At 29.7% G+C, this 66,557-nt stretch overlaps 2 protein-coding genes and 1 long non-coding RNA gene across 7 annotated transcripts in view; 1 reads left to right on the forward strand and 2 right to left on the reverse strand.

Annotated features, from left to right (window-relative positions):
- Positions 1-6,828, reverse strand: part of LOC100161259 (acetyl-CoA acetyltransferase, cytosolic) — a 23,452-nt gene extending 16,624 nt beyond the window's left edge. For 3 of the 5 annotated variants that reach the window (XR_003838949.1, XR_511031.3, XM_001951826.5), the window contains exons 1-4: positions 6,615-6,828; positions 743-864; positions 515-627; positions 184-383 (exon numbers count right to left, since the gene is read on the reverse strand). Coding sequence is in view for 2 of the 5 variants with exons in the window: in XM_001951826.5 (XP_001951861.2) it covers positions 184-383; positions 515-627; positions 743-864; positions 6,615-6,660 (481 nt within the window). In the remaining 3 variants the exon portion in view is untranslated. The remainder of the gene's footprint in view (positions 1-183; positions 384-514; positions 628-742; positions 865-6,614) is intronic. The other 2 variants (XR_003838950.1, XM_029486762.1) reach the window with 1 other exon arrangement.
- A 17,163-nt stretch (positions 6,829-23,991) lies between these two features.
- Positions 23,992-25,302, reverse strand: LOC107884589. Its single transcript, XR_001680029.2, has 2 exons — positions 25,076-25,302; positions 23,992-24,785 (listed from the first exon to the last, which is right to left on the reverse strand). It is a non-coding gene; the product is annotated as an uncharacterized LOC107884589 (long non-coding RNA).
- A 7,236-nt stretch (positions 25,303-32,538) lies between these two features.
- Positions 32,539-60,521, forward strand: Miple (miple protein). The gene is given in 5 exon segments (NM_001134904.1): positions 32,539-32,959; positions 50,027-50,153; positions 50,298-50,435; positions 51,261-51,416; positions 59,476-60,521. Coding segments are annotated over 4 exon segments (450 nt in total). The 5' UTR covers positions 32,539-32,959; the 3' UTR covers positions 59,505-60,521.
- The last annotated feature ends 6,036 nt before the right edge of the window (positions 60,522-66,557 follow it).

Consider the following 66,557-nt stretch of genomic DNA (forward strand, 5'->3'; position numbering starts at 1 on the left):
GGACATTTTAGCTTAAGTACAAAAATATAAAAAGTAGTAATTAACATACCTTACTTTAAAATTAAAAAATCAAAAAAACTGTTCTATTTTTACCTAAAACCCACAGTTAAATAGGTAGATATTAGAATAACTCAACTAATTTAAATACAAACCCATCTTTTACATAATTGTTTGATTTCTTACCAGTTATGCCCATGTGTATGTTGTTAAATGCGTCTGTCAAACCATCGTATAGCATCGTATCTATCAATTCTGTGTTACCCATTTTGACACCAGATCGTATATTGACAACATGAGGAGCGTTACTCATGCTCTCTTGGCCACCTGCAATGACAATTGAAGAATCTCCGCATTTGATTGACTGGTATCCATGAACCACAGACCTAGGGGACAATCACCTTTTTTTATATAATTTAAATAATTTTTATCCTACACGACTAACTAGTTAGTTTTCTATGTAGGTACCTAATATATAATAAATAATGTTCATGAATAATTTTAAATTTCAACTCACTTCAGCCCAGATCCACAGAGTAGGTTAATACCATGAGCAGGTACAGTGATTGGAATTCCAGCATTTATCGAAGCTTGTCTTGCTGGATTTTGACCTTGTCCAGCTGTAAGGGTCTATAAATTACAATAAAATATTCATATAATTTATATATTATTATTTATATATTTTTACAAGCACGTGTATTATTAAGTACTGAAAATGTGACATATTGTATATATTTTTGTTTACCTGTCCAAGAATAACTTCAGACACTTCATTTGAATTGACATTAGCTCTTTTAAGTGCTTCTGAAATCACTATGGAGCCTAATTGGTGAGCTTTCAAAGACGACAATGAACCGCCAAATGAACCTAGAGTAAATACATAATATTAATTATATTCAAAACCAAAGGTGAATTGTGGTCAAAGATTTTTCATTAAATCAAACAGATGTACAGAAGAAATACATCATACGTATACATTATATTCATAACACATCCAAATAAAATGTAAATCTACATTTCAAAATGTTCTGACTATATAGTACTAGCCACTAGGTTACCATCAACCATAATCCATAGGTCCACCGTATGGCGGACCTTGAATGGTTTTTTTCTGGCCTGTTGAAAAAATGTATTTTGAATTAAATGAGATTTTTATTAGTTTCATGCAACCCTTATTTAACCATATTTCAATTTAAACAAAAATATATTACTTGTCTTCAATGTATGCGATCAAATAATATGTAATAGGAGATATTATGTTGTACTATTAAATTACCGATATAATTGGTGTACATCCAACAATAATTTACAATAATTATCTGAACTAGATATTCATAAGTTTAATGATCAAAAATATAAATCATAAAATCAACTTGAGTCTTATTAAAATGTAACTTTTTTATTTTATCTTTAAATTCATAAACAATAAACATTAATAGAATAATTAATGGCCAATAAAGGTAATCCATTACATTTTAAAACCTATTAAGAATTTCTAAATTTCATGATAAAGTATTTCTTTAATTATATAAGTATAGAAAAAAATAAATATTAAAGGAGCACACAACACAAAAAGTAAGTTTTTTTATTTGAATGAATGTTCAATTCTAAGGGTAATGGTATAGGTCTTACGTTTCTACTCACATTATTCAATAAGTTATGAGCAATTGAAAAAAGACGTGTAAAAGTTCCTCGCTTCTCACAACGATTTACCCTCCTAAACATTTTATTTTTGAAACTTATTTACGTATAAATGTGTGGTTTTATGTGTTTAAGAAGACGCAAGAATCAGAATTTCTATATGACGTATAGTTTTTTTTTAAATATTAAAAATGTCTCTTTTAAGATTTTTAATATTTAAAAGTAAGTCCAACTCACCACCAATGAGCAAAAATTCGATTTGATGCATGCTTCTACCTGATCTGCCCGTATAACCAATAGCAACCAATTATAAATAAATACTAATTTTTACAAATTATTTCAGTCAACTAAGTATATTAATAATTGTTGATATAATTGTGAATAAAGTAATTTATATATAACCTATTTCCGTTGTAACCTTTTTTTAAATTTTCAATTGTTAGCTATAAAAGTTGATCATTTTATACATTTTTAACTACGAAATAATTATTATTTTGTCAAAATTCGAACTTTAAATACTTATTCAAAAACATTGTGCCTATGTATTTTTAATGTTTTCCAACAGCTATTGTAACAATATATCAGGGGCCTTGTATTAAATTTTCACCCTTTTTGGCTCAACAAATACAAATCTATTGATATTTGTAGGAAAAAAACTAAAACAATTAAAATTTGAAATTGTTCGTAATAAATAGCTCAAAATGAATCAACCATTTTTCATATTTTTATGCTGTATAGTCATAGGGTTCTAAAATTTCATAAAATTTATTTTATTGAAATATTTCATTTCATTAAAAATAAAATAAAATGTTTATTATATCTAAAAGTTTATAGTCACCAAATTCCAAGTGGACATTTCAACAAATTTTACTCTCAAAATAATGCCAGAAATATTTTTCAGAACTACCTATATATAGAATATACAAATATGAAATAATAAATCAACAAAAATAATATGTTTTTCTTTATTTCTAAGTGTGTAATCAATATATTATTTCTAATCATCTATAACCGAACACATTCAAAAGAAAAACAAATATTTTTCATTATTTCATTGAAATATTTCAACAAGAGTGAAATTTCAAATTCAGAAACCTATGAATAGAAAATGAAAATATAAACACGTTCAGTGAAATTTTCATGTATCTACAGTTATTCGTTATTGAATAACAACAAAATAAGAAAATCGCTACATGAGAAATCGAGTGAATATGCAATGTTATAAAAATATGAAGATCAAACGCTCATAAAAATTTAATTTGACTTCCTTGTAGACATTTTTTTTTTAAAAGGTAGACCAACTTATGAGGTTTTCATTAATTTTTATTTTTTAATTAATAAATCTAGACATCTAGTACAGTAGTACCTACAATCTACATTCTATAAATATAGTTACTATAAATTAAACTATTCAAATATTCCAAAGTATTATTCTGTATTATTCACATACAAACAATTACATAGACAACCCATCCCACCCACCTCTAATTAAAGGTGTAGCGGGTGCTACACCTCTACTCTAGAGTCTAGGATAGCCGCCACTGAGTTGAAGAAAATCTAAGCATTTTTTTGTTCTAAAAGTTGATAACAGGCACAAAAAAAAACTAATAAAAAAAAACATATTATTGTAAATCAATACATTCATCGCTTCGCTTAGAATCTAAAATGGTAGATAAATAATATAGTATAAATATATATCAAATTATAATAAAAGACGTATATCATTACTAAGAATCTTAGCACAAGTTAAATTTGTAAGTACCTATAGGTACTTTTGTTTAGTTAAGCACACTTAAAGCAAGCTTAAAACATAAGCGACATACATTGTTTAATTATATCATTATATTCAAGTACCTAACAGATACAAGAAGTAGGTTAGGTAAATATATCTATATTTATATCTATATCTATATCTATATCTATATCTATATGATATAAAATTACTTGTCCTGAGTGATTCATCATCGCCTAGCCGGAACCACTAGATGGATCTGGCTGAAATTTGGCATATAGATAGCTATTATGATGTTAGCGTCTGCTAAGAGAGGATTTTTGGAAATTCAATCCCTAAAAGGGAAAATAAGGGGTTGTAAGAATATAATAGTGGCGCCATCTATCAAGAAATATCATAATTAAATATACGATATTGGTTTTAAAATACAAAACGTGCGAACTTGATATTTGGAATACTTAGTGGTTCCTCTAGATATGCAATAAGAAAGGATTTTCTGATATTCGCTTTTTAAACAGGTGGTAAGACAGGGATCCTAAGATTCAGTGTGGAAACTTTATTTTTGGTTCATTAATGGTCACCTTTGGTTGCAGGCTATATTATATGAGAATTATTTCCCAAAGCTAGGTACAATCACGCCGGTTTGTCCATAAAAATAAAATAAAATAACCCCCCAAAATATATTAATATATAAACATTAAATACTCCTAAAAATCCGGGATGATCAACTATAACTTCAATACCTACTATTTTAAGTATACTGTATCCAAATTTTTTTCAACTACAAAGCTGTACTAATAAATAGGCTATATTTTATTTCCCATCTCGCTGTGTCCGCAATCTACCGCAGGTAGATTGCCTACCTGATAATATACTGCTCACATAACCATAAGCGAAACTCACGGGCAACGCCACGCGGGATGGCTAAAAATTAAAATATAATATGATTTTGCTTCCATACCTATGCAGAGCAAATTACACCCAAAAGGAGTTAATTAATCACAATTTTTTTCCCGGGAAACGCCGGGTTATTCAGCTAGTTAATAATAAAAAGTGGCTAAGTGGATGTCGCTCTGCTGTATATTAGGTTACAAGTGGGTCACTGTAATGGTTGATGTTAAATTTGAATTCAATGATATAATATCATTATATAAGAAAAACGGTTCTGAACGAAAACGGTCAATCAGCCTATGATATTAGTTATTACTAAGTATATTTGATATTATTGTGAATAAACTAATTTATATATAACCTATTTACGTGGAACCTTGTTTTAAATTTTCAATCCTTATTCCTTACTCCATAGCTATAAAGTTGAACATTTTATAAGTTTTTACTACAAAATAATCATAACATTTTAAATTTGATAAATTTTGTCAAAATTCGAACTTTAAATGCTCATAAAAATAAATTGTGCATATGTATTTTTAATATTTTTAAGCTGCTATTGCAAAAATATATCAGGAGCTTTGAATTAAAAAAAGTCAAAATATTTTCAAAATTTTATGGTTTATGGAAAATGAAAATATAAACAATCAGTAAAATTTTCATGTACAGTTATTCGTTTTTTAATAACAAAAAAATAACAAAACCGCTACATGAGAAATCGAGTAAATATCCAATATTGCGAAAATATGAACTTCAAACCCGAATAAAAATTTAATTTGATTTGCTTGTAGACATTTTTTTTTTTTTGGATAAAGGTAGACAAACTTATGAATAACCTTGTATTACATTTTTCAAATCTTAGATTTAAAGACAGTTTTTTATGAATTTCTAACTCAAAATAATTTGCAAATTTTCGTAATTTTTCCGTATTTTGTCATCATTTGAACTTTAATTGCTTATAAAAAAAAATTTGTGCCTATGTATTTTGAATATTTTTTAAATCTCATTGTAACATTATAGTAGAAGCCTTGTATTAAATTGTATGCTTTTTTACCCAACAAATAAAGTTTTATTGACATTCATAGAAAAAAAGACTAATAATATTGGAAACTGAAAATGTTCATAAGCAGTTCAAAACTAATGAAAATATTTAGAAAATTTTATAGTGTATAGAAAATGCAAATATAAACAACCAGTGAAAAATTCATGTTTATACGTTCATTTGTTTTAGAATTACACCAAAAACCAAAATCGATTTGTTGGAAAACCAATTTTGCGTATAAATTCCCGTTTTCCGTTAATTTTTATGTTGTTTTTCCAGGTGCTTTTAAAAACTATTGGCAATTTTAAATTTTGACCTCCCCAATGGACCAACAATATTTACTTTCCCATCGAACAAGATACTGAAGTTGAAAATCGAAGTATTATTTCGACTACTTATCGTGTACGCAGACACAAAAAAAAAAATAAAAACACACATCATTGTAAAATTAAAACATTCATCGTTTCACTCAGAATCTAAAATTAATTTTATTTATTTATAGTATTACTATTGAATATTGTATAATTTTAGTAGTTCATTATAATAATATATACTATTATTAAACTGTTATTATTTATTTTATTTTATATAAATTGTTATTGAACTTAAAATAAAATTCATAAAAATTGTATAAAGTGGTAAACCCAGTTTATTAATTCTGAGGCCCACCTAAGGTGGCTTTACACATTTTTTGTCCGAGCGAAGCACAGCGAGCGACAGGGGCGTATTTACGGGGGCGGATATGGGGACAAATCCGCCCCCATGGCTCTTTAAATACATGTCTATTATAATTATATAATATGTATGTTATGATTATAATCATTACATCATAATCTGTAAGCTAAAATTCTTGTCATCCGCCCCTACAAAAAATACTAAATACGCCACTGGCGAGCGAGTGGCAACGCTAACACATTATGTGCTTTTTAACAACTTTGTTTAATTCCGAGGCCTGCCCAAGGTGGTTTTACACAAAAAATCGTGGCTTATTTTCGATTTTTTTGAAAAAAACGTAAAAAAAAATGTTGTTATATCGCAGGGCTTGGCAGTCAATTAGCGTTGCGCGCATCCGCATAAACGTAAAATCGCAAACATTGGATGGCTATAACTTCCAAAATAATGGTTTTCGCAAATATTTTTTTGCCCCACCATTCTTAATTCGTTAAAATATGAATATTTCAAAAAAAAAATTTCAAAAATGAGCTGGGTAGCTAAAGTGAATTTGTTCCGGTTTATCAATAAAAATTAAAAACAATTCTGGAATATTCAACATTTCTAAATCTAATAACCCCTTAAAACATTTTAAATGCTTACCTATTGGTGTACGGACGGCAGATACAATATATACTTCATCAGCCATGTTAAATGGAGTATTAATTTAGATTATTGAAACCTGAGTTGTAAGCTTCAACGAGTCCTACATAAGACTATTTAGATTGAATTAAAATGAACAGATATTTCTATAAAAAAAAATCGAGATAACAATTAATTTACACTTATTTAGTGTGAGTAAAACTAGTCACACATAAGACTAATTAACAAATTCTAAAATAAAAAAATATAAATAATACTATTATAGGCAGGCACTAAGTTGATAACGACCACTCGTAGATAAAAGATAAACCACTAATAAATAAAATAAAAATAATCCTACTAATTACTATAAGTATGCCATAATAACTGTCAGTACAAGAGGGCCGTATATCAAAAAATGTAAATTGTTTAGGAGAGTTTTTTTAAGATTCAATAGCAGATTAGTAAGATATCATCAGTTATTCTTCTTTTAGTGCAACAAGGCCATATTTCGTTATGCGGCGGTATTGTCGTCAACAAGTATATTACTTAGAAGTCCACATTAAGTTTTACGGCTTTATTGTTATCAATTTCCAATATACCTGATTCAAGTGCAATAAGTTTATTTAATTAATAGTAAATTGAATAATATAGTTACATAGATCGTGCCACTCTCAAAAAATAGATAAAAAAATAGGAATTCAGGGATACCAAAAACATAAAATTCAAAAATTTTGGTACATGTTCCTCATGTACTGACAGTAATTATTGTGAGTAATACTTATGGTAAATAAATATATAGTATAGGTAGGTACGCTAAAGTCTCCGGTGAAATCAAATACTGTTAAAAGTTTAAAACGCGTTTTACAAATTTACAATTATATTATTTATAGAATTTTTTCCATTTCAGAAACGAGTAAAATAACGGTACGATTATAAAGTGCATATAATATACTATAGTATAGTGATTAATGTCGAACCCCACTGTAGTAGGTGGTGGATAAATTCAATGCTCAAAAAACTTCCATCAGTATTTCGATTTTAAGTTCACTTGAATCTATAGTAAATTTATAATTGTTAACTCATGTTGAACTTGAGCATGCTGAATTTGAAATATACACGAAAGCTTCAGTTATGACTATTATAAGTTGACCGACAATCGTACAAACTACATGGTATAGGTATAACTCGTATAAGGTATGTATAAGAAATAATAATGTTAAAATACTTCCAACTTACTGCCAAAGCTCAAGAGAACTCGGACACTTTTTCTACCATAGTCATTTAAATTATTTTATTTATTATAGTTTTAGCATAATTTCTATAAAGGATTTACGATCATATGCATATTGATTATGATGCGGTATAGCTATAATAGTTGTGATAATGCGATGTGTATATACTGTATACATAGTTTAGCAAATTTGATTTAATTTAGTCCTGCCAAGTGTTAAACAATTTATACATTACTCTCAACAACGGTAACTAACAACTCCTCTTTATATAATAGTATAGATTGGTGGTTGCCATTGGTTATTTGGACAGATCAGGTGACAGGTACAAGCTTGCATCAAATCGAATTATTGAACATTACCTACCAAGATGAACGAGTTACCCTTTGTCCGCGATTCGACGTAGTCAGATTACCTACCAGGGTGGCTGAGTTGTACTTACTGCAGGCTGCAGCAAGTTACACTCAAAAAAAGTTGAACAATCCCAATTTTTTTAAAGTTGCGATTTTTTTACGGGCAACTGAAGTGAACCGGATCAGCTTCATTTATAAAAAATACATTTATCAGTAAATAATACCACTAGAAAACATTTCAACTCGTTTTAATTGACCGTTTTTATATTTTATATTTACTTACCGATCACATTAAACGATAAAATTTGAATGAAAAATTATCATCGTCCGAAGGCAAAATAAACAACCAATCACGGGCGAAGCTGTGACGGGTCGTCTAGTTTATTATAAAATAGTCTAAGCGCAAACTGGAAAAAAATTGTTGACGTTTTTTTTTTTTTTAAATTGAGATTTTATTTTCTTAAGTAAATATAACATTAAAAAGTAAAAATGTCATTATTATTAAATCCTCGCAAAAGTGATTGCTGCACGGGCTTACGGCTTATACCTACGCAATTTTATTATAACGTCGACAACGACTTTATTTACCTCAAGTAATAGCAGTGAAGCATTGCCTATACCTATAATACAACTTCTTTATATTATTTCGTCGCATTCACGCTACTTAAGTGTTAAATTTAAATTATTTTTATTATGTATATATGCGTATACCTACACTATGCACTATACAGCTATCTTTCAAGATAAACATTTCCGAATCAAAATAAACTTCATTATATATACTTCAGTTAGCGAGATTGAGTATACGAATTAAGAGTTTACACGTGAAAAATTAAAATATAAATATTGCACGCGTCTCAGCAAACGACAGTATAATATGATAATTAAATAATTTTCCCGTTAAAATTGATATTATTTATTACAGTAAACAGAGTATACTTACCTACTACCACATTTCAACCGAATTAACACAAAAATATGTGTAGGTACTTGCGAATTGTGAGTGCTGGCCATGTACCTGTAGAAATATTTAAATTTTCGTTAACTGGGTGTAATTTCGTATATAGGAAGGTTTAATTGTTCGCAGTTATGTCTTATATCATTATAATATAGGTAACTCGTATTCGTATAGTATGGGTATAGTTGGTATAGCCATATAGGTAGGTATGAGCGCAGAAAAGTTTACAAGTAAATTTATGAAAGCATAAAGCTTTCTTATTTTCTTAATTAAAAATTACACCCCCAAGGGCTAAAAATATATAAACTGTACTAAAACACTCTTACATTTGTTGGAATTAAAAACAAATAAATGTCGTAGAATGTACGCATTTTAAAAACCCCTTTAATGTGTATAAATTACTCTAGATTTTTGGTTTTAATTATAAAGTGAACAATTATATTAAAATCCAACTGAAACTCTTTCTAATTGTAAAAGGTAAGTATACATTTTGCGTATGAAAAATTATATGGTTAAATACGTTTTTTCTTACTTTTAATTATTATACCGGTATATGTAGTATTTAAGTAGACTCACTTGATGCCCTTCTAATATGAATAATACAAATATAAGATACTTTAAAACTGCTACAGCAGCATCTAATAATATAATAGCTTAATATGTAGTAGGTACCTATAACCTATGTACATTATACACGTTATGAAACCAATGTCTACGATATTAATAAAACAATCGTCAGCAATATATTATGAATTATTACATTATAGGAACCTACGGATAATGATACTAGACACTAGCGGCTTACCAACCCCTTCATCGGTGCCCATGTCAACCCCCATTGCATCTTGAAATTTAATATCTGTAATTTAAAATATTGAAAAAATTAAATATATGAAAGATGAGTCATAAGTATACAAAATGTTTTTTATATAATAGAGAGTTTTGAAAATGTAATTAATAATAATAATCATGTGGAAAATAAAAAATATATATGAGTAAGTTCAACATTTTTTTTATGTAATATGTAGATATGATTATTTCAAACTAATTTAATTATCTCGTTCGACATTTAAAACAAAAAAGGTGGGTAAGTGGATGTCGCTTTGCTGTACAGTAGGTTACAAGTGGGTCACTGTATAATGGATAGTATTAAATTTGAATTCAATGATATAATATCACTGTATAAGAAAAACGATTCTGAGCGGAGACGGTATGTCAGTCTAAGTATAAGATATATTATATACTTATCTATGGTATTAAAAAAAAAATTGACCAATAATAGGTATCTATAATAAATTCCAAGTTAATCATATCACAATATCCATTAGGTACTTATAACGCGTTAGAATACTTTAGAAGTTTCAAGTACCCACGAATACGGAATAATATTATACTATCACAAAAAAATAACAAAAATAGTTATTCTAGGTTTTTTAATATATAATTTCGTCCACATTTGAACTTAAAATCACTATGAAAATAAACTGTGCTTATGTATTTTTTAGATTTTTTGGTAACAGAATAAGCTACTTACGTGGAATTTTGTTTTCAATTTTCAATCCTTAGATATAAAAGTTGAACATTTTATGAATTTTTAACTACAAAATAATTATTCAATTTTAAATTTGATAAATTTTGTCAACATTTGATCTTTAAATGCTTATAAAAAAAAACTGTGCATATATATTTTTAATATTTTTCAACTACTATTTTAACAATATATCAGGAGTCTTGTATTAAATGTTTACACTTTTTGACCCAACAGATAAAACTTTATTGATATTTATAGAAAAAAAAAACTAAAAAAATTGCAAACTTACAATGCCCGTAAACAGCTCAAAAAGAGTCAAATTATTTTCAAAATTTTATCTTGTATAGAAAATGCTAATATAAACATTCAGTGAAATTTTCAAGTATCAACAAAATCGTAACATGAGAAATCGAGTGAATATCAAATGTTGTAAAAATATGAATTTCAAACACTCATAAAAATTTAATTTGAGTTGCTTGTAGACATTTTTTTTTGAAATAGGTAGACAATTTTATGAGGAATTTTGTATTACATTTTCAAATCTTAGATTTAAAAAGAAAATTTTTCATGAATTTCTAACTCAAAATAATTTGCAAATTTTCGTCATTTTTACGTATTTTGTCAATATTTGAACTTTAGATGCTTATAAAAAAAAATTGTGGCTATGGATTTTTAATTTTTTTCATCCACCTTTGAAACAATATAATAGGAACCTTCTCTTAAATTTTCAAGCTTTTTTAACTAATAAATAAAATTTTATTAATATTTATAGAAAAAAAAAATAAAAAAAAAAAGGAAACTACAAATGTCCGTAAACAGCTCAAAATAAGTCAAAATATTTGGAAAATGTTATGGTGTATAGTAAATGCTAATATAAACACTCAGTCAACATTTTATGAATTTACGGTCATTTGTTTTAGAGTTGCACTAAAAACCAAAATCGATTTTCTCAAAAACAGATTTTGCGTAAAAATTCCCATTTTTCCTTAATTTTTCTTTTGTTTTTCACGTTGCTTTTGAAAACTACTGGGAAATTTTTACTTTTGACCCGCCAAAGTACAAACTAGATTCACTTTCCTATCAGAAAAAGTACTGTTGAAGAAAATCCAAGCACTTTTACTGTCCTAAAAGGTGATGACAGACACAAAAAAAAATTTTAAAAAAAAAAATTTAAAAAAAAACACACATCATTGTAAAATCAATACATTCATTGTTCCACTCAGAATCTAAAATATCAAATAGACAAATATTAAAATATATAGCATTGTAAAAGTTGATTTATAAGTATAAATCATTATTCAATCCGATCAATAATGTATAAAGTGTCACCATTGGGTGACTGTAGCTTTTTTCATGATGTATATCAACCTATATCACATTATAATATATTATATATATGCTTATTGTAAATAATATAAAATTTACAGATTGTACATGCGTACCTACCTATATAAAATAAAGTTAATACGAGCTTATAATTTTTTACTTTTTTAATGACAACGCATACTTGTACATTTTCAGTTTCTTATTATAAAGCAATATATTTATATATATAAAAATACTAAAAATATGTTATGCTTTAGAAAAAATTACGTTATCATTCATAAATGTATAAAACTTTTAAAATAACAACAATAAAATACTAAAATAATAAAAAATTATGAACATATTTTTAAAAATCTTGTTTTGCAATGAACTAAAGTTATGTAAAAAACATATTTTCCAAAAAGTTAATAATTTCCGAAACAATCGGGGTTTTAATTAAATTAATCGCCTGGTGTCTATACTAATCTATGGACAGTTATTTATTTTAACACAATTTTATTATTGTCGAGGACACACTCTTATAATATGAACTAAGTAATAATCTAAAATATAAATAGAAAATAATTGATTATATGCCCGAACAGAGTCGGATATAATGTATAATATAATAATAATAGTCTAATTTAATTGTTTAAATTTTAAAACGTTGCCTCCACTAGTCCTTCAGTATAAATATATAATACAATTATGAGGAGGGCTCAAGAGTGACTGGCTATTCTCTAGTAAATTTTTTTATGGTAACAAATCCTGGTAAAATATTTCTGTCCGTAATAAAATTATTCAATAAGGATTAAATTAGTCCCTGTAATAATATTAACAATAATATAAAATTGGTAATATATTATAGACCTCTGCTAAAAACAATATAATTCAATTTACCTATATCTATAGAAAAGAAAATTGGACTTCAGCAAATTATACGCGTGACTTTATGTTGTGACTGTTCAACTACGGTATTATAATAAAATGTATTATATTACCTACCTATATAACATTTTAATGGTTTTTTCTTCGATGCACACGTCCGTCTTGTCTACGTGGATTTTTTAATAACAAAAGGTACCCGAATTTTTTGATATTTTACCAACATACCGCCCCTTGGGCTTTCGTACACACAGATCGATTGGTTTGTACGTATATATATACCTACCAGCTACAACTCGCGTTCATTAAAAATTCAAAATAGCTCACCAGGGTATATATGCTGATTAATTTTCGGTATAATAATAGTACATTATAATACATAATATAGGTAAAATTGTGTTTATTCGAGATGTGGCGGTATTATATGTATATCTAACATTACCCTATGTATACCTATATATAATATAATAGGTACATCAAGGCAACTGCGCAGCGATCCGTGTTAATTCATTCGGTTAGAAATTTGAATCTCATTGATCCAACGTCATACATATACAGAGTGATTCATCAAGAATGTTCATATTGTTTGCCCCTTCTTTCTATAATGCAGTTATTCAAAATCTGATTTTTTAAATGTTTAGATATACTTAACGACCATATGTTCAAATTCTCGAGATGTCTAGCTTCTACTAATTAAGGAGTGTTCTGCGGAATTACAAACTTCTGTTTTTCGAATGATAATCCACCTTTTATACCGTAAATTATTTGATGGATAATTTTTCTGTACATTTTGACAAACATATCATGCATAACCAGCGGCGGATATCCGGGGGGGGGGGGTGAACCGCCCCCTCCCCCTTGGGCTTTTCGCCACCACTATATTACAATATTGTCTCTAGCCTATAACCATTGATTATAAATATTTATACTATTGTTATCTGCTGACCCATTTTGAGAATTTTTTTAAATTTGGCGACCCACAATACATTGAGTGACCCTTTTTTTTTTTTAGGTATTTAGGTACCTACTAAACGTCATTACCTCTGTGGATTTGAAATTCACCCCACCCCCTCAGAACTATGATATATCCGCCACTGTGCATAACATTATGCATAATCATATTTAATCTCGTGTACTAAGGATTGTAAACATGGTCCATGGGCCATAATAAAGATTTTGGGAAATATTATGGGGGCTAATTATGGTGATTTGAAAATTGTGGTAATGAATATTAAAATCTTATTATTAAAACTATAAACATTTAAAATTTGTAAAAATGGTCCAAATAAAATAAATACTAGATTCAATGTGACATCTAAGTATTTTATAATTTTGGAAAACCATTTTCAAGGGCTATTATCCTTAGTAAATAGTGTATACATTGTAACAACTGAAAAACCACTCATTTGAATTATAAATTAGATAGGTACATTAACATTATTTTTAAAAATATTCTTTACTAAATAATTTACAGTACAAAAGTGGGGTTTTCAATAAAAAAAAACAGTAGTTTTTATAGCTACAAGTCACTCCTTATAAGTAGCATAAAATATATCAATAAATGGAAATATGGTATTTAAGTATCTATATATATTTAATAAACAAAAATCATAATTTGAATAAATTCATTATTAAAAGAAAAAATGGTTGGTGAATCACCCTGTACACACGTGAGACGTAAGTATACCTACACTGCAGAGTATCTATTAGTTATATATATATATAAACGTCGAACGCACGTTTTTATACCGATTCGTTATCGCGGCTCCACGTTCTGGTTTAATAATGATTTCAATTTTAGATACGTATAAACTTTGATGTTGGACACGAGCCAACGCATAATTTGTACTCCCGAGCACATATTTCATCATGATATATTGCAAACGTCTGGTATACCTAAGCAAATTTTAATAGTTTCAATTTCGAAGAGTGCTTTTTTATAACTAATTTTTCAAAAATTATTTCAAATTAAATCATTATTATATTATCATGTTTCAATAAAATTATGTACTTATTCCTACATAGTCTTATAATTTTATGATCTTATACTATACAAAATGTCCTCTTAATATACCTCACCATACTCTCCTCTCTACAAATATATATTATGCAGGTACCTACAACCTGCACAGGCCACAACTACAAAAACGAAATTATAGTTATTATGCCTCTTTATATATAATTGTATTAAATGGTAATTCTGTAAAAAAGGTTGATTATTTTTTTGATCAATAAAGCGAGTTAAAAAGTTATAAGTTGTAATTTTACATTCTTTTATATTATATTATATAAAGTACCTAAGTACCTATTAATTGTATCTAGTTAATATTGATTTTAAATAATATTATTTTATTTTACTCATCTCCATATTTTTTGTCATGCTATTCCCAAACGTTTCGATTTATTGTAAGATTTTTATTTGTATTTTTCTAATTACTGTACCCTACTATACTCTTTGTAACTCTGCCTTTAAAACTCTGTTATAGTTGATCACTTATTATTGACGATTTCATACAATAAATGTATTATTATTATTATTATTATTATTATTATCTATGTGACTACTGATTATATAAGTATATAATATGTAACTAATAAAAGGTATAGTAATAATGAAATATAGTATATAATAATAATATGGTTTTATGAAGGCCTACGAATTCCGATATTCGATTCTATAAGAACGCTTCAGCAATTATATATACCTACATAAGTGGCTAAGTTATAAGTATACATATAACAGTATAATATGTATGCAAATAAGCTTTAAGCCAATCAAGAGGCTTATGAAAAATATCAAGCACTATTATTGAGATGTATTTTCGCTTTTTTTCCTTTGACGTATTTCGTATGCTACTTTTCACACCTAACTATACCACAGTCCACAGATTCTGTTTTTCATTTACTTATATCTGTTGTTGTACTGACACTAGTTTCCCACCAAATATTCAAACACTAGCTGTATACTGTTTTCATAATTTCATCTTCGATCCTGCATCATAAAAAAAAATAATAAATATGCCGAATAAAATTCAGCTATAATGTAATACAATATATTCGGTAAATTAATATAATATAATATAATATAATATAAATAAAATATTAATATTAATATAATATCATTAAAACTCGTGTGGACTCAGGTAGCCAAGCACAAAGCGTATTTTATAGTATGTACAACATTTTTTTTTAAATACGTATATATGCATATATAGGTAACAAAAATTAAACAAAAATCGTTTGGTAGATAGTTTATTATTATGAGCATTTACAGTTAAGTGTGTACAACTCGATATAATGGATAAATATTGGTAGATAGGAACCCATATTTTTTAGACAGAAATACTAATCCACCAAACGTGCGTGCCGATATATGTATAACATTTTGGACAAGTACCAAATGTTTGTAGGTGTTTCTGCAGAGTGCAGGTAGGTAATAAGTGGTAATAACAGAGTATTACAGAGGTTGAAAGCTTGAACTTTTCTAGAAAAACTCTATACATGTATGAAACATATTAACGTAAGACAACCTTTACAAAAGGGTATAGAAATGTATATGTAGGTATATGGCCCGGCGCGTCGTTTCAGTTTTTTAATTGTTAGTTCCAAAATGTTTGCAAGCCATTTTAAAACCATTTCTCACAAAATACTACCTATCTACTTAAGTAATTTATATTTCTTTTTCCATTTGCTATTTTAATTTAACAAAATAAATCCAATTTCATAGCAAACCTGCAAACCATTTACCATGGTTTTTATTTCTATGAACGACAATATTTTGCACAAATTATCTATTTACTATTATAGGTACCTATTTGTTCTTTATAATAATTATTATTTTCTCTCTGTAGTAATAAAAAAAATGTATCAACTAGTAAACTCAATGTGTGTCAACAACATGTTCAGTGTGGCCCATTATCATTTTTAAAAATGAATAAAAAAAATAATACCAGATTTATAACTTCGCCACCCACAAGTTAGGTTGAGTACAATATTTTCAATGGGTATTGGACACACATTTTTTTTCAAGTTTAAGAGCACTGGTTAATGATCATCGCCATAAATCTTTTGTAAATTATAACACATTAAATATGATCTGAAAAATACTGCAGCGCCATAATAAATACTGTTTGCAAAAAGTCCATGAACAGATGGCCTATAATATTGTTTTATCTTGTATATGGGCACATATTATATACATCTATAGTCCTATAGTCTATATACTGTCTATATATAGACAGTATATAATATAATAATATATAAAAAAATATATTAAATTAACAAGCAAACATTTAAGTTTTTTTTTTTTTGGACAAACCTGTTTGTGACTAAACCGGAACCGGTTTATATTTTAGAGAAAAAAAGTTGATTATTTAATAAAAACATTATTTTAGAAAAGTCTATAATTCTAAAACAGTATTGTAAAATCTTGTGACCCTCAATACTTTGTACTTTGTAGGCACCCCCGTAACTATTAGAGTGTCAAATATTGAACTGAAATATATGAAGATTAAATAAAATTCAAATATTATAATGTAGGCGAAATACCTATATAATATATAGTAATTAATCAGTCAGTTTTCAAACAATTTATCCTCGTCATGAGCACACAATAAGCTTTAAGTTAGAACTATCACATGATGGATTGGTCAATATTTATTTTCCAAGTCCATTATACGCGTTGGACATATAATTTTTGGTTATTATATATAGTTAGAGTAATTAAATAAAATTAATTACCTAAATAAATCCTTGTGTTAATATTTTAGTATTTTTTATTTTACAATAATTTATCCGTGATGGTGATTGCCTGGATTGACGATATAGCATCAACATATTATGTCGAATGTTGATGTATATATAATATAATTTATGTAAAGTACAAAATATTATAATATAATTTAATGGATGATTCAAGTGATGTACCAACTTGAAACTTACGATATAAAAAACCGTAAAACAATGGTAATAAATTATTTGATAGTAAGTTAAATCAGAGTTCTTCGACCTTTTTATTATGGCCGCGGCGTGCCGAATCTGAAATATATTTGTAATGACTAATGAGATTGGCAATAGAGAAGCATTTTATTCACCATTTCATTATTTTATTTCACCATAATTTAATAGAGAAAAATAATAATTGCATTGTTTTATTTTTATTGACCCGGCCGATTTCCTCACAACTCCCGGTTATAATATAAAATGTAATATTATATAGATATAGGACGCAGGATATCAGAGATAGTTGAGCTGAAAGTTGGAGACCCCTGAGTTAAATAATTATTATTCTCTATCAAGAAAGCACGGATTTATTGTACATTATGTACCATAAATTATAGGATACAAAAAGTTTCTAAAATGCCTAGATACCATGTATTAAATACATAATATATAGTTTATTTAAATAATTTAATACATAATATAGTATATATATTAAATAATATTTAAGTAGGTATAGGTAATATTGTGATCACTGTCTACTGATAGTAATACGGTTTTTTTTTTAACACAATGGTTAATAGCACTTCTTGTAACGACCAACTTTTATTACTATTCGACTATTATTTATCTTCAAAGTAAAAGAGGAGTAGGTACATAGCTGGTATACAACTAATATTCCTATATGATATATTATGATATGATAATATAACACATTTTGTTTCATACGTATTATGTTCTATAGCACAAGATAAAAATCTTGATAAATTGATAGATATTTATATATATTACAATCACCAACAATATAATTACAAAATAAAAACGATAATTCTAAGATTAAAATTACATACGTATATTTTTTTAATTATTATTACTATTAATATATTATACATATAACTTTCCGTAATCCGTATAAACTGTAATAATTTACTTGATGTATATTTAAAATACATATTGAACAGTTTTAATCATGTGATAGCATAACATTAAAGTATTAAATTAACTATAGGTTTTATTGTGTGCACTAGTTATAAAGTTATGTTAATATATAAATGACATAATAATCAAAATAAAATATGTATAATACTATGTTATGTACCTATATAATAATATAATCTAATCTCCATTAAACTGTTTTGAAATGACGTCATTTTGTGGTGTTATTCACGAGAAATAGAGATAAATAAAATGTATGCGACGCGACATTTAATACGCAATATTTTCTTCAATTGAATGTCCAATATATAGTGTACATTTTTTGTTAACACAATATTACGTGCGAAAATTGTGTACGACAAATTATTCAATGTATATCCAATGTATAATTATACATATATTATGATTATTATAGTTATAACTTATAGGTATCGAGTATAAACTTGGACTGAATACAAATAATTTTTATAAAAAAATTATTATTTACACGATAGGTGAATTTAAAAATATTGACGACTGGTAGGTCCCCTTTCCACATAATATAGAAATCGTAGGAATCGATATTATTTATTATTAAAAAAAAAAAATATAACATTTAAAAAAAATAATTTATAATATACAATACTAATTATTGCGATTTGGTTCGTTGAAGTGCGTAGTTATATTTATTTTATATAGGTAGTACTATTATAACTATCTATGTCCTATTTACATTTAACGCTAGGTACAACATAGTTCATATTATACCCTAATTAGCGCGCGGTGAATACTCGTGGTATAGGTATATAATATGATTTTAAATACAAAAAAGGTGTAGGTCGGTATCGTCTCAACAGAGACAAAAAAAAATGCTCCAGACCGCACATATTTTGTTCCTCGTATAAAAAAAATCACTTGATAAATTATTTTTGCTTTGTTGCATAATTAGAACAAAGACGAGTCTATAGTTCGTAAATGTGTTTACGTGCTGTATAGGTATATCTACCTATACGATATTTCTAAACATGTGCATAATTATTGTTGTTTGATTATTTTACTTTTACCCTTGAAAAATTAATGGCACGGTGATAAAACAATATATCTATTAGGAATCATTATTTGTCGTTCCAATATCATTGTTTAGGTGGCGTCCAATTATTGCTATTATAACATTATGTGCTATACTGATATGTATTATTATTATTATAATATTGTTCTATAAATATTATAATTATTATTGTATAATAGTAAGTTTATTATAATATACACGTATGACTTACCTAACGATGTGTAAAATTCTAAAATAATATTATAATAACTTTACTGTCATAAAAATAATGTGATAATATTATTTTTATTATTCATAACGATACACAGATAGTATTCGTAGGTACCTACTGAATATTTGTAGTATTTTCGCAATACATTTTTTGGCCAAACTGCATTACTTGGTCCATATAATATGTAGGCACTTGAAGCAGCCCACCACACCCTGCTCACTGAAAACAATGCATATTACTATATTGGATTGTGTATGCGACATATAAAATGTTATCGTTTGGTACTCAATTTTTATGACTTTAATAATCATATTTATTCATATGGGAACACCTTATATAGTTACATATGATATTACAGTGAATACACCGAGAAAACATGTACAGAAACCTTAAAAATGTGGACCTTATATATAAAAAAAAAATTCTGAGAATGAGAAGAGGAATAATGAGTTGTACGATTTTCGTCGTTTGTTCGACTTAGCTGCAGTGCGCAAGTAAGAAACGCATTATAGTACGGTCTAAATAGGTACTCACTATAATTAGAGCACAGATTTTTATGCACTTAAATGTATCACAATATGCCATATTATAATATGCAGTAAAAATGAGTAATGAGAAATACAGTAGAAGCCGCTTATTAGAAACACGGATTATTGATACAATCGCGTTATTGAAACAAATTGTACCAGGACGGATCGCCCGTATATCAGGACATTTAAATCGCTTATTAGAAACAATCGGTTAATTGACACATTTCACTTTGGTCCCAAAGTGTTTTTAATAAGCGGCTTCTACTGTAGTAAAATAAATGTACATATATAGGTAAATATATCTATATACGGCTATACAAACAATCATGTATTTGATAACTACTATTTATTTATTAGGTATAAAAGTAAATTTAAATAAATTTTAAATTTTAACTGTGAACTTAATGCAAAACAATTAATAATTTTGAAAACAAGAAAGTTTATTTCTTGTTAAAAACGGCACAGTTGATATAATTTACCGAAAAACGATAATAGATTCGAATTTGATACAATTTATTAGGTTAGGTTCGACCATAGAATTTTCTACTCACAAACTATTATTTTACACCTCATGAGATATTGAAAACAGTATGACATTAAATTTTACCTCAACATGCAATAAATATCAAATTTTGTTAGCTTGAAACTTATACGATTCGTATATAATATATAGTGACGAAAATTCAAAAATATAAAAAGGAATAAAATATACAATAGTACACGCTCTGTAATAAAATTATGATATATATATTATACCCAAAGGCTGCAGTTGTATGGTTAAAAAAACTTAAATACTCAACGGAATTGTGTGTATAATACTATAATAATGAGAGAACCGCCGATCTATACAAAAAAAAAAAGAGGTAGGTTGGTATGAATTTGTCCTCGACGCTGCATTTCGACGTATTTATTTTTATGGTTCGTTGTTTATTAAATATCAATAATTTCTTTTATTTCGCCAATTCGACGTTATACAACAACGATAATAATATTATGATATTATATAGGTACCTACTTCAATACGGTCACATCACATCATGTACTATATATATATAATATATATATTATAATATCTACTGTACACGTAACAATGGATTATATTATCGACATTTTGACGGAACGACTTATCCGCGGTTACTCAGGGACAAGACTAATTCGTACAGCTGCAGGTTACCTAAACCAAAATAGTATACCATCCCGTCGACTGTATTATAGGCATTTCGTTCCGAGTCACATTTAACGTTATTACCTTGTAATTATTATTATATAACGTCATTAAACGTACTACACCATTAAAGTGTAACATCAGCTTGTCTGATATGGTTTGTTTACAGGCACGGACCCAGAGCAAAGATCTGGGGGGGGGCAACAATTTTTTTACAACACAAATATAATTATAATAAAATATTATACTTTACTAAAAATGTTGTCATAATACGATAATAGGCAATAGATATAGCTGGCAATCAATGTGATCAATAAATTATTGATTGTTTAATATATAAAGAAAGAATGTGAAAAGGAGTTTAGATTTTGTTTATTTGTTATTTAATATATAATATTTATATTTATAAAAAAATAAATATACAGGATCCTCCCTGGATCCGTCCCTGTTTGTTTAGTGCCTATAATATAATATAGCATGCGAACGTACTCGTACACCGGTATAGGGTATTAGGGTATAGAATATTGCAGCAGCAGGAGATTTCCGGCGACATGTTTTGACTCTATACCTATAATACATAAATTGTACATGATGATCCACCAAGCATGCCCACCTGCAGGCCTGTTCAGAGATGTTTTGTGACCTGGGGCAAAATCATGCTATAGTAGCACCTATTTAGTTTTCAGGATACTAAATCCACATACTTTTCGCAAAAACATGCAAGAAGCTCTTACAGTTGTTACACTTGCCTAAGGTACCATAAATAATGGTAAATTGTACACGTCGACCGACAATATACGAACCCTATCATATTATGTATATATTTAGTAGGTACTCATACAAAATTGTAATAATTGTAAGTTGAAATATCAGCATATAAGTATAATTTATTAAAAAATTAGTAATTATTTATATATTATTTAATACAAAATAATAATAATTAAGAACTCGTAAGATTACTTTTCTTGCTTTTATTCATTAAGGACATAAATAAAGTGCCGTAGTCATAATAGATCTAAGATCTTGCTATAGTTGGTTTTCAATTGATAATATTAACAAGTTTTTGTTCTCCCGTAGTTCACCGCAAATAATTTTTTTTATATCTAATTTACCAAACATTCTTTATCCTAAGACTTCTAAAAGAGGTATTACTGCTAGTATATTCAAACATATACCTACTTATACATTGCTGTGAAAAAATATTCTAAAATCCATTTTGATAAAATATGTTGTTAATTATTGTAACAGGAGTACTTTCATTTTTTACATTTATTATTAGCTTTGATTCTTCTTCATTGTTTACTTGATAAATATTTTAAAATATTCTATTAGAAGGATATAGTTTCTATAAAAATGTACAATATAAATCTACCGATTGTATCACAAATTATAGATTAATGTCATAATTGTGACTAATGTCATGTTCATAATGTCCCGTTTAATATACTTCGTATATCATTTTTCATATAATATTATTACAATGTATAGTTATTTTTATTTATCGTTTATACAGCTATATAGGGTCGTCAAAATTGTAATGGATCAGGGATTTTTGATTAAATATTGTCAAATTGAACTCTTTTAGCTTTATTAGATATTTAATATAAAATAGATCAAATAGGTGTAATTTTTGATCTAGTATTTTATTACGCTTGGACCATTTTTACAATTAATAAATGTTAATATATTAATATTAATTACTAAATTTTCAAATCACCATTATTATGAAGTATGAACCCATTATCCTTATAGTACACAAAGTTAAGTAAATCAAAAACTACTCAAAATCATTTGATATTATATATTCGAAAAAATATCCGCTAAATACTTTATTTAGTGGTTCTTATTTGAAAAATCACAAGAATTTTAAAATACTGTTTTTAAGTACATTAAAAAATTTCATAAATCAGATTTTCAATAACTGGATTATTAAAAATAAAGAAGGAGGATCAGCATGCTTGGTGAATCACCCTGTATCGGTACATATTATATGTATGTCATCGGCAATATGGATAATTCATTATTCAGGTATTTTGAAAAATGCCTAGACATTATCTATACTGCCGACTCATTTTAGGCAATGTACATATTACATAAAACATATGATTTTCAATATTATTTTATATATATAACCTAGGTATTTTATAAAATACCAAGGCATTATGTAAAATACCAATTTTTTTTAGACAAAGTGAAAAACAATTAATCATAATATGTTATAATATTATATTAAGTTACTTAAAATTATTATATATTATTACTCATATATTACAAAATTTAATTTTTATCTATTATTATTTTTTTTATACATAGGTATTGCTATATTATTTAAATATTTTACTTAAAATACTAGCTACATATTACAACATGTTGTAGAAAAATGGCATTTTGAAGTGCACAAAACATTATTTTTAAGGCAAATGCACTTTCTATTTTGACACTTTGTCTTACAAACACTGCGTCTAAACGTCCTTTATCTACTTCAGGAACTGGAACACGTACAGTTGAATGAACTGCCACCGGCAATAGCTTCTTATCCGACCACGCCAACATTTTTTTTAGCTTAATTTTCAAAATTTTCCTCGGCTCTAGTTGGCATGACATTGGGGTTTTCGTTATTTAATTTAATAGTTGCCCGGATAGTTGTAATTAATAGTTGTTCTGTGTCTGATACTTCATTTTCGACATTTGAATTGGTTTGAGAACAACAAGTTGTGTGAGGCGATCCTGGTACACCAAAATTAATTTAAATTTCCCATCACGATGAGACTGGAAATCTATCAAATCAACTTGGCATCGGGAATTTAAGTCAGAAGATATTATTGGTTTAACTACTACTCCTTTTTTCGAGCCTTTTTGTTTTTGTTGACATGGTTCACAAAAATTCAAAAATTTCTCTATGTCATTACGTGTTATATTTTTATATTTATTACTAAATTCCTTGATCATTCGATCATACCCACCGTATTCTATTGACACGTGTGTGGTTTGCAAAACATAATCAAACAGTGAGCTGTTGGGCACATAATACCGTATAACAATGTCATCTTTTACAGGAAATATAAGTTTTGTTTTTCCTTGTGCAACGAACACGTCATACCTACGACAACAAAATAAATTAATAAAAATAAATCTAAATAAAAAAAAGGTGGGAAAGTGGGTGTCGCAAGTTTGTGATTTTTCAGTATTTTGTTAAGTTCGAACTTTAAATGAAAAAAAATTGAAGAAAATACTTCAAGTTGAAAATCGAAGCATTATTTCGACTAATTATTATCGTGTAAAAACACACATAATTTTAAAATCAATACATATCACTGCTCAGAATCTAAAATAGTTGGTTGTATTTTATAAAAGTAATTTAGGGATTATTTTCTTATATGAATATCTTACCTTTTAATTAAATGGAAGTTTTTAAGCTGTTTTTTCTTACGTCCAGCTTAAGTTCTACAATAATTTTTATCAACTCTGAACTCATTATATTGTTCATCAGATAAAAAACTAGTATTTTTAGCCAAATTTTTATAATTTGTATGTAGTTCGTCATAAACTTTGACTTCATATTAATCGTATCCATAGTAATGTCACACCGTGACGAGACACGAAAACGACGGTAATGTAATAAAATTATACGATTATAGTTCCTCAGAATTATTATTAAAGTAGGATAAGAATTTTAATCTTTATTGCGTCAAATCGTGCACACACGGACACGGTACGCGCATTTGCGATAAATGATAAGTAAAGTTGTTGGTTATAATAGGCGATACCCGATTTTGTTTATTTTTATCATATTTCCTACTTCACGTTAGGCATTATACATAATACCTAGGCAAAGCTCATATTATGTATATTTCCGAGTGATTTTTGACATTTTATATAATGCCTAGGTATTTTGCAAAATTCCGGATTATCCATATTGCCGGTAACATGTATAATGCATGTAGGTATGCATTTAGTTCCCCATAGTATCCGAGAATATAATATAGGATAATGGTTACTATATTTTTCATTATTATATTATATACACATTTTTTATATCGTTTTAATAATTATTACATGTTATAATATTTTATTGATTTATAAATAAATAGACACTAATTACAATTCGTTGATACCTAACCATTTTACCGTGGATCTACATATTACCTAAGAGTAGGTATTTACTATTTAGTATCTTAATCAATTACGTGCATTTTACAACAAATTTAAGTAGTAAGTAGGTACCTAATATATTATATAAATATTAATAAATGATAATACCTACCTAAATAATAATAATAGGTATTAATATAGAACATAGGTATATTATATATATATAGGTATATATATTTATTATTTGTATTTGATTTTCAACCATTTTCTATATTATTGGTAGGTACATGTATGGAGCATTTTTTTGTACCCTGAAAGTGTCAATACATAATTGTAAAACCTATATTATTATAGGGCTTCAGAGTGCTACTTATCGTTCTGCAGACTCATTCGCAGAATCGTTTTGTATATAGGGCGTCTATGCCACATTTGAGTAATGTCGTTCAAATTTAAAAGCACTGAAACTCGATTTCTTTAGATTAATGTTCAGCGTTGTCATACTCGAATGAAAAATGAATGTCTAGTCTAAGATGTAGTGAACCACTATGAATATTATCGTTCCACAAATATATTATTATACTATAAAGTAAATTGTAATCAGTCAGTTCTGCATGTTTCGTGTACACTGAATCGTAAACTCATTTTTTTTCTATGAACAAAAAAATTTAAATTGGGGAAAAATCCATAGTTTGGTTGCCATTTATATTTCGATTTAGAAAACCATTGTCCGTTAAAAAATAAATAATAAATATAATATAGAAAATACGCATATAAATCTATGTAAATACAATAAGTCAATAACTATACATTACAGTGATTAGATACTCGTCATAAAGTTGTACTCGAAAAGACAAGTAATCTCAAATATTATCCACACCAATAATATTGTATTATTGTAGAAAAAGTTTTTTCTAAATAATTACATTCAATGATCAGGAGGACGGATTTTTTGATATAATACTATAATACGGTGACCATATTATTCATTGCTAATTTATTTCAATTATTGTATCATCAGATTACGCATAGATTGCACATTGAGCATTTGAGTAACAGCAATAATTAATAAAGTAAAAATAATCTTTGTAAAATATAAAAGCTTGAAATCGACATACCAATTTTGCAGTATAGATTTAACTTGGATCTTATTCATATCAATTATATCAATTGGACTTAAATGTTAAAAATATCTGCAAAAAATATTTAAAATAATATAGCTATGACAAAAATACATCTAGAAGGTGGCATAATAATTAGAAATTCCCTTTGTGTTGAAAATAAGGGAATAAACTTATCATTATTTTTAGTAAAAATCTATTGATCTATTATACCGCCCTCAAAGAAATCTTTAAACGGCTTAGACTTTCTAAATGGAACACATATATTTCATATCCATATGTTTGTAGCTTATATAGACTCAACTTACTAACTTGACCAATTTTGACGATTGACGAAAGTTTCACGTATTGTTCTTAGTGATATCAGGAAAGTTTAGAGAGTCATTTGAACCACTTTCGAAAATATACCAAGTGCTATAACCAAACCCATTGCCCATTTCGGTCAAATTGGTTCACATAGCGATAGGTTACACCGATGCCGATTTACCCTTGACCTGAAATACATTAAAACTGATATACACCGGTATAGCGCCGTATATTTTATGGTTGTTCATTTATTCCTGGGCAACGTCGGGCTATACAGCTGGTAGCTTATAAAATTTATAGATTGAAATTGAAATTGTCTAATTTTTGGAAATATCATCGATGATAAGTGTAACGAGGTTAGCCGGGGTAAGTAGTAACATGTTACCTATATATGTCAGGGAATTCAGTGGGGGTTTTCAGGGCCCTTTGAATTATATTTTAACCATAGCTCGGGAAAATTAGCTTTCAGGAAATATAGATCAATTACTAATTTCTAGTTGATATGTTTTAATATCACCCAGTTCTTAATTAAACATTAAATATAGCATGACGAAAGACTTATTGCGAATATTATCCGGAGTTCGTTAGTTCGCGGGTTGTTGTTGTCCCAGAACTATTGAATTTAACATTATGTGTGTCTTATGCGTATGCGAACAGTTGTATATGTTTAGTTAAATTATATTATGTTTATTACTCATAATACTGTACGTGAGCCTATAGGCGTTTATGAATTAATAAATAAATAAATTATGTGTACCTACCCGGATGACTATAGTCTATAATGTGTCTATACTCTATATGGTAGGCCTTCTTCCTTATTTCCTACAATTATGTTTATATTTCCAAAATGCGTAACTTTGTCACGATATATCCGTGATCCGTTACATGTAGGTATCTTCAGGATGAACTTTTAATCTCTATACCTACCTACACGTACTGCGCACAGCCAACATTATTAATTAATTTAAACGAATCGCGTCGACGCGTCGTTATAATATATTATTATAATATTGCAGAAAAAAATTTCAGCGGTTAAAATAAGGCTTTGTATGGCGAGGACCATACCTCGTCTTCACCCCTTATAATTACGCCTCCACTTTTAAAAAATCGGCGTTTCAAATCAGCCGAGTTGACGAATAAAACCATATTGCATGTAATGAGTAGTACCTATAGGCTATAGCGGCATTCCTTTAACTACATAAGTCACAGGTGATTTGTATGCGCTATGCGTCCCTTTATAAGTATAGGATGTACATCAGACCTATATATATATAACAACAAGCGTAAATCTGGAGTGAAATATTTAAATTTAATGGGCTACAGAGTTTAATTTTTTTCTTCGAAAAATCTCCGCATAATATTTTGCATTTACATAAAATAATAATGTTAGTATTATATATAGCTGGTAATATATGTATATATACGTTCAACTCCTGTGCGTGCATCAGCAGGTGGTGGTGAGGCGTGGGGTAGGTATATCATGGCACATCATCACGCTGGTATAGGTACTATAATAATATTACGTCATAATGTCATATATTACTTTGCGTTCCGTTTGAGACGACAGAGACTCGTCGCAGAATATTTTACGCGTCGCACGAGCAATTTATCACGTCATTATTATGTTACTCGTCCGCGTGCGACCCATTCGAGCGTGTTTGGAAAACTGAAAAATCTCATTTCCGTCATAATATTTAGAATTCTTACGCCTCCGCGGGGCATAGGTACCTACATAATTTATACGCCACCCCTAAATATCAATATTACTTGCACTTATGTTTCGGCGGCGATCGATGGGGCCCAAGGGAGTGGAGATTCTTCAAAGATCCCTGTAGGTATACAGTGCATACACAGACGCATTGCTGGAACCTATTGCAATGTATTATAATAATATTATATTATATTTTACGAAATTAAATTTCTACTGGTGGTTGTTTATAATCGCATTTTCTATACGCGATAAAATTTTCAAAATATTTTGATTTGTTTTGAACTCTTTATAAACATTTTCAGTTTCCAATTTTATTAGTTTTTTTAGATTCTGAGTGGAACAATGAATTTATTGATTTTACAATGATGTGTGTTTTTTTTTTTGTGTGTGTGCACTTGAAAATTTAATACAAGGCTCCTACTATATTGTTACAATGACATTTGAAAAATATTAAAATCCTTAGTCACAGTTTTTTTTTATAAGCATTTAAAGATCAAAAATTGACAAAATATGGAAATATCATGAAAATTATCAAATTATTTTAAGTTAAGAATTCATAAAAATTATTCTTTTTAAATCTAAGATTTTAAAATGTAATGCAAGATTCCTTTTAAGATAAACCTTTATCAGTAAAAAAAAATGTCTATAAGAAACTCAAATTAAATTTTTATGAGTGTTTGAAATTCAAATTTTCACAACATTGGATATTCACTGGATTTCTCATGTAGCGATTTTCTTATTTTGTTGTAATTCAAAAACTATTCACTGTAAATACATGAAAATTTCACTGAATGTTTATATTTTCAATTCTTATACTTGATAACATTTTCAAAATATTTTGACTTGTTTTGAGCTGTTTACGGACAATTTCATATTTCTATTTTTTATTTTTTTTTCTATGAATATCAATAAAGTTTTATCTGTTGGGCCAAAAAGTGTAAAAATGTAATACAACTAATACAAGGCTCCTGATATATTGTTACAATAGCAGTTGAAAAATATTAAAAATACATTGGCAAAATTTTTTTTTATAAGCATTTAATGATCGAATTTTGACAAAATTTATCATATTTAAAATTGAATAATTATTTTGTAGTTAAAAATTTATAAAATGTTCAACTTTTATATCTAAGGATAGAAAATTTAAAACAAGATTTTACATAAATAGTTAATTCCAATACCAAAATAATCTAAAAAATACATAAGCACAGTTTATTTTTATAGTCATTTTAATTTCAAATTTGGACGAAATTACATATTAAAAAAACCTAGAACAACTATTTTAGTTATTTTGTTGTGATTGTATAATATTATTCGTGGGTACTTGAAACATCTTAAGTATAATATTATGAATCTATGATAGTATCACGGTTTGTTGTTTATGTATAACGCGTTATAAGTATCTAATGGATATTGTGATATGATTAATTTGGAATTCATTTTAGGTACCTATTATAAGTCAATTTTTTTTAATACCATAGATATAAGTATATAATATGTCTTATACCGTAACCTAGACTGACATACCGTTTCCGCTCAGAATCGTTTTTCTTATACAATGATATTATATCATTGAATTCAAATTTAATACCATCCATTATACAGTGACTCACTTGTAACCTACTGTACAGCAGAGTGACATCCACTTGCCCACCTTTTTTAAATTCATTTTTCAATGTTGTTTTCTAAAAGTTCTCTGTACAATATGAATACGTATCTTAAAATAAAACTTCACAGTTACATTAATAATTATGAATTATAAGAGGACGTGAAACCACATTTGTTGTCTCCGTCTTACACACAAACGACATAGTACATTTTCGTTCGCCAGTTTTGATTTTATAGTGAGTTGATCTGTTATAAAACTTTTAGATAAGAACATTTTCCGTGTTCTCTCGTTAGTTTTTTACGATGTTTAATTTTTAAGCGAATTATGAGCATTTTCAAATTTTAAATATTTTACATACGCATAACCCATTCAAAAATTAAAATATCATAAAAAACTAACGAATGAACACGGATAATATTCTTACTAAAAAATTTGATAATATAGGTCAATTCACTCTAATACTAAAACTGACAGCACTTTATTGAAACTTGCTAACTGAAATTTGGTATGATGTACACTCGTACGCGTGTGTCTAAGATAGAGCCAACACAAGCGCGTACCACGCGTCTTATTAAGATTCCTACCTATATTGGCTATTGACATGGCTAGAATTTTTTTTTGTTTAAGCCTGAAAAACTGATTTACTCTGTATGTACATTCGAATTTAATAAAAGTATATTTTATGCTCGCTATAAAAGTATATTTTATTAATTAAAGTGTATTTTTTTATTATTTTTAAATATAAAATTAAAATAATTTATTTTATATCATGAAATCGAATTAACTTCCAAAACTTGGATAAAAATATAAAATTATAAAATTATATTAATAAAAAAACCATATTATTTACATAAAAATTAAGGAGTATATATAGGTAAAATAAATTTTCAAAGATAAAAGTCTAATTTTATTTTATTTGTCAAGGCAAATTCTTCAATTAAAGCATATAATATAATACTTTACGATAATAATATTATATTATACATTATTCGTGTTAGAATCTTACTATGCGACCAATAGGTAATTAATTTTATTAAAACAACTTTGGTAATTTAAATTTTGAAAAAAAATGTGTAAAAAACTTGTTAGGCACCAGGCACTGCGGGTACTTGCTTAATTAATCCGCATATACCTAATTAATTTGTATATAATTTAATTATATTTATCGTACCCATATAATTTAACTCAATGTATTTATAAGAATGACAAAAAAATGTTGTCCTGCAAAGTCATTATTTTACTTTCGGTCCTTTTTATAGTGTTTGCCGACTGAGTTTTTTTTCGTTAATTCCACCACTGTTGATTGCTGCCACGACGTTTATGTACTTATCCGAGCAAATACACACAGATAATAATATTATTTCCCCCCCCCCTTAAATTCGTGTGTATACGAATGATATAATATATTATAATTATATTATACGTGCCGAGCGCGTGCTTCTGCATACCTATATATTATATACAAATATAATAATAACGTCTTTATCTGCGATTCTATTATACAAGTGCGGTGGGAGAGGGGGAGGGGGATTTTTTTTCTGCCTTCGTCGTCGTCGTTGTTGTTCGCCGGTCCGAAAGGACGAAACGACCGGTCGTCATCGCCGCCGCCGCCGCCGCAGCATCCGAGCGAAGAAATCCAACAACGGGAAAAAAAACTAGTAAGGAAAACGTGAAATAACGACCGACAGAGAGAAAAGGACAGAGAGAGAGAATAGAGCGAGTAAGGATAGAGAGTGAGGAAAGGATAGAGTGAGCGAGTGAGATACCGAGAGACAAATAGATAGAGATCGAGCTAGGTGGTGGCGTGCAAGTATACGCGGGGACGACGAGAGAAAAAAATAATAATAATAGTAATAAACCGTCCGACGACGACACACGGTGTTTCGTACACGGGATTAGGTGGGACTGCCGCGGCGCGCCTGGAGCGCATTAAATCAATATGGAGCCTGCGAGCGGCGGCGGCTGCCCCTTATAGCCCCGCACGGCGTGCGCGCCGCCGTTCAGTGTACGTCCGCCAGTCGTCCAGCGCAAGACTACCGACTACAGCCGCCGCAGCCCGCTTGTTCACCCCCGCTTACTACACACACGTTCACCGTACATATACGATCTCGCGCGCGCGCTCCCTCGCTCACTCGATCCCTCACACTTGCTCGCTCACTCGCACACGCGCGCGCAACACGCCCGGGCCCGCCGACCGCTCTCTGACGCGCATGACGAAATAAATAATAAACAATAATACCACCGCCGATCACAACTCGCGTACATTATTGTACCATAGAGCAGCGTACCGTCGTTACGTTTTTATTACACTCCCGACGCAGGCACCGCACACGCTCCGCTTACGCAGTCCGCCGCCGTACCACTCGACGACCGACGTATACCGCTCCACGTATCTTCAGCACACGCGTTTCCCAACGACAGAATCCGCACTCATCAAGGTACGTACCACAATCGTAGCCGCGCCGACGACCGTGTCGAAATATTTTATAATATAATAATTTTATGACAGTATATTTTACTGTCGTTTAATATTATTATTGTTCACATCAGTGGCGCGTGCGATAGTATAATATTTAATATTAAAAATATAAAAATATGACAATGTTTGATTTGATTTTTTGAAATTATTTTTACGACATGTAAATCTTTATATTTTTTTTTTGTCATACAAGGAGGGTCCTTAATTTTCTGTTTCGCCACGAGCTTAAAAATTCTTCAGCACGCCACACTGCTGTAAGCATTATTATTAATTTACGGTTAATATTTCAATATTATTATAATATATAATATCTATATGCCATCTGTTATTATTGTAGAGTGTAGACGATGGTAACGATAATACTACAGTGGCGCACACATGAGGGGTTGGTTAAGGGGCTCTTAACCCCCTCCCCCAAAAAATGGCTCCCTTCGGGAAAACGTATTTCTTCGAAACGCTATTCTATGTAATTTCGGGAAAATCATTATTAGTACCTAGCACAACCCCCTCGGGAAACATAAAATCCTGTGCGTGCGCCACTGCAGTGATAACATTATTAGGATATTCGTTTATTATATTTTTATTATTATTATTATCATAATAATAATATGGTCGTTGCACACTTTATCTCGTGTATTTGTACTACCCTCCGCGGCGGGGGTGCAGGTGTAGCAGCTTGTGGACGGACGTTCCGCGGTTGTAAATCCAAACTGACAAACGTGCAATTTTTGATAGGTAGTTAGGTAGGTTCCGCACCCGTGGAAGATTTGATGATGATAGTCGATTTCGGTGCTTAAATCCTCCGCAGATGTCGTCGAATCACGCGCCCCTTTGCATGAAATTTATATAACCCCTTCGGCATGTCTCTGCATTTGAGCAGCATCACACAACAGTGTAAACCGTGCACGAAAAACATTTAATGTACATACCTACGTCGTTATATATTATATTATATTATTTTATTCACCGTCACGCGCCGGTCTGCAGACTTTGTACGCGCTCGTATTTTTCACCGGTAGATTTAGGTATACCTACCTATAAATTATACTCTTTACATTTTATCGAACAGAGATAATTTATGCGGCCTAGTCGTATATTATTATATAATATTGTGATAAAATAATAATTCGATAGGTAGGTTTTTCAATAAGACACCACACTACAACCAACGTGTGTGTAGTTGTTGTTAATAATTGCGAGTTGCACAATAGTATTATATCGAACATTATTATAATATTATATTATATTATACGCACTTCCAACAATATGAGATTTGCATCTATATATATAATAATGTAATACAATATTACAGCAGTGGTCTAATTAAGGGGAAAAAGTCCGTTCGTGTATTATAGTGCGCGAGAGATAAAGTGGCGTTTTATCACTGTCCGAAACGATTATAATAACGTCTGTAAATAAAACGTCGAGGTTAAACGGCAACGCGATTATGCCTGCACTCTATGGTGGCCTACACATAGTACCTATAATATTAAATATTTAGAATTTAGATCACAACAATATCCAACCGCTATCGACGACGATGACGTGATGTCTAAAATATCGCCATTTGTTACGCTGCTGTAAACGCGTCAGGAATTATGATATACCTATATTAGCTAAATATTCGTTAATATAATATTATTATATAATAGTATACTTACCACCTATTTACCTGCCTATAAACGCCATGCAAGTGCTGAATATACCCGCAACCGAAGGCTACAGCGAGGATTTTTTTTAGGGGGTTGTTTTAACTTTATATTTATTATAATAAATTAACTCTTAAAATAATATTACATTTATATTTTATATTTAAATATAACATATATGGGGGGAGGGCTTTACGCTGCACTCTCCTCATCATAATTTTAATAATATGAAAATAGAATCGTGCATATGACAACATATTATTTTGCAGAAATCTGAATCATATTGTACAAATATTTTTTGCATAAATACAGCCGCGAGCGGGGGAGAGTGTTTCAACACCCCTCAAAAACACCACCTAACTGCTCGCTGCGGCCGTAGGTACTATTATACGTTTTCTGCCAGTCGGCGAAAACATAATAATTATTTTCTTATATGCAATATAAGCGCCGCGCCGATGACTTTGCCTCGGTTGTATATTAAATCTCCGTCACGACAATATTATTATAACGTCAGGACTCGACCATGGCGTACATATAGTAAGTAGTCGATAGTATATAAATCGAGGGGTTGAAAAAGAGCATAAATATTCCGTCTTATCTGCTGCTCCGGGGTGCACACTAGCGTGTATTACGATGTAAAATAATAATAATTTAACATACGCGTATACCATTATCGTAGGTAGGAAGTGCGTGTCAAACTCGGGCCGCGGAGAGTCATCGTACACACGATTTACAGTAGGATTCGTCCGCGAGAAAAAAATTATCATCAAATCGCATCGAGGCACAAAAACCCATGTAATTAGTAGCCGCACCCAAAAAAAATTATACAAAGAAACGTCGTAATAGTATATATCGTCGACGGTTTGGCGAGTATAAAACATATCATATTATTATGTATATACAGCCTATCTATACTCAATGGTATAATGTATAATATATATATACCGTCATCGTAAAACATCCGCGGACGATGGTATAGTAATTATTATCGAGGAGGCAAGAATCACGTCGACAGCTGCAGCTGTGCGCTCTTAATATTTTGCCGCATTTTCCGCACACATATTTTAATATTGGATATCCACCATATACGCCCCGGAAAATCGACGAAATATATTATTATATATTACGTCGTGTCCCCGGTGCAGACGACATCGCCGAGCGCATCGTATTTATGGGCACATAGTGCAGGAGAAAAAACACCCTCGCACACTGCAACTACTGCTGCTGTAACGTTGTAATATTATATTAGAGTATTATTATTATCCACATGTGAATATCGAGACCAACATTTTATAATAATATGCATAGCACACGACACACCACACACGGTCGACGTAGTAAAAACGCTCCGAATGAATGTGTCATATGTTTTTACTCTGTACATATTATATTATATAATATTAGATATTAACATGGTGATTCGCCCCTTTGTCTTCAATAATTTTGACAGTTATTCGAAATCTGATTTTTGAAATATTTAAATATAATAATATACCTATAAGTAGGTACAAATACAATATTTTAAAATTGTTGAGATTTTTGTACACACTGATCAAGGAGTGTCCTGCGCGGTCTAAAACTTCTGTTTCTCGAATGAAAAACGTCGATGTAGATTATTTGACGGATAGATTTTCTGAAAACGTTGACGTATCAAAATCAAAATCATCCTTAAGTAGGTATAGTACAAAAAAATCCCACGAATTTGAAAATATCGTCTTATGCGGTGTATTTGAAAATTCGAAAAATCAGAATTTTAACAAATTTATTATTAAAGGAAAAAATAAGTGTGAGCGTGCTGCTTGGTGAACCACCCTGTACATAATATTATGTAGACTTCAGCCATATACGCACGCGGTACACAATATAATAAATATATATTATACGACATGTGTGCCCTGCGACGTTTGCGACCGTCGATATAATGACATTGTACATTATTATTATGTTATTATATATATGCCACGTCCGCTGCAGCATCTGCTCGGTTCGGTTCCTGGTCGAAATATTTATAACACAACAACAACAACAATAATAATAATATAATGATCAGGATTCAGAGCTCGGAAGTTATCGCACTAAAAAAAGTTACTTACTCTATAGCGTTTTAATATGCATTTTAAGTGCACTTAAAAACGCCAACATTTGCGCTATAAATATCACTAAAAATTGTAAAATATAAAAATTTAAATTTAAAATAAACATTTAAATTATTTTTATTTTTTAAAATACTTTTTTTTTATCATAATTTATGTAAAGTAGTGTAATGGTATAGAAGGTAAATATAAGGTGCTCACTGTTTAGGTATTAGGTACCGTCTGTTCCTTTAGTGTTAACATAAGAATATAAAAGTATTTTTGCATACAAAATTTGATCAACATCGGCATGATTGGCGTTCGCTTATAAAATGCCATGGCATTTCAATTTAAATCTTCAGGAAGACAGTCTAAATTTGAAGACATTTCTTCTCCAATAGTAAGAAAAATAATTCACTTAATACGAGCGTTCCTATAAATGCATCCAATGATTCCAATTCTGAGTTTAAACGTTCTCGATGAGTCAATATAAAAAAAATTCAATAAAACGCGATCCATAGATAATGACGTATATCCGAAAACAGCAAAAAAGATCAAAATTAATTTTCGTACACGACATCATCAGAGAAGCGTGAAACAAATTTGTACCGAATGACTTTGGATGTTTATAATGTATAGACTATTAGCAAAAACAATTATTATGCTTTCGCTAGAACTTCCGGGCCCTGCAGATTTAACGATATTTACGATTCGTATAATATAATGGTCGCGATCACGATAGGTCGAAATCTCACATCTGCAGTTCCTACCACTGCGTAAGGACGATACAGGAGGAAGTCTTGTGGAATAGATGAGTCCCGACGTATACCTAACCGCAAGTAATCGAAAAACAAAAAACAACATCATAAATAACAGCTGCCAATCGCAGTAGTCCGCGCTAGACTCTAAAGGCAAACCGAGATGATGCACAAATCACATATTATTATACGCGTACGACATTATCACACGGCTTTGTCGCAGACTATATATAACAGTCGTAACGTATAATATATAATAGTACAATTTTATTATATACTCGCGCAATACCGTTACACGCGAGCGGCGACAGTCGTGCCTATTATGTACACAAAGACCGTGTGCACCGGCTATATGGGAAGTTCCAAGAAATACGACTTACCGACGTGTACCTACCTCTATATAGGTACCTGAGGAGGAAAGGAGAAGAAGAAAAATCTGCACGAACGCCGCCTCAGCACGCGGAGTTCAACGGTCGACTGCGAACACACACACGCGCACACACATATTATCGAGCGAGTTGTGCGTACCTATATATACATATTTTTTTATCATCGTGTAATAATAATAATATGCGATAAGTTTGCGAGATGCGGCAAGGTTGGTTTTTTATCATAATGTACCTAGAAATACGCCTGTGTGCGAGTGCATATTCGGCGTACCTATATGATATTATATGTGTATTGTGTACACATGACGGCTATGATATAATATCAGGTAGCCAGGTAGGTATAGGATAGCTGGTATACCTACCTATATTTTATGATACCCGGTATTTGGTATACGTATATAATAGTGCGAAAACGGACTTCCGAACCTAAACACAATAATATTATTATACTAGTATATATACAGGACATGCTCACCGCCATTAATTGGTTCTTCAACACTGAAATTATTCGAGTTCAGGTCTTGGAATTTTGGAGTTCTGAGTTTTTAAGTATATTTCCAATCATTTAGATTTTGTATACCAGATTTGAGGACAGTCACGATACATTTAGTATGTGGCCTTACAAGCTTCTTTTTTCAAACAAACCTTTTCTGATGTAAATTATTAAACAGACGAAAATCAAAATTCAAACAAGTGGTTTCTGAGTTATTATCATGTATACAAAAAGGATAATAAGGTATAGTATTTACTATGCTAGGACAAATTTATGTTTTCAAAACATAATATCTTCCGAACGTATTTTCCTTAGTAAACACAAATTCAAATACTCAAAATCTAGTCGTTCAAATAACAAATTACGATTTAGAAACATAAACATCTTGAAAAGAGACATCAGATAAACAATTTACAATAAAATATTGCGATTCTCATTTGACAAAAAGAAGTTTAAACCGCTATAAGAACCACCTAAAATGGTATAAATGGTTATTTAGAAATTTCAAAACTCATAATCAAAGGAAAACATGCGGGGGGTGAGCGTGCTTGGCGAATCATCGTGTATATTACACACATAATATGCCGACCGGATTTGCAGTGAACGATTTTCGGCTCGTCAATTTAGGGGCATCGCCATCAAATATAATAATTTTTTCGCAATTATCTATTACTTCGTCGTCAAACGATATTTAGTTACATACCTATACCTACTGGGTACATATTTACGCACATAAAAATTATAATATAATGGACCGCAAACATATTAATATAATATATTATTAAATATTATTATTATTATTTATTATCGTTGCTAAGTATCGGAAGACCCGAGCCGCTGTCGCCATAATCATAAATGTGTGTCTTCGTATAATAATGGTATAAAATATATAGGTAAGTCTGCATTTGTTGTCTACACAGACGTGTAAAATGTACGCCAGCCTATTGAATCAAATGTCATTTGTCGCGCCACTGCGACGACGGTCACAAAACGCTTTCTGCAGGTCTATAATACGCGTCAGATTAAAATATTGTAGGTATATACCTACACCGGGGTTATTGTTGAAATTAAAACGTCTATTCATTTTGGGGAAGCCATTGTGCACCACGGCCGACACCACACCACACCCTGCGGAGCAGAATACACAATCGTCGAATAATAATAATAATAATATAATAAATACAATACACAGAGGTATACCAATAATAATAATAATAATAATAATAATGGCGAGATCGTTGCCGTTATTATGGTATGTGATATATTTTCTGCGTGATGTATAATATAAAAAGGACATCGCCTATAATAATATGAGCTCGATGCGTATAATAATAATAATAATAATAATTTGCGATATGTATTTGGCTGTTTTTGGCGTCCTGCTGTCGTCTCGCCATCAGGCGCCTCGCACCGATGAAATCGTCATATTTGTTGTACCCTGACACTGCAGTTTATCCACCGTATACCTACGTTATTAAACCAGAAGAAACCGGGTCCTCTGACCTCGGATCGGGTTTCTATAAATCGAATTTAGTCGGTAACCGATATCATATGACTACCCGCCGTGTTTGCGTGCGGGCTTATTTTATATATGTTATGCACACTTTCGAAATGCCGATTTATCGCTACCTATATATGACATAATATTGCTCTGCAAGTCCTCCCCCGTCATCGCGCGTGCTTTTCGAAAGCAGTCGGCGAACGTAGGAAATTGGTTTTCTTTTACGTTCGCGTTTTCTCGATTTTCATGTATCTACGATCGGTGTTTATAGGGTAGTCTGCACCGCGAAGTGGTTCAAAGCCGAGCAGATTGAAAATCAAGACTATAATATCAAAGTAGGTATAATAATAATATAATATATGCTAGAGCGAAACTTCAATAATACGCAGTCTCTTGGGCAACAAACTTCTTATCACTATTATATAGACAAATTCGCCGAATAGAATAACAACATATCATGCGTATGGTTCCAATATGATTATGGTTATCAAAAATATTTACAGAAAAGTTCGTTAGTTGGAAGTTGTTATTCTATTTGTACATGCTATAGTTTATATTATTATATAAATGTGAAATTATCTTTTTAGTAACGGCCTACGGCCAATATCGGAAACAATGCTGCAGGATCGATTTCAATCAAATTTATATCAAAAGATTCATTGAGACTCTGAGGGTGTATTCACGATTTCGATAAAAATGTCAATTAGATTGTTCCAAGAGTTATCAGGAAAGTGTAGAGAGTGGTTTGAACCAAGTTCCATAACTCTAATCCACCACAGGCGTATTGTCCATCTCGGTCGAATTAGTTCACAAAGCAATAGGTAGACCGATGCCGATTTTCCCGTGACAAAAAGAACAAATATAAAATACGGCTTTATAATATAAGTGTATCTTGGTTTTAGTGTAATACCTCAGTTCACCGACAAATCGGTGTCGGTGAACCACTCTCTGTGAACTAATTCGACCGATAAATATTTAGTTGTAAATAGAAAAGTTAGTTAAATGGAAGTTTCGCTGTGTTATATATTGTAATGTAAATAATATATAGGTATAGTTGGAAACTGCTGTTTTTCTATTTACTGAATAGCTCTCGCGAAGTTCCTCCATATCGTATACAACTGCGCCGTCGCGAAACAGTTTGAAGAAAATATCAAGTGCAGAACTCCGGTTAAAACAGTTTTTCGAATGGCAGCGATTTTTTTTTATCATCGACGCGGTGATTCATTGCTTTAAATTCATTTTCAACCAAAATAAAATATAATAATACGCACCTGTACCAGCTGTATCCGCTGCGACCAAAACGAGATCTGATCGCTATACATGCCGTCCGGAATATCAATAAATTACAATCAGTTCGGTGCGCCGTGTGGTTGTTATTTTCATGAAATCAATCTTCATTGGTCGAGTTTACATTATGTTCTAACCGTTCCAACGTAAATAATATAATATGTCATAGTGATCGTATACACGTTGTAGACAGTGGGGTCGAAGTGGATTAAAATAAATGAAAGGACGGAAAATGTAAATTAAAAATAAGTAGAGAGATGCCATTTCCTCCCCCCCACCCCTGATCACGCAGTGATCTATTGTGGAGCCAATAAGAACTATACGCGTACACTCGTGCGTAATATAATATTGTATACTAGGTACCTACCTTGGTAGGTAGTTGAGTTTGAATTTTAGTCTTACGAATAATTTTAAAATTGTATTGTTTTCGCTCGCGGTAGGTATCCGTATTATTAACGAGGGTATTTTTCAATTAAGCGTTTCTGTACCGCGAAAACACAATTAACCCGCGTTATAACTTCCACATAATTTATGTGGGAGAACAGCAGCCAACGAACTGATAAATTATATGCACACAAGTATTTGGAAACCTCAATTAGAGCTTGCCGACATGTTATTTTTTCTGCCGTGTTACACGAAGTTAACTCGATTAGTGTAATTAGTCGAGCAATAAATGTATAAAATGATAAAAAAAAAATAAACGGTTACGATGTTTCACTTGGATTAAGCTAAGCCAAAAATAAAATAAAATAATCATGACTATATTACTATACGTTTGAAAACTTTTCAAATTAAAAATATGTTCGAATATTGTTTGTTTGCATTAAGACGTTTACACTCCGCGGAAAACAGTAGAAAAAATAAATATTGTTTCGGGGTAATCAATAAAATTTGTATAATAATATACTGCGTTACGGCCAAGTCTATTATAATATTCCTATACTGGTTGCATACGTTTATTATTAAGACAAAATATTATATTCTAATACGATCGAACAATAACCCGCTGCAGCGGCAAAGTCTTACTGGTATATAGGTAGGTACATAGTTTGAAACTCTACAGCAGGGGATCGGTCCCGATTATGCGTCCGGGGATGGCGCAAAACATAATTTCCAGGGCAGTTCGTTCCTATTCCCCGGGGGTGTTCGAAGTGTACTTAAATTATTCAAAACAATATGTGCAGCACACTTGTGCGTACAACAAATGGACAGCCATGTTACATGGGTACCTATATATGGCTATATATGCAGCGTAACTACACGCGCTTATAATATTACCTACACGTATGGTGATGGCTGGTGTGGCGGAATGCCCACCGTGGGAACAGTTATTTCGACGGGTTCGTTCCAAACAATACACGTTGCACTGACCTTTCGAGTTTCGACAATATCAATTCGAACCGAAATTTTAAAACATTTACAATTTTTTACGTTTAACCGGTCGAGAGGTTAAATCGCGCGGCGAAAATCGTTTTGTACCTACCGGTCAAACATCACTTTTTCCCTGGCTCGAAAAGCATAATATTTTACAAGTTATATATATCCGGAACATGGTTTAAATCACTTTTTAACTTCATAATACCATGCAGCGTATAGGTAACATTTATTTTGTAAAGTAGGTAGATATGTAATATTGTAAAATATCATCTGCATTCTGAAATACTAAACATTTACAACAGTTGAATACAATAAAACGTATATAATATTACAAGGAATGAATTATTATTTACTGTGCATCAAACCAATATGTAGGTACAGATGTGTAAATTATTGTGTATACGAATAACCGCCAAATAACAATTATTTATAATGAATAAGTTGACTTTAAATTAAAAATAATTCTAGTGTAATTTATCATATAGATCATTACTCGTATTACTCATTAGTCATTATCATTTAAATAAGTGATGACTGCAGTGTTGTTGGTCAATAATTATAAAAAAGCTTCGAGTTAAATCGTGTGTATATATAATATAAAATATGTGTAACGGACACCAATAAAGATTTATATATTAATATGTTACGCTCGGACGTTTAACACTGACTGAAGGCCATTTCCTGTGAGTGACTTGAGTCGAAATACATTTATAAATTATGAATAATGATTGTTTGTAAATCGGCCGCATAGCCAAACCATTATTTTGAAATATTTTTTTAAAAAACACCCGCACACACATATTATTATGTATATTGTATATAGTTCTCGAGTCATAACATTTCAAAAGAAATAACAGATACCGAACGTATACTAAAATATTAAGTAATAATAATATCTACGAGTATGTAGTTTAATTTTTGTGGGAATAAAAATAACTTCAAAGCTGTTGGTGCTGGGTTTGGTTTTATGTAGGTAGTGGTTTATAGAAGTTATTTTTTAATTACCCAACGTTTTTTTTTTATAATATTATATGTGTGTTGTATGATATTTACGATATTCGTTAGGAATATTATTACCCAATAATTGTATATAATTAGATGAGTTTGATTGTTTATTTTTTTAATATGATGAAATACTTTTGGCAACGACCTACGCGTCGTAAACTATTCACGTTTAAAGCATTAATCACTGCGGGAGAACTTTATTATTTTTTTTATTCAACGATTTACTGATTTTAGCACAAGCACAAAACGTTAGCGCAAATTGGCAATTTAACTTCGAGATTAGTACACAAATTAGTTAGGTACGTTTTATTTATTCAGTTTAATCAATCAACATTTTTTTAATTTTAATATGAAACTGCAGTGTGTTGTATCCGAACTATTACGTTAAATTGTTTGTATAATAGTTCAAAGTTTTAAGTCCAGATTCTATAGAATATATGATATATATACTACTAGGTACTATGGTTACAAAAACGTGAACGCTATAATATAGTTTATATAGGGTGTTTTAATAATAATAATTAAAACTTTAGGTAGGTAAGTATATTGTATAATATGCATTCGATGCCTGCAGTTACATTCCCGAGAGATTCAAAAACTAATTTGGTCCAAAACACAGAACGACCTTTTATGTAAAACAAAATTATATTGTTACATATCTCGAGTATTATAAGTTCATGTCAACCACAAATTTCCATAGTCAAAAGATAATATTTGCTCGTTGACAACTTTTATCATTCTTATTTTAGTGTTTCTATTTAATGGAAAATACACAATGAATAGCATTTAAATTCAAACGTTTATTTTTTATATTATCTAAACCAACAAAACGGATGGTTTTTGTTTTTTTATTTCAAGCACACCAAATTGTATAACCAAAATAATTGGTTGAATACTATTTTGAATAAGAACCAGTAGTTTTGATTTTAATTGAAGTTTTCAGCACACAATTTATTAATTATACCACATTAAATCAGACAATAAGTAAAAACAAGAATAAGTTATAACTTCAACACAACTTATAAACGTATATAATATGCCACCCTGCTTACAATACCCTTTACGAATGATTTAACTAAATATATGACTTGGTAGTAAAATATATTTTGCAATATAGCGTACTATTATAAAATAATAAAAAAAAATGTTTCCTAATATTTTCTTGTCGTTATCAAAAAATAAGTTTATTCTTATAATTTATACCATTTTGTATCGATCCTGTAATGTATATATTATACATTATAGTATGGATAAATATTCAAATATTTATATATTATATATAATTTATATCATAAATTTCATAATGCCATTAGGTAGAAAATTTATATTAGTTTTAAAGATTTGAATTAAAATGTATTTTTCAAAATACCGAAGATGGAATTATTATAAACATAAACGCCAAAAACACTCAACAGCATGAATAGGTTCTCTTGAATAATGGAAATGTGATTTTTTTTCTTTTTATCTCATAAATTCGGTGTACGATATATTTTCTCCTGGTGTCCCTGGAAGGAGGTGGTTATTGCTGTCATAAATACTTCATCCTTTTCGTCTTTACCGGTCGTTAACACCGCAAAAGCCAACAAAGGCCACTGATAAAATTGATGACTCTTATTATACCTATGCCTATATATATAATACACGTGCAAACACACACATATATACAGTGCGAATAAACCAAAAACTTGGCAATCATCCACCGGATGTTCTAGTAAAGATTTATACAGCACATCTTTTGGGGCGCCTCTTTTACTCGACCTTCCAAGAAGTTTATCTTTGTGTAGGTGATAATTATTTTCAAAAATACGTTCCAGCATTATTATAACTACTACGTAGTCTTTTGCAGACATATAGGTCATCGTTAATTCATTGTTTATTTTAAAATATACTTGTAATATTATACGGCTTTCTTTAAAAATTAATAATAAAAAATGTTCGTATACATCATATAATAATATGCAACAACGACCATTAATTTTTCGATTAATGTTATTTTATAATAATAAATAAAAATTCAAATTTAATACAAATATTTATTTTAATAAACTATAATTTATTATACTAAATTGAACTAAAATAATACGATAGTGGTACAGAACGTAAACTACCTAGTTGAAATGTTAATAGCTACAAATATTAAATAATATGTAATATTATTCGTTCATATTTTATCAATTGAAGTTATCGTTTATATTTCGATTTTAAAAACTAAATAAAAATCTTAAAAATGCGATGTACAATAATAATTACATATACATTCATACATTTCCTACCTATGTATTTAATTCTGACTACAATAATACATTTTCGTAGATGTTTATGCGATGGTCCATTATCCAACTCAGAATATTTAGAGTAAATCAGTAATCACTAATCAGTAGTATAATTTATTACAATTTCATACATAATATAATATATTATGTAATTTAAGCTTACTGATTTCCGATAAAATTGCTGTTTATTGACCTGCAAAAAAAATCATAAACGTAACATGATGATTGATGATCAATAAATATTAATATATCTGTATGTACATAAAATGTACATTTTAAATTTTAAAAAGAATTACTTTTGATTATTCGGCGAAAAAATAATACTCAAATGCACACAAAAGGAAAATACTAAATTGTATTTGCAGATGAACCCACATTAACGCAAACCGACATTTTAATTGCAGCTGATAACAATATTGTACTTGGCACTAAGATTTAAGATAATAATTTTCTTTTGTGCTGAGAACAAACCAATACATCGCAATAGGTTCCTATATAACTTTGACCAGTTGGGTCATAAAATATTTAAATATACAGTTGAATTTGAAATTGTTTGATAAAATACCACCGTAGGAAAAACTTACTGCAATTTATTCTGATAGTGTATACCATTTACATATTTCACCAATGTTATTTTATGGCATTTAAATTCAATTCAATTACTATACAGTTGAAACGAACTCGTTCAGCACTTTTTTCTGCGTAAATCGAATCATGGTCGCCTATATATATATTTGGCGCTAATAAAACCCAATCGAGTTTTACAGTGTGCACTTTTACAGTAGTTTTACCATGTAGGTACGTTTTAAAATTAGTCGAATATATAGAAATGGAACGGAATATTGGAAGTCACACGTACAATGATCGCTTGTTTGTTCTGCGGTTCGATTTTACAGCGCAAAAATATGAGATGAGATTTTAGCGGAAAAAATTCTCGTGAACACGTCGTAAACTCCTAAAAGTCGAATAAAAGTTATAGCGTCGAGTACAAGGAAAATGAAAAACACAATAGAATAGATAAGAATTGAGTATAATGAACCGTGATTTCTGGTTGTACAACAATTTTTAAGGGTCTACGTGACTCAAAGCTTTCAAAAGTTGTAGGCATTATATTATTATTATTATTATTATTATACGTATAGTTTATAAAACATCGTAAACGCGGACTATACGTGTACAAGACCCTTAAAACCTTAAGCATTACCTTCACATTTACATACGTCTACACAATGACAAGATTTCTGAATGTTAAAGCTCCGACGTACCTATATAAGCATCGTATTATTTCTTTCACAACAACAGTAGGTTAGGTCTTATTTAAAAGCTGGTACTATAAACTTTTCCGACGTAGTAATATTACTGTGGTATAGCAATACCTACCTGTGTTATTTATTTATTATACAATTATAAGTGTCATTTCTTTATACAATCTTCTTATGGCCGTTATCCTTTTGTGCAGGTTACCTATATATTATATCAATCAGTATTGTTATTCAAGTAATAAAAGTTATACGCATAATATAATAGGTACATTATAATATTACGTTATTAAGTATTTATTATGTTACACGCAAAATAAAGGAGCTTATACAGCACGTGTACAATACAGTATAATATAGTAGGTATTCGATCTAACCTGAATGATTTGTTAAATTTGTATGTACACTATTTTCTTTTTATTCGTATAGGTAACTGATACCTACGTTATAATCACATTTTATTGTTTTGACCCATCTATTTGTGTTTGCATGATATTATGATTTAGTTTGAATCATTATTTATTAATTTTTAAATACGTTGAAAATCAACATAATAGTTCGGTGGCTATATTATTAAATAAATAATGATAAAAACAAATGAGCAAATTCCTGATAAAAATAATAAATATAGAACAAATACTGACATAACAATAAATTGTGCATGTTCACATCCTAACAAACAATTTGATCATCGATTTGACCATAGAATAACATTGTTGCTTTACAATTATTACCCAACGATAATACAGACCAAACAAACCAATCAATAATTCCAACGTTTTAAATTATTATTCCCCTTTATATTTAACTACGTTTTTTTTTTACCTAACCACGTCCGTAACACACTTCAGCTCTAGTTCTCTGACGTGCACTAAGAACACGAGACGCTATAACAAACAACTACCCTAATAACACACGTTTACTGACCGGTGACCACTAATTTATAATTTCTGTGATCAAAGTGTCATGTTCACGTTTAGGGTTAGGTTTACGGACGGACCGGCTGGAATACGAACGGGGCCGGGCCGCATTGTGAAACGTGACTGTTGGATACAACGGAAAAATATACTGAAAGGGTTTTTAGTACTTACATCACGTTCGAAAAATAAATGGTTTCTCTCCTATTTTTCAATCCGGCTCTTTGTGAAGGACCAATCAAAACATTTATTTGTTAAGGCAAAATCTTGTAAGCCTGTTTTGGTTTTCAATTTTTTCGTCAAATACACGGTCGGTCGAAACCGGGAACACGATAATAATAAAATATTTGTTTATCTCTATATGTCATATTATGTGTGTTTGTATGTATGTCATGGTGTGTGTGAATTATTGAATGTTTCACAATAAACATAACTCATAAGCCTTGCAGTGTTATATGTATTATAACAATACAACACACAAATACACAATGTATTGGAAAATGGGTTGAATCTTATTTTAGCTGATAAAATGAAATCATCTATATACTGCCGGTACAAATTGTATATTAGGTACGTCTTATTTTTACTTTTGGTTAATATGACTTAATACAGACGTTTTTAATAACGATTTGCGTCTGTAATATTAAATATTAACTGAATTAGTTTAATCTGCTCCAACCGTTTACCGAATAAAAATAATTTTTTCCTAACTGAAAATGAGTTCGTTTATTACACATTTTAACTATATATTTTATGTTCATTTCGACATAGACTTTATTTTTAACATGAGTTATTTCCCTAAAGAGTACTTGAACCCTGCAGGGCATATATTTTCCAAAACGTCACTCGCAGTTGTTTATTATTTCAAACTTTTTAAAAGGGCGTGTGGTGTCGGGCTATATAAATTTCAGTGTTTTTCTTCAATTATAAATAAATTTATTATATTTGACCAACATAATATTATAATACAAAACATTTTATGTAATTTTGCACAATGTTTATAATTATAAATTATAATCTATAATGAAAATTAATCTATATATATATATATATATATAAGAATCTAACTTGATTTTGGAGACGAAGGAAACCGGTTTGTTTGTTTATTTATTATTAGGTATTTATTTATTTATTTGTTAGCACTTGTATTTTTCCATTTGAAATATATTATATTATTCATTGAACAGATAAATTTATGGTTACATTTTTTTCTACCTTATCTCTATTCTATAATAAAAAGAATAAAACCACTCCAGTGGTTGAATTCAAAATGTAGGATATATAATTTTCAGAAATTAGCAATAACAATAACTACAATATGTAATTATATTATAATATTTGTATAGCCAAAAAATAGTCATATGTTTTTTAATTAAATTATAAAAAATAATTTCTTCCGGAGGAAGGTCGGGCAGCTAGTTAAGTAATAGATGATTTGTTATAAATCGGTATAGCTCTGTAAACTATAAACATACGAATTTATTGAACAAATATATTTGTATATAGTATTATATTATTTATGAAGCAAAAAAAATATGTTCGTCATGACTTATGAGTATGCCATAATCCTTGTTCCTTGCTTGATAAACGTTATTTATGTCACCAAAGTGTTATGTAATGAAATAAATAAATTGAAAATATTATTATTATTTTTTTTATAAATTGTTTATTAATGCGTCAATAACTTCAAATTATATTAAATATTATGTAATAACTATATAAACTATTTAACAATATTATTTAGGTTATAGATACCTATTATGAAATTATTATTAACGTTGAAATAGAATAGAATATGAATAATCATCGTAACCACCACTTCAAATAACTTCGGTACATCTAGGTACTAAACCCAACTTTTAAGATGAAACATAATTTAGAATTTATCAAACATATCAATATTTTTTCACGCACTTAATAATAAATTGGTGTTGTTATTTTATTAAAAACACAGTAGTTCTACTGTTATTTTGTTAAACACGAACGATTCTTACGATTTGGTGCAGATTGTACGATGCATTATTCAATTGCTTGATTTTTTTTCAGATGAAGTGTTTAAGTATCATGATGGTTAGCTTGCTGTTAGTGGCCATTGCAATGGTCAGCTCAAACGAGACCGGACAGAACGAACAGTCATTGAACCGTTTGGCCAGAGCTGCCAATAACGGAAAAGGCGAGTATTCCTTTATTAAATAATAATAATAGTACCTATATTACTATCGTATCTTGATATATTTCATCATATTATCAAAACGTTATATTAATATATGGTTGGGAAAAACCGAGCGAAAAATAATAATATTGTTTTAACGAACAGAAACCAACTGTCATTACGAAAAAACACAGTGGTCCCCGTGTGACGAAAAGACCAATGTGAAGGCACGCACGTTGACACTGAAGAAAGGCGACGAGACATGTGAAAAGACCAAGAAGATCGAAAAGAAGTGCAAGAAAGGTACGATCTATATCCAAGATTTATCTAAGCTATAACAGCATCTAACTATATAATGTGGCATGCGATTATTGAGGTTTTTCATTTAAAACAGGTCAAATATACATGCATGGTATATTATAATAATATATATTGTAAACACACACACAAAGACGATAAGGATCATTTTATCTTATTAAAAACCCATTATAGAATGACCAGCGACAAACGAATCTCTTCCCGTTTAAAAACGGCCTCGACCACCTATAGCTACTCGACAAGTCACTATACTTTATAAATTAGTGTTTTGTGGGTGCCACATTTTTGTTTTGAAAAGTCGTAACGCAATGATAACAAATGACAATCATCAACATAACATAATAGTACCTTTGGCTCTGCTCAACACCTCCACCCTTCAATAAAATATCTCCTTTTACAGCTTTTCAAACGTATGTAAATATTAAAAACGAGCTGTACACTCCTATCTATATATCAGATATTATTCTTACGTACAGAAAATGCAATAATTGCGATTATATTATGCCATCTTAATATCATAAAATATCAAAACAATATAAATACATTTTTAAAAATGACCTCCACAATCATGCATCGACATCCCATCATGAACAGTGAGGAAAAATCCTTAGAATAAGGACGTCTATAATCTGTTCATCGATTTTCTATACTTAACTTCTAAATCCTACTGGTCAGTCGTGGTCACGTTCACTGATTAAACAGTCACACACACACCCACACACATGATATATATATTATAGCTAAAGCTTTTAAATAATATTTAAATGCATGTATATATGGTTGTACGTATCGGGTCGTGTGTTGTTTTAGCATGCCGGTATGTGAAGGGCACGTGGAGTCAATGTAACTCGCATAACGAGATGATCAGGACGGACACGCTCAAGGATCCGTCTACTGAGAACTCAAACTGCGAGAAGACCAGACAAATCACGAAAAAGTGCAAGAGCAAGGGACGGGGTAATAAAGGTAACTATATAACTATAGCATACATGGGGCAATATTAACACGAATAAGCTATAATATATATATATATATATATATATATATACATAAAAATATGTAATTGGATCGAGAAAGATAATTGATTTTAAACAATTGGACGCTACACCAATATTGTATTGTCAAATCTGTAAAGAAAAGAGTTTCGCAATTGATTCACGAAATCCTTATATTTATTATTTGATTCGTTTCGCAAACTCTAATCCCATTGCTTTTTATCTCCCGCGAATCCTATCACGAGAATCGAAAAATATATAATTTCAATATTTTGTGAACTCAACTGAAATTGTAGATGCATAGTGGAGCGATGATTGTATTGATTTACATTTTACAAATTACATCAAAATTAATGTGTATACAAAACATGATTTCAACAAAATATTTTTTATTTTTTTTGTGGTAATTCAAAAATGAGTTACTGTTGTAGGGACTTGAATTTTTCAGAAAATATTTTATATTAGGATTTTCTAGACGTGATATAATTTTCAAAATATTTTGTGCTATTTATAGAAATGTTCTACTTTTTTTTTTTTCAACTTGTGTATAATTTTTTTTCATGAGTAAAACGGTACGATAATCTTTTAATACAGAGTTCTTCATTAGTCGTTATTATTAGGCGTTAAGTTCTCACACGAAATACTTAAAACTGTACATGATATAATCAATGCACATGTCAAAATTCAACGCCAACGATTAATAATTATTGTATTATAATTTATAAGAACGCCGCTGGGGGCTTACCGCTTATATAATATTGATAACCCGGGGACTCGCAAGTTGTTCGATTTGGATTGCTGCGGTATGTTATTTTATGATGTTATATGCAAACGATTCAATGTTTTCCCATTTAACACTAAATCCTTCTTTTGTCATAATATTACACACATACACACACAACTACAGTATAACAAATTGTGTAAATAATTACAAAGGATAATATTATCACACGTATAGTTGCGCACCTACACTATATATATATATAAATACATAAATAATAAAATATATTTACTCGCTAACTGGCGTATATATACCTTTTTAATAGTTAATATATACTGATTGCTGATTAGATATTCTGAGACAATTATCAGAACAAGCTATTCACCAGCTAATATAAGGCATAAAACTATAGGTACATCTCGTTGTGGAAATATTAATGAGAACAATTGACTTAATACGCAGGCACTTTGTACAAGTAACGAGGTATATATAGTTGGGAAATGGTAATCTCCTACAAAACTACCTATGTATTCTCCTACAAAGACATATTGTTATTTGTTAGGCGAGACAATGTTAACTATCATACAAGGGATTTTATAAATAGTTGAAAGAAAAAATAATTTCTTAAAGATAGTCATATTGTTTTTATAAAAACATTATTTTCGTAATTATGATACACTGTAACATATAATTAAAAAATTAAATAATTGGAAAAAATATGTGACTACATATTTTTGATATTTTTAAGCTATATACCTACCTAGGCTAAGAAAAAGGATTTCAGCATAAACCAAAAAAATTTTAAATTTCAAATGACATAAATAGTACAAAAGGCCCAAAGCATAAAAAAATAATTTAGTTCTTCTATACTCTATACCATTATCATTTATCGTATTTTAATACACTGTGCATTAAAACGTTCAATACGTGTTTGAAGTTTATTTATAAAAATGACAACTCAAATTATTATATTGACTAAATGTTATTCAAAATGTATCAAATCATTCTTTTTAAAATTTAATCAAAAGTAATCGTTCAATATTATAAAGTTATTTTCCACTAAAGGCCGAACTTTCTGAGACATTCCTAATTTGAGTCGCCAAGTAAAATGTCGGTGTAGGACATATTACACCATTGTTTTTGTTTAATTCTGGTAAATAGGTTATTCGTGTGGGAGTTACATTTGTCCATATAGTTGAATCTAAGTCTGTGAATTCTTCACATCTTCTGATATGTACCTATATAGGTACTGCATCTATGATCTATAAAATATACGTTTTAAAAATGTCAGTCGATAAAAAAACTAAATCTGTAGAGGTACAGAAAATTCGATATGATATATTGTTCGTTGGTCGGCTGGGAGAAATATATATTTTTTAATTTCAATGTATATAATATTATAAATGTGTACCTACATCGAAAATAAACTATTAATATAAACGTACATTTTATTCAAACGAGACTCAGAGGTCGGCTCAACGGTTAAATATCTTTGTTTGATCTATTGCCTACTACAGTGGTCTTCAACCGGTGGGTCGCGATACGTTTTCTTTTTAAAATAAAAAATAAGTTTAATATAGATAAAATAAATAAAAATGCAGTTTATATAATCTTATTCTATAATATAATAGATATCAAATCACAGTATATTCAGTTTATTCAGACTTCAGTTATAATAGGTGGTACTATACAAGGCATTAAGCAATTTTAGCTTTGTTTTTGTTTTTCTACAAAGCTTACGTGAGTCGCGAAAAATGTGCACCTAAAAAGTGGGTCACGAGTCCAAAAAGGTTGAAGACCACTGGCCTACTATACAGTCGTCTAAACGAACCAACGTTACGCTTTAGTCAATGGTTGTTAATTACTAATTAGTATTGGTAAACATAGGTTTATGTTAATATATTATGTATACCGAGAACCCTCGCGATTGAAATTGTATACCATACGAGTGTTCGAACGCGCGTTGATATCGAGCCGTTATTGAGGCGAATAAAATGTTGTACAATTATTGGTTTAATCCGTTTGACATATGTTATGTCAGAAACGAATTTTATAGGAAACGTACCTATTTGTATGGATAACATTGTGTTGGAAATGCACAATAATATTATTGGGTTATGGTTACCGTTCTGAAAAATAAATTTTCAACAAAATACTTTTTGAACTTATATAGGTACTATTCCGATTAAACACATTTCCAATGAAATGCGTTTCCAAGCAAATACTTTTCCGAAAAAATACGTTTCCAAGCCAATATGTATACTGCAGTTCAAGATATAAATACAATTAAAAAAAATATATTTTCCGAAGTTTTACGTTCTAAACAATAATTATTTTCCAATAAAATATAGCCCTCCAGCCGACCCAAAATACCTTATGTACATGATAGTATGATACCATTAATCGTTCAATATAATATCATCTAGTTATTTAGGTCCGCTGGCCAATCATGATTACGTCGAATATTCGACGTAATATAACCGATGCCAGTGCTGCACAGCGTTTCGATTAAGAGACTTAAATAAATTAACGATTTAATCGAAACCGACCCCAACTTTACTACTGGTGCAGTATTCCGGTGCAGAATAAATTAAATTTCATTTATTTTGTGATTCCGGTGTGTATATATACTTGGCAATCGGTAATCTGCACTGGTAGAGTGCGGACGTTCGTTCGTTTCCGTAATCATAAAATATTTCCGTCGTCTGCGGCATATTATGTACATAATACAAATATTATATATATTTCCAATATTTCCGTATACCCAAGAAATCGATTGATATAAATAATTTTTTTTAAATATTTTCCCTCTGTGACTCTGTGTATTATTATATGTGTCGCGATAAAATATATACTGAATATCGCGGGCTATCGTTCATTATTTGTAGTTCATAAAGTGTCGGTAGTATAGGTACTACCTGTAACGGAGTAATTAGGTATTGACTGAATTAAAACGTATTATGTAGCTAAAATACTGCATAGACAACGTTGTAGACAATATGTACAACCATAAATATTTAGGTGAGACTAGTTGGACATATATTTTAATATTTATGTCATTATAACGGCGTCACCGTAGGGGGCCAAAATATTCACTACTAGATAGACCCCCCCCCCCAAATCTCTAATTGCGGCACTGCTGGGTACATTTTTAAATATAGGTGCCCACTTAAAGACCATAATATTTTCATATTTTGAAATTTTTTTTATACTACTGAAGTAGTGTCCTATATAGAGACGTCCCGGGTTATGGTATAATATAGGTAATTATGATAAACACAAGTGGGGTGCTATTTGTAGGCTTGGGGGAGTACAGTATTCATATGCATATATATAAAGGTGAGACTCGGCAGTGTTTTACACATTACTATATGTAATGTAATCGCGTCGTGTATTGTGTACCTATATAGCGTGGATTATTTATGATATTGCGCCGATCGGCTAAAAATTTCGGTTCGGGAGTTTATTGCTTGATCGGGAAGGATTTCCCCCAAATACCATTGACAAGCCATAAAAATATGCAATAAACCTATACAATATTTCGCATATGTGCAGTGCACATATAATGACGTATGTACGTTGGCCCAAAAATACGTATGGAACACGATGATTAGTCTATCGGGAATTCGGCTTCCTCATATCTCTCCGATGCAGAATTTCGCTCTATATACGAGTAAAATATATGTGTTGTAGAAAAAAAACGCCGACTACAACTCAAAAACACAAAGTTTATTGCACCAAAGGGTGACATTTTTTATGTTCTCTTATTATCTGTTTGAATATTTAATTTACTGTAATTTCGATGAAAATAATAATCGATTGTGATTTATGAACTAGGTATTTGTGTACATGACGTGTGGAATTGAAGACGTATTTGCAATTCGGATTACATTTCAGTCGGTTTAATTATTATTCGATACAAACTAAAATTCGTTAATTTTATGAAACACCGAAACGACCTATAGGCTATAAATATATGATTAATACCACTATATGTTGAAGTACCCATATACTATACATATATACTAATCCAAATATTTGGTCGTCGTATACTATTTCAAAAGTTCACAAGTCCTTCTTTGCGATCAATCTCCCGGGCTTTGGTTGGGGGGTAGAATGGTAATATTTATGGGTTGAAAAAATTCAAAATAACCTATTTAAAAAATATTCATATTTATCATGAAATTCATATAATATATAAGCGCGATTTGGGACTATATAATATGTCGGTAACGACAGGTCGTTGGACGAAAGCCGAAATATGTCACGACTCATTAACACATACTTGCGGCTGCTGTATAGTTATAGACTTATAGTGCTGTGACTATACATAATACTATTATATTCTGTATGACTGTGTGATTGTACACGTCATATAAACTTATTATATACAAGAACACAGGCTCATTCATCAACCATTCTCATCCCCATTTTTTTTTTATTTAATAATGAATTTATTTAAATTATTCTGATTTTTGGTATTTTTATAATTATACGTAAAGACCGCATGCTTGTAAAATCTTGAGATATTTGTATTGCTTAAGAATAGAGTGGTCCGTGGCGGTACACAAACTTATGTTTTTAAAATGAGAACCCTTTTGTTTACTATAAATTATTTAGTGAATATTTTTTTTAATAATGTTGACGTACTTGATCAAAACTCAAACAAGTTGTTTTCTAGTTATTAAAATTGTTTTTTTAATGGTTTTATAAAAAACAAAATAGATGTAATATTGGATATAGTGTTTAATGTTTATGAATTATGATACTTGAAACATTTTCACAAATTATAAATGTTGATGATATGGATTAATATTAACTACTAAAATTGTCTTATATTTTGCAGGCCCATTATATTATCGTGGACCTAAATTATCCTTAAAACACAAAGTTAGAGAACTCAAAAACTAGTATACTCGTTCGATTTTTCAAAAAAAAATATACGCTAAAAAAAGCATAAGTAGTTGAAAAAGGGGGTTTCCATTTGAAAAATTGAAGTTAGTGCCTCCACGGGAAACTCTTTAAATGTAGTAGAAAAATCTCATAATTTTAAATTATCATCTTTAAATATATTCTTAAATTCCAAAAATCATATTTGTATGATTACCGCATTGTTGAGGTAAAAAAGGGGCGAGGAGAATGTTTGGTGGATGTACGTGAGATACCATTCCTTGCACCCTGTACATAATACCGAACCGTTTAACCACGAAACATGTACGTCTACTGTACGCACGATACGACGGAGCACACATGTGTCGCTTATTTTTAGCGGTAATACAATATCTTCGGTCGTATAATCCTTCGTTAATTAACGACTCAGCTATTTCCTGCTCCTCGGAGCGAGCAACATCGCACTCACTCTTAACAAATTATAACACACATACACATCACGTATATTCGTGGTGTTTCAACTGTATATATAAAGTGTATCTTATATATCTACATAAGGTAAATTAATTTAATTTTCCATATATTACCTATATCCTGTATATAGAGTGTGTCCACCATCCGGAACAATTGGCAATTATTTAAACAACAGTCTCAACGATAGAATTATATCGACGGTATTTTTTTTTTTTTTTGATTACTCGCAGATCCCTGCACCCGTAATATTTTAAAGTCTTAACTATATAGGCGCCAGTTAGGCACTCGACTATCGGCCTAAGCTGAAACGATGTGTGACGTATCACGTATATGCGATAAATCGAAGTACAAACAAATTAAAAGTTAAAAGAACAAGATTTTTTAGCGATAATACCATCTTCGGTCGTATAATCCTTCGTTAATTAACGACTCAGCTTTTTCCTGCGCCTCGGAGCGAGTGGGCCACATCGCACACACGCTTAAAAAATTATAGTACATACGTCGCGTCGTGTTTCAACTGTATAGAAAGTCGTCATTAGGTATCTGTTAAGAATTTCCGACGACCGTGTACCTTACGCCTGTAAAGTGAATTGGCTTATTAATCGATATTAACTATATCCTATACCTATATAGAGTGTAATGTGTATCCGCCATCCGTAATACTTGACAATTATTTAAACAACAGTTTAAACTTTAAACGATAGAATTTTATGACGGTATTTTTTTGTGATTACACGCAGACACCTGCAGCCATAACAAGTCTTAACGATACGCGCCAGTTAGGCATTCGATTATCGGCCTAATTATCGTATATTAGGTGATAAATCGAAGTACAAACAAATTTCTCCAAACGTTAAAGAAACGAAATATGAACGGTCGCGTAAATATAATAAATATAATATATTCGTCGTAGATTAAAATTTTTTATTTGTCACCTCTAATAGTGAAGATTCTTTGTAAACTTATACCCACCCTGCCTCTATATTATATGTTCTGCATCGATTCAGTTAAGAAAAATGTTGCAGGAGGACAATATAACATTTAGAATGCAGTAGGTAGGTACTATATACACAAAACCGAGAAAAGTGGGAACTGAGAAGGTATTCTTGCTTTTTGTTATAACTTATTTCTATTGAATCCCACCGTCCTATAAAATTTATATAAAAAAAAAACAATTCTGCTTATTACCTGAACCTTATATAAGCACTGTACACGGGAGTCGTATGTACGGAGACAAGGGTTGACAAGATGTGTTACGGATATAAATTTAAAAAAATATTCACCCCTAAATTTTTTTAAATATCTGTGGAGCTCTTCATAATTAAAATATTTAAAAAATGTATCCAACAGTAATTCGAATAAAACAGGACTTGTGCAGTAATTATTATAATACATAATATTTTTTCATATATTATATGATGCGAATTCGTTAATAATCGTTATAACTTAGGTACTTACATGATATTATTAAAGTTAAATACATGAAGGCACACGGAAAGTAAATCAACATGTCTGTTGGCTGTGGGAAATGTTTTTTGTATTCGAATAGAAAATTTAGCTACCGGACGGTAAAATAATAATAATATTTATAATTTATAAGCGATTATTGGGATTGGATTGCAGGGCCGGACTGTCTAGGGTGGTGGATCCCCGCCTAGGCCTGGCGAGAATTTGGGCTGTTTGAATAAATTTGGGCCGATAACTTATGAATATTCTGTTACTATTCCAAAATCGTGCCAAATTGTCTGTTTCCCCGGGGCCAATTGTTATTCCCAGTCCACCTCTGTTGGATTCAAGTACTCAGGCTCCCTCGAAATGATGACTCGCCCCAGCATAACGAATAGAACGAACCCTATACCCATCCCTAATAAGTCTTCATAATATGTATATTGTATATATGTATTCGGAATTTAACTCATTTTATGTTATTTTTATTGTTTTATAGGTAACAAGCAAGCACGCAACAGGCAGTAAGCACGCCAAGTCGACATGAACACACGCAAACCAGCGCGTAAACGTGTATAACAAAAAACCAAAAAAATACAAAAATACAAAAAAATTTCCGTATTGTCATCTCCTCTTCTTCCTCGTCCGTCGTGTGTGTAATCGTTCAAAATATAACATTCACCCCATCCCCTTCGTCACATCCGACTTCAATGATTTTGCTTTAATCGTATACAATATATATACATAATAATAATTAAGTTTAACTATAATTATAATATATATATATATATATATATATATTGTGATTATATTATATATTGAAATGATAATATTAATATCTATGTACCTATATTATAATATATTATGAACGATGAACAAAGTGTTTTCGTACCTTAGGGTTAATTTTCTAGAACGTAATCATAAAAAAAATTACATTATAAACTTCAAGCGAACAAATTTAAGATCAAATCAAATCATTATATATTATTATATTATATTATATTATTCTCACGATTATTATTATTATTATTATTAATATAATTATTTTTATTATTTTTACTACTCATAATATATTATATTATATAGCAGTTTCGAATGATTCTTAATAGATATATAATAATAATAATAACGTTATTATCTATTCTCGGTGTTTATTTAGAGTCATGACATATTTACTATATAATACAAATCATGATGAAAAACGCTTCATTCCAAGAGTTCAAATAATATAAACAATATTTTAGAGCGGTCTCGGTTGCTGCATTTTAATTATCATTATCATTATTATTATTTTTATCATTATTATTATCATTATACTATTATTATCATTATTTTATAATTATTTTTTTTTTTTATCATTAATATTAATATATATTATTATATATTATATTATATACTTGACGTACGATTAGTTTATATAAGTTGTTTTTATAGGCTTGATTTGTCTAGAGTAGGGGATATATTAAATACTCCTGACTTTGATTCTTCTAATTTTAGCAGCGCATGATTTTGTAAAACCAATAAAAATTTTCAAAAAAACAAAAACATTTTTTTTTTTTTTTTAAATAGTCACGAATTTGTTCCTAACATATTGTAGCACATGATATAATTTATTATATCATCAACCACATGACCACAACTGCTGCAACTGGAAGACATTAAATATTATATCAGTCAGCGACGTACTTAACACGTGAGACATTTTTCCATCGTGTTCTATTAATATGATATCAAGTTATTTTTACACAATTGGCATCGTAATGAACCGATTAAAATGCCGCGTAGCTAATTATTTTTATTTTTATACCATTTTCCAGCCATAAAAAAGTTACTCTCTGTGATATATGTAAGGAACAGCTATACATAAAATGAAAAATCGTTAATTCTGTTACAATATGCTTTTGTAATAACTAATAAGTAATAAAAGTTTCTATCTGCGAGAAACTGCAGATGAGACGTCTGACGTCAAATTTATAATAATATACTAATATGTGAGCTATCAGCTAGCTAATATAATTATATCAATCCAAATACGTTCAATATTCAATTTTTGCGCATTTCAATTTATCGCATCGAGTAGTCAATATTTTTGAATACGGCTTATACGTAGAAGCATAAAACATAAAGTTTCAGGTATTTGTTATATAAATATACTTACATTGCATATCGGTGTAATCATATTGTAATGCGGACGGATGTGGCATGTAGGGCTATAACCACACCTGAGATTTTTTTTATGTAGGTACATATAGGTAAAAAAGAGCCAATAACTCACTTTTTTGTAAGGCAGGGTAAAAAGTGAATAGCAGGAGAACGAAGATTGATATATCTTTAAACGATTGTGTTATATTAATTCGCATAATGTTTGAACTAATATTGTACTATATGTATCAGTTTTAATAATCGATTTTATTTTTACTTACCTATACACTATTTATTACTATGTACCTATGGCTATTTAAATTTTTTAGGGAGTTTTGTAAGGGTGTAAATGGTTAAAAAAATAAAAGCCATGCCTCAAACAAGAATTTGCGCACGCTTATGGCTGTAATGTGTATACATTACGGGACAGCAAGTTTGACAAACGGTTCTAATACAGTGGCGCCGAAGTTTTCAAAAGTGGCCGGACAATTAAAAAACTTCCCGGCCTCATTATCTTAATTATTTAATATAGAGGTACCCTAATAAACATTTACTCATAATAAAGTTATGAACATTGCCCGACCTTAACATGCAGGACTTCAGCTCCACTGATTCTAATAAGCATAGTCTCTTTGACATCGGCCGACGGAACAACGAAAAAAAGTGGGCAATTGTAGGTACAGTATAGGTAGGTGTCATTGCGACATGTTAAACAGATTCTCAGCGGAGACTGTCTGTCGACTATCAACATTTACTGTCTATATAGGTACGAATATTTTATGATGTAATATTTATATTACCTTTATAGTACTATATTTTACAATCAGTAATACGGTTGGTCATAGATATCTATGACCATATGGTGGTATATAAAATTAATTTTTGCCCAAACAATTGAATTTATTATAATTATTATAATGGTAGGTGAATGTAATATATTCATACTACTATATTACTAAATACATATATATCATTATTATTAACATTTCAATGAGTGCTCATCGTACAAAATGCAGTGAATAAGTTCGTGGTATAAAATTAAGCTGCAATAGTTTAAAATTTAAATGCTTAAAATTAATATTAAAAAAAATATTTTGAAAAATTTAATTGTGTAATGTGTACTGTAAACATATTTGTTACAATATAATTAACGAAAAGTATCAAATCCGGAATCCCTACAAATATTATTTTCAGAATTACATTAAAATAACAATTAATTTCTCGTTGAATTTGATATTTAAATTACTATTTTTAAGATATTTAGGTTTTTGAAACTTCTTTAAAACTATTGGCTATAAATATTCCATAAACCCTTAATTACAAAACAATTTGTACATTTTCGTGAATTTGTCGATTTTAGTCAATATTTGAACTTAAAACGCTTTTCAAAAAAATTATGACAATGTATTTTTGATTTTTTAAAACTGCTGTATTAAACTATCTGAGTTCTTTTATTCTTTTTAAAGTTTTTTGGCCGAGTTTAACATTTTTTTTAATAATATTTATAGAAAAAAAAATAACACATTTCAGATGGGTATATATAAGTATACAGTATATTATGTGAGTACCTAGTTTAAATTTAATATAAATATTTCGAAAATAATAATTTAAGTAACAGTGAAATATTTCAAGTTTCTATAAATATATTTTGAATCGCAAAACGATGTAGGTAGGTCAACAATAGCTAGCTTATTATTTTATTTGTAAATATTCTATGTTGTCAACATTTTAACTTCAGGCACTTATACAAAATTATTGTTCAATCACGCTCAACTTTGTTTTATAATTTTGTAAGGATAATTTATGAAGATCCTTGTATAAAATTGGCATGCTTTAAATATGAATATAAAATATGTTATGAATTTATAACTAAAACAAAGTTTTAGAATTTTAACTTTGAATGTTTATAAAAAAATATATTTTCGATATTTTTATTTTCTGAAAGAACTACTTACGAAAAACTTTATATTAGTTTTCAATTTTTTTTTATTTACAAACAAAAATTTATCGAATAGAAAAGAAAAAAACTAAAAAAATTAAACATTTTAAAATATATATATAAATAGACAATAGGCAATAGCATAGAAGAATTGAAAATTGTATGATATGCTTACAAGTTACAAAAATATTTGGCGAAAACTTTCTACACAATCTACGTCAGTACTAAATCAGTATCTAATTATTTATTTTTGAATTGCAACCAAAAACGTTTAGCATAAAAATTTCTGTTTTTACCGATTATTTTGAAAAGCATGGACAATTCACAATTTACAATTTGGATCTCCCAAAAGTATCTACTTACTAAATCCAGTTTTTTTGTCCAAAACTATCTTCAATGTTGAAGATCAAAGCATATTTTTGTTCTTCTATATAAAAACGTATAGATACATGTAAGAGGGGTACAAAAAAATAAAATTATAGGTAGGTAGTATAGGTACCTATATATGCATTAAGTACAATCATTATAAAATCGATACTCTCATCGCTCAGCTCAGAATCTAAAATAGAAAAAATAAGCTAATTCGCTGCAGTTTAGATACAGGTAGGTTATTAGTGCATACTATATATACGGCCGTATAATCTGTGCACGAGTTTCTACAATACGTTGAGAACTATTATTAAACGATAGGCATTTACGTATATATTTGTACAGATTACAATATATGATAGGTACATCATAATATATTGCATAAGTTTCTGCACTCTAGTACCTTAGGCTATACAAATGCCACTTATATATTTACAGATATACCCCGTTTATACCGCATTACCACACGATCTACACTGCTAGAGTATATAAAACACCGGGTGATCCATTTAACGTAAGACGCTCATTACTATTTCAAAATCTATTAATGATTTTGAAAATATTTTTCCAATATTTCTAAAATGTTAACTTTATTTAATGACGCAACATACAATGCAGTTATTATTCCGAAGCAGAGTACTTCTATATATAACAATTTTGGACGGGTATAGTAATTATGAGTTATAAGTATTTGAAGTATTGATGAGTGTTTAGTGGAGTGGTGCAGAGATACATGTTGGTCCACTACTATACTCTGCATGAATAAACTTTAAATAGGTACATGCGAGTCATAATTTATAAATAATGAACAACCTACTTGTCCGAAATTCGATTTAAAAAAATCGATAAATACTATAAATAATATTCTGCTTCGGGATATGATATTAAAAGTGCATGTTGTCATTCAAAAGAGTAAAAAACTTAAAAAAATTATAACGATAAAAAATAGTAAAACACACAATTTTTCCAAATATGTTGTTTTATAAAGACTTAATGGATCACCTGCTATATACAATTTATATTATATACAATAAAAGTACTACAGTATACCTACTCACACAAATCGACAAAATAAGACTTCGGATAGCACAAAATGTCAAAACGTGTAATTGTGTAAATATTATATATTATACCCACATTTACAGATAAATATTAAATTTCAAATATTACGATTTCGCCATTTCGGATTTCGTATTCCTACCGCATCACATTATAGGTAATTTGACGTCCGTCCGCGGCCGCGAGTGATTTTTCATTATAATATACAATTTTTTTTATGGCTCCACATCTCCGCCTAAAACGTTAAAATAGTATAAAAATGATAGGTATAATATAACGTAACATATATACAGGCTTATCAACCATGCTTACCTCATTTTTCTTCAATAATGTGATTATTCAAAATCTGATTTTTTGAATTTTTAACCCTATACCTACTTTAAAATGTTAAGACCATGTTTTCAAATACTTGAGATTTTTGTTATACTACCCATATATGGAGGTGTTCTATGTGGCGATTCAAACTTCTGTTTTTCAAATGAGACCCCCTTTCCCGCTAAAATTATTTATTTTGCTGGACATTTTGGTGAATCAAAATCAAAATTCAAATACGAGTAGTTTTTGAGATATTTAACTTTGTGTAGCAAGTAAGAATAATATGTCCATGATATGGGGACTAAGCGGTGAATGATGATTATGAAAATTTTAGTAATTAATATTAATCAACATTTTCAATTTGTAATAATGGTACAAGTAAATTGTAAAATAAATACTAGATCCAATATTACATCTATTTTATATATTTTTTTAAAATTTTTAAGTACTATTATCCTTACTCCTTATCAAAATTGTATTGACTAAGAAACTAATCATACTTACACTAAATAATGTATAGGTATAGTAATAAAGTGCGATTCTCATTTTAAAAACAGAAGTTTATATCGCCCCAAGACACTTCTTATGTATTGTAAAGAATCTCAAGGAATTTTTAAAATATGGTCTTGTATACATTTAAAAATCCAAAAACGGAGATGAGCACACTCGATGAATCACCCTGTATAAAAATAACGTTAATATTTTAACTTTTTAATTTTTTCCGTGATTAATGAATAACGGTGATGGACACAACGTTTTAAGTCGCAGCTTTAAGTTTCAACTCTCCTGCAGTCTCCACTGGTTTCGAAAAATAAAACTTTTGCATCAGATAAACTAACATAAAATAATACATTATAAAGCAGTGCACATTTTTATACGATCGAGAAGTTTCCCTCCCACGCCAAGACCAATTTATTTGATAATTAGCCATTAGGTAATCATTTCCCAGTCCGATATAATAAAAAATAAAAAGGGACGGAGGACGCTTAAGGTACGCATTGCGCCAGCACCGTTCACTCAAAATTATTGATTTTTTTTTTTAACACGTGATTAGCATGCATTTGCAATACCATATCTTTTTATACGATTGCCGTTTTAAATAATCCACCTCAACAATATTATTCAGATGTATCATGTCCGATAAATGTATTAATAATAGTACCTAATAACAATCGTATTAGTCGTCGGATACAATAAACCTCGCTTTCGAGCGTCGGTGCTCCTATTCAACTTAAATTAAGTTTATAATGTTAACTAAGTTTTTTAGAAATCCATCTCTGAGAGGTCAAACTAATTGACACACTTGATACACCTATGGTGTTTATTTTAATGTATTATAGGTACAATATATTATGTTATAGTGGCTGGTACATAGGTCTTAGTTAATAAAAAAAATTGTACTTATTTTGTGCCCCGAGAGTCTCCATTGTTTTCTTATTCCCGTTTTTGGCCAATAGAAGGGAGAGTTGAGTATACACGCTATATTTTGTCATTCCACTTTTCCGACTAAACTTTTGAATAAGTTCTCGTTTTTGTTTTCACAAAGTTGTTCCAACTACAACCCCGCCCCCACGGTGTCGACATTTTTTCCATTTTGTTGCTCGGGCAAGGGAGGAGAGCAAGGACACACATTGTATTTCAATGTTTCCGGCGAGGCATTTGAATAATTATACGATTTTTTTTCACAGGGTTTTTACAAATACCCCTTCCGTAAAGTCACCCTGTTCTCATTTTTTTTTTTACGAGATGAGGGGATG

This window comes from Acyrthosiphon pisum, chromosome A1, assembly GCF_005508785.2.
Source record: "Acyrthosiphon pisum isolate AL4f chromosome A1, pea_aphid_22Mar2018_4r6ur, whole genome shotgun sequence".
Lineage (NCBI taxonomy): Eukaryota > Metazoa > Arthropoda > Insecta > Hemiptera > Aphididae > Acyrthosiphon > Acyrthosiphon pisum.